Below are 72,089 nucleotides of genomic sequence, written 5' to 3' on the forward strand. Positions count from 1 at the left end.
GTGCACTGTAGCACCTGGTTGCAGCTCTGGGAGTGGTTTTGCTCCTTTGTTTTAGTAGTGGTTTAACACACATACAAAGGACAACATACAGATGCACACAAACATCCACAACATCACCCCTGCCCAGACCTGCTAACACCCCATCTCCAGCGCCCGCATCACTTTCCGTCACATGGTCTCAAACTGCACCATTTTATTTCTCTATGTCACCCACACACTTTCAACATTCAGACAATAAAGCATTTGGCCTTTCCATTGTGTTAATGATGGAGGATTGGTTGATTTACAGGTTTTAAGTATAATTATTTTCAAAATGATTGACTAGAAAAGTATCATCCAACCCATCTGTTATCTCATTGCACCCTCATATGCCATGTGCCAGTATCAGTTATTTTTATGTCTTGGTTCCAATTGTTTTATATTTTTTCTAAGAGATTGTGTTGCTGCTCTTGTACAGTACATGCTGCAGCGTTGTGTGGATACCTTGTGGTGTGGTATTGCATGTTGGTGGACTCTGCTGGAACGTTGAAGAGTGCTCCTGAGTACTCTGCCCATGAGGATCTGTGCTGGGGAGAGTCAGTCCATTCGATTGTGCTTTGCCAGGGCTTGAATGAGTCAGTTTAATACCCCAGGCTGATGTAAAGCTTCTAATTTTAGTGCTTGGTATGCCATTAGTGCTTGGTATGCCATTTCTAGCGAGCACTCCATTCATTCTGCTGTATGTGCTGTTTTGTCTTCTGTTCATCACTTCAGGATACTTCGTCATGTAATCAACAATCAACAGGTAAGACTAACCCCTGATCTCGAAGATGTCTACAGCCACTTTCAGCCAAGGGAGCTCTGGAATGTCATGTGAGAGTAGGGGCTCTTTCTGATTCTTGGGCTGATACTGTTGGCATGTGTAGCACATTTCAACCATTTGTTCAATGTCTCTTGTCATTCCAGGCCAATACAGGTGTTTCCTGGCATGAGCTTTTGTGCACTGCATTCCTCGATGAGCAATGTGAAGCTTCTGTAGCATGACTGTTCTCCTTGTTTTGGGAAGGATGATTCTGTCTCCTGCAAGCAGAACTCTGTTTTGTCCTGCCGCTGTGTCTCTGATTGACCAGTATTGATACAGTCTTGGGTTGAGCTGATTTCTCTGTTGTGGCCAACCTTTGCTGTGGACCTTGTAGCAGTTGTAATGTGTCATCTTTCTGTATTGCCTCATTGAGCTGTTTCAGCATGTCTTCATTAAGGGCGTCTGTTGCCTCCAGAGTGTAGATGATTTTCTCGTCTGTGACTTCATCAATCTCTGTGTGTTGACTCCCCACGACCGCTCGTGGCAGCGAGCAGCATGTCGTTCCTAGGTGTGTAGGATACGTTCAGATCCTACCTCTGCAGCTGGAGGAGCTTCCTCTGGAGTCTGGATGGCGCTATACCCAGTGGCTTCTTGAGTATGGACTATAGCGCCTTGTGGTTGGACTGTACGTTCACTTCCACCCCATACACATACTGGTGGAACCTTTTGGCAGAAAACATAATGGTTAACAGCTCCTTTTCTACTTGGGCATTGACACGTAGGCGATCAGTCGTCCCTATTGTGGTAGACACGTCCCTACTCAGTCTTTGGATGCGTCGGCCTGTATGACGAGTTGTTTCTGTGGATCAAAGAATTTTAGTGTTGGAGCAGGGATCAGAGCTGTTTTGAGCTTCTTCAGCACTTCCTGGAGCTCGTGCTGCCATTGCCAGGACATGTCTTTGCGTAGCAGCTGTCGTAGTGATGCTGTGAGTGATGCTTCACCATGGATGTACTGTCAACTACTTTGTCATGCCCAGCAGTCATTGTAGTGCTGGGCACGACTGCCTATCGAATCTTTTTGCAGCCATGTATGATAGGTGGGACATCTGGGTTCAGATGGATGTGATGTTCTCCAGGATTAGTTCAGTCAGTTGCCTTGATGAGCCCTACCCAGCTAGCTAGTTCATGCTTGTGGCTAGAAACCTCAGTGAGAATTTGAAACTTGTCTGCCGAAGTCGGGACTTATCGGACTACAAAATCAACAGATGTGCTTTAGCTGCCTGTCACCCTGGCCTGATATTAGTTACAGTATCTAGTTACTTCCCTCTTAAGTTACTGCAGGACAGCAGTGCTCGGCAAGTGGGACTCCAGAGCGAAGGACACACTGTGCCTCGTGTTGTGTTGCCAGCTTGCAGGGCAAATTATCCCCTTTGAGCAGCAGTAGTGTGACTTCTAGATGGTGAACCAATACTGCAAGTTATTTCTCCCTCGCCCATCGAAATAAACATCACTTTCTTTTACAAGTTTTAAATTGCACCATGCTGTTGCTGGCTAGCCAGCATAAACTAGCTAGCTAAGAAGGGTTCATCAGGACAATTTACTGAACCAAATCCATTCGACATGCGTCATCAATTTGGGCACCAGGCGTGTCCGTATAGCCTCTCCCCTTTAGCTTGGCAGCTGTTTTTATGTTAACTCGATTGTTTGTGCTCGACAAAATTCTGCAACCAGACCATGTTGTGGATTCTTATGACTGGAGGACTCATTGACTAGGTAGGTATATAGATGACTAGTGAAGCTTGACTTTAAATACAAAATAATAATAATAATATAACAAGATGCTTTTATCCAAAGTGACTTACAGTCATGCTTGCATACATTTTTACTTATGGTTGGTGCCAGGAATCAAAACTACCCTGGCATTGCAAGGCTCTACCAACAGCTACAGAGGACCAAATTAAGTTACTTAGTTTACCTCAGATTACATGTTCATTCATCGATAGCTTCAAGTCCAGAACCACTTTCAGACTGTATGACAACCCTGTATTACTACGCACGTGTCACTGATAGTATAAGTGTGCGGTACTATATACTACAACAAATAGCGTCAGCTGAAATATTTAGATTAATCATGAAAATAAATTCACGTTCATAGAGCTCTGGTTGCTATTATGTGAAAATTTCACAATCAGCCAAAAAGCTTACGCCAATTCAACATGAATAATTGTTTTGTATAGTATGTCATAGGCAATATCATGCATGGTCATTTCATGTGTATGTGAAAACAAAACTCATAATCAAAGTAGACTAAGGAAGGGCCAACATTTATACTTTAGCCACTGATTGTAATAGATAATGACTTTACAATCATTTGTAAATAAAAATGTATTGCATTCAACATATCTTTAACTTCTATTTGGATGTCAGACTATCAATCCTTGCATCCAAAGCCTTTTCTGTGAAATTGAGAATGGTAACATTTCTCTAACCTACACTTTTTGTAAACTCAACTTTCTGTGGCTGGTCACTCACTTACTTTTTGTACCATTAAAAAGAGTTGATCCTCGGTTTTTAAATGTGGACCCTTTATCACTCTTTCCTTAATCGTAGAATATCCAATGTCATTTTTTTAATATATATAGATTATTGGAGTTATTGACATTGTCATCCATGTTGTGTCAACATTGCTATTGAACTCGATGCATTCTGGAAATGGCTAAAACACCTTACAAACACTCCAAACCAACTTACTGTATCTGAACCCAAAGTGTCAGACGTCGACACTACTAGCCTTCTTTTCCCCAGAAACTGCAACTTCATCATGGCACTAGTATTCCATGAAATGTGCATTCTATCTGACACAAATTGGATCATGACAATGAACGTGAGTTAACATACTTTGACTAATCATTTAAAATAATTTGCATTCAGAGGTCTGGTTGACATTACGTGAAAACAACACAATCAGCCATGTTATAACTTGTGAATAGCTTAGTTCCGCCTATTCAACATAGGCTAGGCTATTTCATGTGGATGTGAAAACAAAACTCAGAATAAAAATAGACTACTAATGACTTTTTTTAAACATTTAATTCAATTAATTTCATTGCAAATGTGAACGGCACACCTTTTAGACACCTACTCATAAACAGAAATGCATAAAAGGATGACAGCCAGGTCATCAAACCCTGGGACTTTGGGAAATGTGGAGCTATCTTATTACTTTGACGGCCTTTACAGGAAGATCTTGCATTAAGGTTTTTTGTAAGGCAGACTGACAGTTTTTTATTTTGACATTCCTCTTGTTTCCCACCTAAGCTGGCTACAACAACCTGGAGGTGGCAGAGCATCTCCAGAAGCAAAGGGCTGACATCAACGCACAGGACAAAGGAGGCCTCATCCGTTTGCACAATGCTGCCTAATACAGGGTCCGTCACCTCAAAGATTACATCAGGCTTTTGAAGATGTTTTACATGCAAACCGCGTTTTTGCCTCAGCTCCTGCTTTTCCCAGTTTCTCTTTCTTTGACCCTTGCCTGTCCTGACTCGGAGCCCGCCTGCCTGACCACTCTGCCTGACCCTGACCTGCACCATTGCCCTACCTCTAGATTATTGACCACTGCCTACCCTGAGCCTGCCTGCCTGCCATCCGGTACCCCACCTCTGGTTTACTGAGCCCTGCCTGTCTATTGCCTGCCCTTGTTGATTATTAAACCATTGTTAATTCGACATTGATACAGAATACCTACACTGTGACCTTGTGGCCTAGGATATTTAACAGCTTAGGTGTCATCGGGCTTTAGAAGACATTGTGATTGTTTTGTTTACAAAACCGTACAGCACATACAATGGAAAAACACCCACAATGTGATGAAGATGACCTTGTGGAAAGCCTAGATATGTAACTGCTTGGATGTCAGTTTTTGGGCAAGTCATTAGGTTAAATCCTTTCCTCTGTCACTTGTGAGGGAAAAATTATGTATTCACCTTATTTTTTGGATATGTAACAATTATTTACTTAACAGTAAGATATTTCTGTCCTGCTAATGCTGTGTTTTATGGTCTCCACTCCTCTCTAGCACCCTGCAGCTAGTCTGGGTGTTGAGGACATGGGTTCTACTAGAGATAGCTTGAGGCTGACAATTGATTGATGTTGGTGATAACCTAAAAGCTGGCATTCTATAGACAAGATGTGGTGTGTGACTCGCGATAGCCTGGAAGAGTTGAACAATGCCTCATTGTCTCGTCTTCCTGGCATCTGGGAAACTAAAATACCATCCTGTGTAGATGACCAAGGTGGCATATGGGAAGGTTAGAAATGACTGACTAAGCAATCTTGGTATCAGCTATATAAAAACTGTGCATCATCTATAAAGGCTAGACTCTCAGCCTAACAGTCAGTCATGACTGGTGGGCTGACAGTCTCAATTGCAATCTATATTAAAGATTGTTTGAAGAAATGACCAAGTCTCTCCTGTCCTCTCTACAGCACGTGGACATTGCGGCCCTCCTGATCAGGTTCAACAAGTGTGTGTGTGTGTGAACCCCACATACAACTGGGCCTTCACCCCTCTCCACGAGGTGGCTCAGAAGGGCCGTAATCCGCTGTGTGCTCTACTGCTGGCCCACGGAACTGACCCTATCATGAAGAAGCAGGAGAGAGACCACACTTGACCTGCCCACGAAACGCATCCTTTCTCTGCTAGTGCTAACAGTAGATAACATGAAGATTGTTACATACACCTTCCTAGAGGGAACGCAACACCCTGCTACAACTCAACTCCCCGTGGAGTGAGAGGTTTGGGACTGTAGGTGCGAGTAAGGATGAAAGGCAGAGAATGGTACTGTTTACAGGGAATTTATTCCGTCACATGGTAATTTTGGGGGAAAAGGGGCTGGATGGAACCAAAGAAAGTAAATATCAAAGCCCCCTCTCCTACCTTACCTGCCTACCCACTACTTAACACCACCTGGTGTGCTAACCAAAATACAAGGGGTGGTCCGCCCAGGTCTTACCTAGTGTGCATAGACGGTGAATACTACGGGTTATGTATGCCCGCGGGCCTCTTGCCTAAGCACTCCCTAGGTGCCTTCCCCTCTGGGAACAAATGAAACAGAATATTACAAACTACTTCACAACAGAAACTAACTCGGGACATAAAAGAAGCGCTCTCTCTCTGAGCAACAAACTAACACAGAACATAACAATCAGCTCTCTCAGCAACAACTAACATAGTACATACCAACTCTCTTTCTGAGAAACAACCAACATATGATATAACCCTCAGCTCTCTTCTGAGCAACAGAACACTGGCTTATATAGCTGGAGAAGGAGTCTAATGGGATACAGCTGTATCCTGATGAGGGGGTGGGGTCAGCTCTCCAATCATCAATGGGGCCGACCAATCAGCTGCTTGGGGGGATTTCAGGAAGCCATCCTGCAACACACATACAAAACCACAACACAGAAACTGGGGAACGTAACAAAGATGTTAAATGAAAAGTGTTACCATCAGTATTATATGTTGATTCTCAACATAAACAAGAGAGCTCTCATTAGTTTTTTGATCAAAATGGTAGACATAGTGAATGTATGCATGTTATATGTTTGTAGTTGCACAACTGTCTGACAAGGACGTAGTCTGTTCACAATTCCCATCAAATATATTTTGACACACATGGCTAGGGAAACCCCTTATCAACCAGTAACTCTCCCTCTGACCACATCCTCCTCCTTCCTCAGGCAGATGATATCCGTACTCTGTTGATGTACACAATGCCCTCAGACGCAGAGAAGAGGGATCACCAGCTCATCAAACTGTCCATTCTCGGGACAACATACATTGCTCGATCGGTACTTGATTGGCCCATTTGCCACCTAGCCAAACAGACTGATATTTTAATGCAGAAATCCATGACCTATTGTATTTTAACATTTTGTGTGTATTTCTTAGAAGCTGGCAAGCTAATGGCGGGCTGTTCTGAGGTTCAAACAGTTTAATTGTGTTTAACATCTGCTTATAATCAGTTATCAGTTATTACACATGAAAAGATTAGCTGTGGAATTTTCCACTCTATTAGGATATTATTGCTTTGTAACTGATGTAAAGTGGAGTGACTCCTCCACCAGTCCTTTAGGGTTTCAATGTTAAATGTAAAACTCTATTCTCTTATAAGCTGAGGTGAACCAATGGACAGTAGACCAGCAGCAGTTGGTATGTAACCTGACACCACTGGAGGTCATGATGGTATTTGTTTAGAACAAGAAAGAAAACAAGTAGTTGGCCACTACGATGCAGAAAACTATATATTACAGTGGCTACAGTTCCAAACACAGTAGTTAAGTGCCACTGGAGGTCTTTATGGTGTTGAAGAACTCTTGGAAGTGATCCAGGCTGAGCATGTGGGTGAGCTTGTTGTTCAGTAGGTGGGGGAGCTGGGCTGTACCAGGCTGTGGTTTGAGCTTGACGAGGCCCTCCCAGCGAGGACACGTAGTCTTATGCCTCAAACAGGAAGGAGTAGAGTATACAGTAGTCATCATGGAAATGACTTTGGTGCCATATATACGGAACTGGGTGGAGTCTTATGCAACTCTGTTGACTCCACAGAGCTAATGTTTCAATACAGAAGAAAACAAGGGATGAGAACTATTAATTGCCTTATCGCTTTGCAACTTAGGCCCATAACCTATGGTTAATTATATTGGTTTTGAGTACCACCTCGGCTCATATATCCAGCAGGGCCCTTTCTGAAATGAGATGGGATAAAACTTAGTTGTTTTAGCGGTGTAATGGCTCAAACTGTATTGTCCCCAGATGTTCATTTTGTTACATGTATGGCTAACATAATACAGAATAATTGAGTTCTTTATTGCACCGTTCTCTGCTTGACACACTGCAAAGTGTGTCAACTATTGTATTCATCTCCTTTGATTTGATATATAAAAATGTCTCCATGTTGTTATTTGTTTAGTTTTGTCAGATGTACCTCAGTTGGTTGAACATGTTGCTAGCAATGCCAGAGTTGTGGGTTTGAGTCCGGCCGGGACCACGTATACCAGATTTAGCTGGTCTTCTCCTCAATTACTCTGCAGCGCTGGTCGAGGGCTTCCAGGGGGAGCAAGATTAACAAAACACGGCTATTGTGAACAATGTGCTGGCCATATTTGTTCGAGCTTTGGGTGGGCACTGGGTTAGGTATCCTCACATAAAACAAAACATGATAGCCCTGGCCTATTTCTGCGTGACAGAGTTCATTACACCCCTTTGGGAAAGTGTTTTTTAGATGCCATACTCCATAGTTTTTAACAGTTGTTATAGAGGCAGCACATAATAGGCCAGGGCTTTATGTAAGGAATGAATATGATTGAACCCATTCTTACTCTGATGCAGCACTTATTGAATGTTTTGAATAGCAGGACAGAAATCAAGTACCTCATGCTGTACTCATGTTGAAAAGACAGGTCTAAGAGATCTCCTGGCAGGGGTTAGAAAGGATGGTCTCCCTACAGGTACAGCAAACGCTATGTTGGTTTGACATCACTGCAGTGAACAATGCTCCTTCTTTTATTGCGCCTACAATAAAATATCTTGCATAGATAGTTTTACATACTAAGTATTGCATAGTTCATTTTGTTTCGGTATGTTGCATTGAAAATTGCTAATATTGCGTTGATTCGATCACACAGTAAAGGGAAACGTTGATAGTGTTAACGGGGGAAACTAGAAAGTTGAGTGAAGTTCAATCTCGTGCTTCTCTTCGCTGGCTGATATTTGTTCTGCATTGCAGTCTCGGGGAGCTGCACGCAGTTTAGAGGAAACATTGCCTATGACCATATATATATAGTTCAGTAAATAAGCTCCCCAAAAATGCCATATTGTTCGATTTGGTATTGAAGCGTGAAAATTGGCATACTTGTATATTTTTTATTTTACGTTGAACAAAACCTGGCTCAGTTGGTAGAGCATGGTGTTTGCAACGCCAGGGTTGTGGGTTTGATTCCCACAGGGGACCAGTACGAAAAGAAAAAAAAGAAGAAAAAAATATGTATGAAATGTATGCATTCACTACTTTAAGTCGCTCTGGATAAGAGCGTCTGCTAAATGACTAAAATGTAAATGTATAGTGCCATTTCAACAAGCCTCAGGTTGGCCTGTAGCTCTCCCTATAGGTCAATGGTGAAAATGCATTTGCCTGCTCTTACAGATCTACATGGTCCCAAATGTATATGGACCCATGCTTGTTGAATATCTCACTCCAAAATCATGGGCATTAATATGGAGCTAGTCTCCCCTTTGCTGCTAAAACAGCCTCCACTCTTCTGGGAAGACTTTCCACTAGATGTTGGAACATTGCTGCAGGGACTTCGTTCCATTCAGCCACGAGAATTAGTGTGGTCGGGCACTGATGTTGAGCGATTAGGCCTGGCTCACAGTCGGTGTTCCAATTCATCCAAAAGGTGTTCGATGTGGATGAGGTCAGGGCTCTGTACAGGCCAGTCAAGTTCTTCCACACCGATCTTGACAAACCATTTCTAATGGACCACGCTTTGTGCACGGGGGCATTGTCATGCTGAAACAGGAAAGGGCCTTCACCAAATTGTTGCTAGAAAGTTGGAAGCACAGAATCATCTAGAATGTCATTGTATGCTGTAGTGTTACGATTTCCCTTTACTGGAACTAAGGAGCCTAGTCCGAACCATGAAAAACAGCCCCAGACCATTATTCTTCCTCCACCAAACTTCACAGTTTGCACTATGCATTCAGGCAAGTAGCGTTCTCCTGGTATCTACCAAACCCAGATTCGTCTGTCGGACTGCCAGATGGTGAAACGTGATTCATCACTCCAGTGAACGCGTTTCCACTGCTCCAGAGTCCAATTGTAGCGAGCTTTACACCACTTCAGCCGATACTTGGCATTGCACATAGTGATCTTAGGCTTGTGTACGGCTGCTCGCCCATGGAAAACAATTTCATGAACGTCCCAACGAACAGTTATTGTGCTGTCATTACTTATAGAAGCTGTTTGGAACTCGGTAGTGAGTGTTGCAACCGAGGACAGACGATTTTTACGAGCTTCGCACTTCAGCACTCGGTGGTCCTGTTCTGTGAGCTTCTGTGGCCTACTACTTCACGGCTGAGCTGTTGTAGCTCTTAGATGTTTCCACTTTACAATAACAGCACTTACAGTTGACCGGGGCAGTTCTAGCAGGGCAGAAATTTGACAAACTAACTTGTTGGAAAGGTAGCATCCTATGATGGTGCCATGCTGAAAGTCACTTAGGTCTTCGGTATGGGCCATTCTAATGCCAATGTTTGTCTATAGAGATTGCATGGATGTGTGATCGATTGTATACACCTGTCAGCAACAGGTGTGTCTGAAATAGCCAAATCCACTAATTCAAAGGGTTGTCCACATACTTTTGGCATGTAGTGTAGGTTCAAATGTTTGTATTGGTTTGGGGAATAACCAAATCCACATGGTCTTTGCGTTTACCTTGATGATCGCAACAATGATGAAAAGCCAGTATTAAAAACAAAATAACATTTTACACTCCAAAAAAGGTATATACATCATCCCAGTATAGAATATATTATATACTGTGTCACTTTGAGGAAATTTGACAGGAAATATGTCATGTACACATCACTATAGATAAAATCCCTTTAGGAATGCATTGTATCCAGCAGGGAGATACAATACCAGTCAAAAGTCTGGACACACCTGGTGCCACATCGCAGCAGACCGGGAGAGGTGGCACACAATTGGCCCAGCGTCGTTCGGGTTAGGGGAGGGTTTGGCCGGCCTGGTTGTCCTTGTCCTATCGCGCTCTAGTGACTCCTGTGGCGGGCTGGGCGCAGGGGCGGAAATCCCGGGGGGGACCCGGGACACGACCCCCCCATCCTGGGAAAAATATGATTTGTCCCCCCCAATATATCACTGAAACATAACTATGTCATTTAAATAATATTAATAATACGCAATGAAAGCAATTGTGCTGATTATAGACACTTAATAGCACGTTTTTAAGTTTCAAAAGATTGCGACCCCCCCACCCTTTGCCTCACAATGGTTTGATCCACTGCCAGTTCCTTAGCTTGCTAGGTAACGTAGAGGTCGTATCTGCTGTCTGAAAGGCACTCAATGCACGTAACTGACGTGAGGTTAATCCAGTCAATCGCGCACACACACTAGCTGAATATGCAGAGCTAGCGCGCAAATATTAACTATTAAGCTAGCTAGTACCTATTCCATTTGTGGCATCGTCAAAGATGGAATCTTTGCTATCGTCAATTTATTCCAAGATCAGCATGCATGTAAGTTAGTGCTTCAAAGTCCCTGTGATAAGGTTAGCGATAAACTGAACAGAACTACACTCTCTTCTACCATTGTTTTAAATATATTTAATGGTCTCGTTGCAAAAGCTAAATTGTCGCAAGGGAACTTTTATTTATATATTTTATTTCACCTTTATTTAATCCGGGTAGCAAAGATTATAGCAAACACCACTGAATTGGTGCTCGCTAGCTTTGCTAATTCAGCTATTGTTAGAAGACAGCCAATATGAAACAAACGATTAAAATTACAAAAGGTTACAGCATATGTTGTGTAAATGGTGAACTCATACAGCTGTCAACTCTTGTCACTGCAATCCGTTTCACATTTGCTAGCTACCTTTTAGATCGAAGCCCATATAGAATGATAGAAGATAAGATGATAGAAGCCCATCTCCTACTGTAAATAACCTACATACTGTGTGTGTAGCCAGCCAGGTAGAAAAATGGCAGAAAAAAGACGGACATCAGAGTATTTTTCAGTACACCAAAACGCAAAGTAAGAACCCTAGTAGCCTAATATCTCAAAGACTAGTTGATAAAATGTTCATAAGAAAGAAATGAAATTCTAATGGAAATGTTTCACAATGATGTCATTAGGCAGAGCAGGCAACAGATGGCACACAGACAGCAGAGTTGGGGACAGATATGCAGGGACAGACTGGCAGAGACAGGGAGTCTCAGGTAAGTTTGTTGAGTCTTTGTTTGGCAACATTATGAAAGGTTCTCAATTTTTTTTACTTGTAAAATAGGAACATAATTGGAAAATGCCATGGATACCCCCACTCTCAACTTAAACTGGTGACTGAACTAAGATTTGTTAAAGGCAACGGTATTGCTGTTGTGATTAGTTGTGTAGTTTTGGGTACCGGTAGTTAGGAGTACGGCAAACACCTTATTTCTTTGGTTCCTCAATATACATTTACCATATTACAACGTAGGCTATGTGTTACAGCACTACTTTTGGTGTCCCCCTCAAGAATTGCTCTTGAGAAAATTTTATGTAATTGTCCCCTCCAAAGTTGATATCAGATTTTCGCCCCTGGCTGGGCGTAATGCATGCTGACACGGTAGCCAGGTGTACGGTGTTTCCTCCGACACATTGGTGCTGTTGGCTTCCGGGTTAAGCGAGCATTGTGTCAAGAAGCAGTGTGGCTTGGCGGGGTAATGTTTCGGAGGATGCATGGCTCTCGACCTTCGCCTCTCCCATGTCCGTAAGACTGTAACTACCAATTGGATATCACCCCCCCCCAAAATGTTTTTTTTTGGGACACACCTTCTCATTCAAGGGTTTTCCTTTATTTTTACTATTTTCTACATTGTAGAATAATAGTGAAGACACCAACACTATGGAATAACACATGGAATCATGTAGTAACCAAATAAGTGTTAAACAAATCAAAATATGTTTTCTATTTGAGATTCTTCAAAGTACACACCCTTTGCCTTGATGACAGCTTTGCACACTCTTGGCATTCTCTAAACCTGCTTCATGACGAATGCTTTTCCAACAGTCTTAAAGGAGTTCCCACATATGCTGAGCACTTGTTAGCTGCTTTTTCTTCACTCTACGGTCCAACTCATCCCAAACCATCTCAAATGGGTTGAGGTTGGGTGATTGTGGAGGCCAGGTCATCTGATGCAGCACTCCATCACTCTCCTTGGTCAAATAGACCTTATCCAGCTTGTAGGTGTGTTTTGGGTCATTGTCCTGTTGAAAAATAAATGATAGTCACACTAAGCACAAACCAGATGGGATGGTGTTTCGCTGCAGAATGCTGTGGTAGCCATGCTGCTTAAGTATGCCTTGAATTCTAAATAAATCACAGACAGTTTCACCAGCAAAGCACCTCCACACCATCACACCTCCTCCTCCATGCTTCACGGTGGGAGCCACACACCCATTCACCTACTCTGCGTTTCACAAAGACAGGTTAGAACCAAAAAATCTCAAATTTGGCCTAATCAGACCAAAGGACAGATTTCCACCGGTCTAATGTCCCTTGCTCGTGTTTCTTGGCCCAAGCAAGTCTCTTCTTATTATTTGTGTCCTTTAGTAGTGATTTCTTTGCAGCAATTCAACCACAAAGGCCTGATTCACACAGTCTCCTCTGAACAGTTGATGTTGAGATATTTCTGACCTCTGTGAAGTATTTATTTGGGCTGCAATCTCAGCAGAGGTAACGCTGGGTCTTCCTTTCCTCTGGCAGTCCTCATGAGAGCCAGTTTCATCATAGAGCTTGATGCTTTTTGAGACTGCACTTGAAGAAACATTCATAGTTCTTGAAATGTTCCGCATAGACTGACGTTCATGTCTTAAAGTAATGATGGACTGTTGTTTCTCCTTGCTTATTTCAGCTGTTCTTGCCGTAATATGGACTTTTACCAAATAGGGCTATCTTCTGTATACCACCCCTACCTTGTCACAACACAACTGATTGGCTAAAGCGCATAAAGAAGGAAAGAAATTTCACAAATTAACTTTTAACAAGGCACACCTGTTAATTGAAATGCATTCCAGCTGACTACCTCATGAAGCTGGTTGAGAGAATGTCAAGTGTGTGCAAAGCTGTCATTAAGGCAAAGGGTGGCTACTTTGATTTGTTTAACACTTTTTTGTTACTACATGATTCCATTTGTGTTATTTCATAGTTTTGATGTCTTCACTATTAGTCTACAATGTATAAAATAGTAAAAATAAAGAAAAACCCTTGAATGAGTAGATGTGTCCAAACTTTTGACTGGTACTGTAAGTAACCCATTTGAACAAAATTCCTTTATGATGACACAACATGTCTAAGTATAGTAACAATGCAGATTTAATCTATTACACTGTATGGCGGCTGTTTTCCAATATGGCCAGCAACCAGTTCCATGACACCAATTAGGACAGGATTCACATGGCTGTATTTCCATAAATAATTGCTATATAATGCCCAATGACTGCTTAAAATGTTTGAGGTGGTATGGAGAGATATGGCATATATAATTTATGTGTCCTTAAAAAAAACTCGAAAGTGGTGAGAAAGTGCTCCAAAATCTAACCGGGTTACGTTTTTTTGTCAGTGATTTCACTCTCGTTTAAGTTTTGTTTTACATTCAAATCCTTAAACATTTTCTTTAGTGTTATCTAAAGTCTACTGGTTACAATGATAGATAATATTATATACTCTGTAACTTTTAAGGAATGGGACAGCAAACCTGCCCAGTATACGTCACTCTAGGTAAAATTCCATAGGAATACATTATAATCCAGCAGGGAGATAAGTAACCCAGGGCTACAAACCAAGCCCCAGCAGCAGCCCCTCAGCAGATACAACTCACCTCTCACTAAATCCAATAGCTAACTATCACCATCTACCGGCCGTAGTTAATCTCTACCACATGCATGTGAACTCCTTTTCTTTCTAAGGTGACCTTATATTTTTTCCTAGCTCCTTTCCTCGCTTCTTTTCCTATCTTTATTCCTCATTTCCTTTCTTCCTATACATTCTAAGCTTCCCTTCCTTGATCCCTTTCCTTCCCTAGCTTCCTTTCCTCCTTTCCTAGCTCCCTTTAATTTCCTCCTTGCCATTCCTCCTATCCGCCTATCCTTTCTGGGATTTGTTTTCTTTCCTTCTTTTCTTTCCTAGCTCCCTTTTCTTCCCTCCTTTTCTAGATCCCTTTCCTTTCCTCTCTAGCTCCATTTTCACCTTTCCTTTCCTAATTCCTTCCAAATGTTAACTGTCAAGGCTAAGGAGAAGAACCAGATGCAGACAGTTTCGAAGTAACAAAAGTTTATTACAAAAACAGGGGGGCAGGCCAACGACAGGTCAAGGGCAGGCAGAGGTCAGTAGTCCAGAGCAGAGTCCGAAAGGTACAGAATGGCAGGCAGGCTCAGGGAAGGCAGAATGGTCAAAACCCAGGAAAGCTAGAAAACAGGAACTAGCGACAGACAGGAGCACAGGAAAAGCCACTGGTAGGCTTGAAGAAACAAAACGAACTTGCAACAAACAAACAGAGAACACAGGTATAAATACACTGGGGATAATGAGGAAGATGGGCGACACCTGGAGGGGGGTGGAGACAAGCAGAAAGACAGGTGAAACAGATCAGGTTGTGACGTTAACACCAATTTTGGCAAATCCTTAGTTTTTCTACATACATATTTATGCTAGGAAAGGAAGCTAGGGAAGGAAATGGATCAAGGAAGGGAAGCTACTTTTTACTTTTACTTGTAGTTTGTTTTAACCCAGTAATAGTACTGCTACTTGAGTAAAATGTCATTAAAGTAACAGTACTTCTTCTTGAGTAGTATATTTCAGTACTCATTCCATCCTTGATGAAGATGAGCAAAAAAACTGCATGAAATAAATAATATATATACTGAGCTATATTGTATGCTAAAAAAAATGGGGAAATTATATTATTTTGTGCTAATACAATTGCTCAGAGAAATACATTTTGTTTACCAAGTGATATTTATTTCTCAAAAAGATAGGGGTCAAAATTATTGGCACCGTTGTTCTCAATACCTTTCAACGCCTCACCTTGCGAAGATAATGGCACTGAGCCAAATCTTTATGAGATTGGAGAACATATTGGGAGGGATCTTGACCGTTCAATACAGAGTGTTTACTTGATATCCTTCGTCTGCATTTATGGACTACCCGCTTCAATTCAAACTACAGTTTGTCCGAAGACTGAGATGGCCAAGTATTTTGACCCCAAGACATATTTTTGTTCAGAACTTTGTTATCCTGATCAGAACACGAGAACAGAACGGAAACAGTGGTTATGTTCGGAACGAAATTCATGAAAAAATATTTTGGTTCCAGCCATTCGTTTCAATATTCTCACGAGCCCAAAACGTAAATCGGCTAGTCCCCGCCCTGACCGCGTCAGTCAGTCAGTAGGCTACAGTCTTTGTGCATCACAAACAGGAACATTGAACTAGCTTGCAGTCAGAAATAACGGAAAGCTGAGGACCACACCAGATCCACAAGGACATGATTGCCGCTGCTGCCCTAAAAAACACCCATCGACAAACCGCTATTGAATCTAGGCTGTCAGACGGATATCACTAGGGTAAGGCACATTTTGTTATTGTATTCTTACATGATTGATGATGAACGTACATGTTGTTTTGATAGCGCATATTTCGTTACATTGTATTTGGGTTTTACTGTAAATTAGCCTACACATTGTTGCCATGTTTGCATAGCAATATAAATATACATTTTAACTTTGGCCTGTCTATAGCCCATGTAACCCGAGCCTCCTGCACTAGCTGACATTGCCTCTGAATACTGCTAATATTGAGTTAGGCATATGCCATGTACTGTATCTCAATTAGATTTAAACCCACACATAGTCTTTATTATTTTGTTTAAAGGCTATAAATATGAAACGTGGTGGGAATTTGTCATGTTTGGATAATGATATCACATATTTCCCCCATCCCCTCCCCCCTCTTCCCAAAAAGGAAAGATGAAAAATAGTTCTTAAATATTATTCTCCATATGAATAACTGGTTAGCAGTATGTGTGCCTATTTATGCAAGGCAGAGAATTCACACCATAGATTAGCCATATACTGTATACCATATATACTAATACTAAACCCTTGAGTTTGTCAGTACCCTGTGGAGAGGGAATGGTTTTTATTTTTTATTTTTTTTTGGGGGGGGGGGGGTGTCATACTTATCTTAATCTTATCTGGAGATGCAATGTTGTTACCTTCTATTAAGTGGTTTGAAGGTGAACTAAGTGAAGTCGGCTCTAAGGTTAGCCGATAGGCTCCGCAGTTTGCAGTATGTAGTTGAATAATACTGGTAGTATAAGATATTTGGGATTTTCATTGTACAAGTTATTAAAAGATGTCCCAAGTCACTTACATATGTCTGACGTTATTGTTATCATTTAAGACCTATTGTTACAATCCCCCCCTATTCTCTCAAAGTGACCCTGGAGTCTAATATTTTCTACATAGTTTTTCCATGGTCCTCCTAAGTAATAAACCCATCTTGGACAGGATGTGTTATCCTTGGGACTGGGTGTGATCTATCCAGACATTCATGTCTGTCCCAAATGGAACCCTATTCCCTATATATTGTAGCCCGAGAGCACTCTGGTCAAAAGTAGTGCACTATATAGGGTATAGGGTGCCATTTGGGACACAGACGGTCTGTTATGGGCAGGCCCAATAAGTCAGTGTTGGAGATTTGCAGAGTTTCCGGTCAGGAAGAGCCAGGCAAAGAATAAAACCCAGGCGGCCCAGACATCCAGGCCAGCTCACTGAGTTGACAAAGCAAACAACTTATCTAGGCTAGGGAGGAATCATTTTCAAAAAATGATATAAGGCTATGTACAGTTTTTCCCACTATAGTTGATTGGAGTTAAACCGATACAAACTGTTTACTAATGCCTTATACCGATTGGAACTTCATATACGTTTGTATTATACAATATACACTGATGATACAAAACATTAAGGACACTTGTCTTTTCCATGACATTGACTGACCAGGTGAAAGCTATGAGCCCTTATTGATGTCAATTGTTAAATCCACTTCAATCAGTGTAGACCAGGTATTCCCAAACTGGGGTACAATGCCGTCGGGGGAACGCCAAATAAAAATGTGATTCACATTTAAAAAAAAACATTTTCAAACAGTACATTTATATTTTCCACCGGAGATATACATTTGGGTGAGTGTTCAGCTAAATAACAACACAATGACAAATTGTAATGAATACTCAGGGAGAAAAAGGTGTAGATTCACACGCAGAGCGCGGCAGATGTTAATTTCACCTTTGCAGAAGGCAGGAATCGTGATCACAGGCAGGCAATGGTCATACACAGGTAGGCAAACAGGCAGGTGAATCAAAACTAGGACTGAAGGCTACAACTGGTTCTCACAAACGACCTAGGAAAAGGCTTAGTAGAGTCAAAACGAACAATACCTCACAAAGGCACAAACAGAATGAACTGAACTAAATAAGGAGCTGATGAGACCCGGTGAGTAACTAACACAGGTGAAATCAATGAACAAAAATGAAAGACAGGGCTACGTTCAAGAACAAAACAAAACAGAACACAAGGTTGAATAAGAAAATAAATACTAAACCTTACACAAATACAGATAGCCTAGTCAATTAATTAACATCCAATCACATTAACCGTTACTCTGTCACAGGAAATGTTCACTCTTGCGCAGACATTTAGAAACGAAACATGACAATTTGTAAAACAAGCCACAGCAGTTTTTTGAGCAAGAATAAAGATGACTTTTGAGTAGTAAGACAGCAACTGATACCATCAATAAGAAGGGGCTAGAAGCGTCTTATATGGTGAGCTACCGAGTGGCTAGGACAGGCAAGCCCCATACTATTGTGGAGCATTTACGCTACCGTTCAAAAGTTTGGGGTCACTTAGAAATTGGTCAGAAATACAGTGTAGACATTGTTAATGTTGTAAATGACTATTGTAGCTGGAAATGTCAGATTTGTTTATGGAATATCTACATAGGTGTGCAGAGGCCCATTATTAGCAACCATCACTCCTGTGTTCCAATGGCACTTTGTGTTAGCTAATCCAAGTTTACCATTTTAAAAGGCTAATTGATCATTAGAAAACCCTTTTGCAATTATGTTACCACAGCTGAAAACCGTTGTTCTGATTAAAGAAGCAATTAAACTGTCCTTCTTTAGACTAGTTGAGTATCAGCATCAGCATTTGTGGGTTCGAATACATGCTCAAAATGGCCAGAAACAAAGATCTTTCTTCTGAAACTCGTCAGTCTATTCTTGTTCTGAGAAATGATGGCTATTCCATATGAGAAATTGCCAAGAAACTGAAGATCTCGTACAACGCTGTGCACTACTCCCTTCACAGAACAGCGCAAACTGTCTCTAACCAGAATAGAAAGAGGAGTGGGAGGCCCCGGTGCACAACTGAGCAAGAGGACAAGTACATTAGCGTGTCTAGTTTGAGAAACAGACGCCTCACAAGTCCTCAACTGGTAGCTTCATTAAATAGTACCCACAAAACACCAGTCTCAACATCAACAGTGAAGAGGCGACTCCGGTATGATGGCCTTCTAGGCAGAGTTGCAAAGAAAAAGACATATCTCAGACTGGCCAATAAAAAGAAAAGATTAAGATGGGCAAAAGAATGCACCCTTCAAGCACACCTTTCTCATTAACCTGTGGTGAGTTATTCACAATTTTTGATGAACAAAAAAGGTTTTATATGTAAGATGGCTAAATAAAGAGCAACATTATTGATTATTATATTATTATTTGTGCTCTGGTCCTATAAGAGCTCTTTGTCACTTCCCACGAGCTGGGTTGTGAGAAAAACTCACACTGATTCTTATGTTTAATAGATGTAGCGTAGGGTGTGTGTATGGCAGGCTTACAATGATGACAAAAAACATTTGAGAGTGCGCTGACCCTGGTGCTAGAGGGGGTACGCAGTTGGAGGTTGAATGTTTGAAGGGGTATAGGACTATAAAAAGTTTGGGAACCACTGGTGTAGATGAAGGGGAGGAGACAGGTTAAACAAGGAGTTTTAAGCTTTGAGACAGCTGAGTCATGGATTGTGTTTGTGTGGCATTCAGAGGACATCCATTCATCTTGATACAACTGTGGGAAGCATTGGTGACATGGGACAGCATCCCTGTGGAATGCTTTCGACACCTTGTAGAGTTTTGATTGTAAAAGGGGGGGTGCAACTCAATATTAGGAAGGTGTTCCTAATGTTTGGTATACTCAGTATACATGTGCATTATTACAAGTTAAGTGTCATGTTAAAAATAATTGTATTGAACCTGAACTGGCTTCCATCCTTCATGTCGAGTTACATACATGCATTATTTCCATATCTCAGGAACTCCTCAAGGAAACAGTGTGTTCAATTGTATGAAGGACAATAGATATTAAACTATAGGTCTAGTTTCCACAGTAAAATCAGTATATCTGTGACTTTGAGACAAAGTTTTAGGCTTTCCGACTCTGGTTAAAGATGGTTGTTTGTTTCTAGCACGGTGCTCTATCTAAACAGTGCAGATGTGTTATTAAAAGTCTCACATATTTAGCTGTAGCTCTCTTGAGATATGTTTTGATAGACTATACACTTGTGTGGTTGTTTAGTGCTGAAGACTGTATATACATTCATTTAGAACAAAATGAAAACCATCGACAAACAAACACAGTCAAGTATATCTAACTTCTAGAATATGATACATCTATTAATTATTTAGTTATGTCCTTATACATACTTATACACATACATATATTTATACGTAAGTAGCCTATATACATACTTATATCATGTAAATGTGACATTTTACAGAGTAAACTATATAGTCCAACTAATGTAAATGCTTCCCACTGGGCACAGAGGTCAGTTCAACGTCTAGTTTTGTTTTACATTTGATTCAGTTGTCAACTAACGTGAAGTCAAAAATGAAATCAACAAAAATGTTAACCATCTTATTGGATTTAGGGTCAAAGTTGGGTGAAAAAAAGACAAGAATTCCTGATAATCCATTACCTTCATGATTTTTTGTAAATGTAATCAGTTTTGATTGAACCAGTTTGTGCCCAGTGGGTTATTATTCTGGTTGTATTGTTTTACATTTTCATTAATGTGCAAACAGAGTAGAATCATACTCATGCTTTGAGAAATAACTTTCCAAAATAAGAGATTATCATAGGAAAAACATTTGACATCCTTTTTGTCTTAATGTTGAAGAATGTTCCTCTGACTCAGATGTTGTTGATGAGAGAGAGAGAGGCACTTATAAGGCCTTGATGATGCTACTAGCATGGCTCTATATATTATGTTATGATTCAGTTATCCATCCTAACAGGCAGATTGTTTAGTGTATGTCAGCCATGAAATTTTGATCTAGACCAACTGCCAAAATCATGCCTCGGTTTATTGTTGTACAGTCAAATCATTAACATTATCACCAGTACGAATTGACACACATGTTCATGTACGCAGTTATAGGTGCAACATGGTTTATTTTCATGTTTAACAGCATGACAGGAAGCAGACTTTAATTCACCCAAACCCCACACATAAAGGAAACCTTATTATTTCCAGTTCCAGCTAAATGTAATTGAATGTTAAACAAAAATGGCCAAAATGGGGCCTGCTGTATTTTGGTAGAGTTATTTTGTTTGACAAACAATAGACAGACTGGTTATACGGAAGGTGATGCTTACCGTTATGGATATGTTTCTGGAGTGTGATTGGGTTGTCAGTGTGAGTGTAGCCCTAATTAGTTCCAAGTATCGTCTTGTGAAGGCTAGCTACATTTCCCCCTACAATTCCCCCTGTGTGTTCAACTAGTCTGGAAGCTGGCCATGTTGAACATATACAGTTGGTCAGCATCCTCCAGGAAAGTGACAAGGCAATTTAAATGGAGCTTCGACTTTTTTTTTTTCAACCAAAAGGCAGCCCTGCCACTTGCCACTTTTAAATTCATAAATGGAGCTTTGATTGTAAAGATTGGCACATATAAGGACTAAATATATTTTGAAGCTATACATTGTTTGTAAACAATATATTTATAAACAATCCCTAAATCTCTGTCCCAGCGGGAGCCATGATTCCTGTGACAGAGTTCCGGCAGTTCTCAGAGCAGGAGCCAGCATTCCGGGTTCTGAAGCCCTGGTGGGATGTGTTCACAGACTACCTCTCTGTGGTCATGCTAATGATCGGAGTGTTCGGATGCACCCTACAGGTTAGTGCACAGACTACCTCTCTGTCATCATGTTCATGATCTGAGTGTTCAGATGCACCCTACAGGTTAGTGCACAGACTACCTCTCTGTCATCATGTTCATGATCTGAGTGTTCGGATGCACAGAACAAGGTCAGTATCTTCAAACCGCACAGTCTCTGCTTTCCCTGCCTCAGAGTGTCCAAAAGGCCTGACTATCTAATGAACAAGGTGCATACACATTATAACATTATCTTGTAGCATAGTCCTATACCTAGTGGGGCAAAAGTGGTTGAATTGATGTCATAATGAGAAATATGTTGTACTTCACGCAGTATGCCTTGTGTGCTGTGTAGTAAGGATGTTATAGCAGATATTAGCCTTTAAAGTAACTTGCTGATTCACTGCTCTGTAGATCTACTGTGTCCTGTTCTGTAGTCACAAACAGCCCAGTGTTGGGTTCATGTAAGCTGCACAGTATAGCGGGAGTTTACCAACGGAAAGGGGAAGACATTCCTGCACTCCACACATACACACACTCACACAGACACTGCGCACCAAAAATGTCTCCCCTGCCTGCCCCACCACGTCTTCATAAACACATGGGCTTCATCCAAAATGGTACCCTATTCCCTATATATGTAGTGCACTTCTTTTGTCCAGAGCCATCTGGAACACAGCCATGATTCCAGCGACCAGCGGCCTGTCACTTCCCTTCCCCTCACCACTCTGACCAGCTGCAGAGAGAGAGGTTGGAGCCCTCCCTTACGAAAAAAAACATGATTTTCACATGATCACATGTGAAGTGTTCCACAATCACATTTTGATCTGGTCACAAGTGATTTTATGTGAAGTTAATGTTATAACATGTGAAGCAACATGTGATAACATGAAACTACACATGTGAAATCATGTTTTTCCACGTGAAATTGTAAGGATTAACCCGAGCCGCTGCCTTCTCTATAAACCCCTGTAGATTATAAGTCATTATTTTTATAGAAAAGCCCAAAACACCATTGACAGGAACTTGTTTATTGGGGTGAGAATATCCCGTGTTGTCCCTTGAACCAAGGGAAGGATCACTACAAAAATAATGACTATTTTGAAAAACTGCTTCCACAGTTTGTAAATAGTGGGTGATTTCCAAACACCGATGACCCTCATTAGTTTACATTGGTAGTTTACACGGTGAACTGAACCGCAGCCTAGTCAAAGCAGACAGCACTGTCCCTAATTAATACATTTCCTGGCATGATGGGACTGTTTGTCTCAGTTTACAGTAGTGGAGGTAAACACTGGCTCTGCCAAAGGGACATTTTTAGCTTTACACACACAAGTGTAGCTACCGCATGTAGATGGACGGTAAGGGGGAGGGAGAGAGAGTGAGAGAGAGAAAGAGAGAAAGAAAGACAGAGAGAGAAAGAGAGCAGGACAGAGAGAGAGACAGAGAGAAAGTAAAAGAAGAGAAAGATCAAAAGTGAGATCAGGAGAGTGAGAAAGAGAAGAGCGTGTGCATGTGTGAGAGAGAGAGATGACCAGGGTGTGTAGAATTCTGCTGATCTCTGTTGTCATGATGTGGCCCTTTGTGGGTATAGATCGTGGCTTCCCCCTCTCACTCTCTCCTACACCCAGGTTCTGTTATCTCAGGTCGTAAATTCCTGGCGGAGACTCTCTCCCCCTGGCCATGCTGAAAGAGAGACCACAGAGTGATCAAAGGATTTCATGTGGCCGAACTCCTAAATCCCCAAAATGTGAAAATGAAACTGTATTTCCACTTGTGAGAATCTGGGAAGGGTCCCGGACACTTAAGGGACAGTTATGTTGAGTGTTTCATTTGGTGACCTCACTAAGGACAGGAAACACGCATAACTATATCTCTGAATGTGTGCATTTCTCAATTATGGTGTTTGCATCTAATTCTTGTATAAAATTAATGAGTAAAGATTAAATTATTTGTGAAATGATGTAATGTGATGTTAAACCTTTAATGTGAGAGAATTGTATTCCCTTTAAAGTTTAACTAAGTCATTGGCCCGCTCCCGTGAGCACAGACATGATCTGGCGTCATGGAATAGCCCTTTCCTATTGTTATGAATAAAATCCCCTCCTGAGGAAATCCTCTTCAGACCACACATACCTCGGTGTAAGCTGAGGTGGCACAGGTTTGAGTACCAAGACTAAGCAAATCCACAGCGTGAGCTGTGATTGCGAATAGTTATTAAATTCCTTACCATACCACGTGGAGCATTGGCTACACGGCTAGAAATGGTTAAACCCTGAGTCTATCGATCCCTAAAGAATAAGAGCAAATCTTAGATACTAATTACTAGTCTGCAGCTAGAAATTATGTAAACCTGGGACGAGAATACAGACAACCACCAAAACATCTATCTATGAGAACATTTCTGAATGGTACTCTGAAGTATCCATTCTAACCATGAAAGACTTTGATCTTCAGGGAAACAGAAAGAGAGAGAGAGACTCGGATGAACTCTCCAGCAGATGGACTGGATTCGAACAGAGAAGATCCACGACACATGGGCGTAAATATATATTGATTGCAATTATTCCCGAATGATTTAGCGTTCATGTGCAAAGGATTAGCATTTAAATTAATATAATTATCAACTGTGTGTAGTGATCCCTTTTGTCTTTCCCGCTTCTTTCTCAGTCTACACCCACTTCCCTTTGTCCACCAATCCGTCATATCGGCTTAGCCCACTAGGGAATCTTCCCTATTCTTGTTAGTAAGCAATATCTACTGTTTGTTTGTTTATGCATTTCTGTGATTATTTAGTTAGTTAGTAAATAAATTATTAAGCCAATTGGTGTATGGATGATTCATAGTTTAGGCTGGGTTCCTGCAGATAACCAACAATTTACAACGTTTGGAATGAGACTGACGTGAGGTAAATAATAATTCATTAATAGAAGACTAATTGATCAGATATTAAAATATCTGAAGAGTTATATTCGGAAAATTACAACTTTGTAATCTGAAGATTTTCCGTGATTTTCCCCAACTTCCTAGTTAATTGCATTTACACGATTAGTTGAATCACGTAATAATAATGACAGAGAATTGATTTGATAAAATAACAGTCACCACTTATAATGATGCCAAAGACACAACACTGTACTCAGCAAGTCTGACTTTTAATTTCTCCTGTCCTGCATTAAAAGAGAGAGAGCCTCCCCCTTTTCCAGCTGATCATGCATTTTCTTTAGACACATTTTCCAGACAGAGTCCTTTGCCTCAGGAACCACATGGTACTTAGGCTATGTCACTGGTCTGGCTCATAAGAAAAGCAAATATTTACAAAGCTGAAGAAAAATAAACTGTATATACATCACCACATTCATGATTAGTCTATAATTGCAATAGAAAAATTGGTAATATTATAAGTGTTATAAAAGTGCAACGGTAGGTCAAAGAATAACATATAATTTGGTGGTACAGTATTGCATAGCGTTACAATGAGTCTGACTCCCTCTTTAGTCTGCGGTGGCTAAAACACAAATGGTCATTTCCTGTCTGAGTCACAGTCCTACCAATGTTGTCCCAGAAGGAAATTAGAAATAACATCCGATATCCCACTCTGTTGTTTGTATTATCATTGTATCTAAGTTACTGTAATATACTTTTTTGCCAATTGTAATGAATTCATTGGAAATTGTACTCACTTTCCCACTGGGCACAGACGTCAGTTCAACATCTATTCCACGTTGATTCAATGTAATTGCCTAGTGGGTTAGCTCGTTATTAAAAAATAAAAAAGAGCAAAAAAAGAAATGTGCCTAATAAAATCATAGGAATATTACAATCAGTGCAGTATTTCAATATTGCAGAACTGTTTACTACTCAGTTATTGTGATATTGTGTATATATTGCCATTGGGTCTTCTGTTCCGGAACTCCAATTTGAGCAGCAGCAGCTGAAAAATGAGCTCCTACAAATATTGAAATTTACATGGTTTTTAGAGTGAAGTACATCGGAAAAAAGCAAAAGAAAACTGCAAGACTGAATAGGAGAAAAAACAAGCAACAAACAAAGAAGATAGGCTTTTGAAAAATAACTATTTTTCATAAAATTGTAGTTATCTTAGCAAGCTGAATTGTTTACCAGTTGCTAAGCAGTTGCTAGGGACTCTTTTGGAAGAAGCTAGCTAGCTAACGAAGAACAACAAAGAATATCTAGTTAACAGAAGAAAAGAAAGAGAAAATCAGGACAGAAGGAAAAGGATATCAAAGTGAAACAGTTCTCTAAAGACACAGGAGACAATAATACAAGAAACAACACTTCTGTAGCTTGTCAACTATGTGTCTGTCTATCCCTGTTCTCTCCTCTCTGCACAGGCCATACAAACGCTTCACACCGCGTGGCCGCTGCCACTCTAACCTGGTGGTCCCAGCGCGCACGACCCACGTGGAGTTCCAGGTCTCCGGCAGCCTCTGGAACTGCCGGTCTGCAGCCAACAAGGCTGAGTTCATCTCAGCCTATGCTACCCTCCAGTCTCTAGACTTCCTGGCGCTGACGGAAACATGGATTACCACAGATAACACTGGGGTGGTGGCACTGGAATCCTCATCTCTCCCAAGTGGACATTCTCTCTTTCTCCCCTGACCCATCTGTCTATCTCCTCATTTGAATGCCATGCTGTCACAGTTACCAGCCCTTTCAAGCTTAACATCCTTATCATTTATCGCCCTCCAGGTTCCCTTGGAGAGTTCATCAATGAGCTTGACGCCTTGATAAGTTCCTTTCCTGAGGATGGCTCACCTCTCACAGTTCTGGGTGACTTTAACCTCCCCACGTCTACCTTTGACTCATTCCTCTCTGCCTCCTTCTTTCCACTCCTCTCCTCTTTTGACCTCACCCTCTCACCTTCCCCCCCTACTCACAAGGCAGGCAATACGCTTGACCTCATCTTTACTAGATGCTGTTCTTCCACTAATCTCATTGCAACTCCCCTCCAAATCTCCGACCACTACCTTGTATCCTTTTCCCTCTTGCTCTCATCCAACACTTCTCATTCTGCCCCTACTCGGATGGTATTGCGCCGTCCCAACCTTCGCTCTCTCTCTCCCGCTACTCTCTCCTCTTCCATCCTATCATCTCTTCCCTCTGCTCAAACCTTCTCCAACCTATCTCCTGATTCTGCCTCCTCAACCCTCCTCTCCTCCCTTTCTGCATCCTTTGATTTTCTCTGTCCCCTATCCTCCAGGCCGGCTCGGTCCTCCCCTCCTGCTCCGTGGCTCGACGACTCACTACGAGCTCACAGAACAAGGCTCCGGGCAGCCGAGCGGAAATGGAGGAAAACTCGCCTCCCTGCGGACCTGGCATCCTTTCACTCACTCCTCTCTACATTCTCCTCTTCTGTCTCTGCTGCTAAAGCCACTTTCTACCACTCTAAATTCCAAGCATCTGCCTCTAACCCTAGGAAGCTCTTTGCTACCTTCTCCTCCCTCCTGAATCCTCCTCCCCCTCCCCCCCCTCCTCCCTCTCTGCGGATGACCGTCAACCATTTTGAAAAGAAGGTTGACGATATCCGATCCTCGTTTGCTAAGTCAAACGACACCGCTGGTCCTGCTCACACTGCCCTACCCTGTGCTTTGACCTCTTTCTCCCCTCTCTCTCCAGATGAAATCTCGCGTCTTGTGACGGCCGGCCGCCCAACAACCTGCCCACTTGACCCTATCCCCTCCTCTCTTCTCCAGACCATTTCCGGAGACCTTCTCCCCTTCCTCACCTCGCTCATCAACTCATCCTTGACCGCTGGCTACGTCCCTTCCGTCTTCAAGAGAGCGAGAGTTGCACCCCTTCTGAAAAAACCTACACTCGATCCCTCCGATGTCAACAACTACAGACCAGTATCCCTTCTTTCTTTTCTCTCCAAAACTCTTGAACGTGCCGTCCTTGGCCAGCTCTCTTGCTATCTCTCTCAGAATGACCTTCTTGATCCTAATCAGTCAGGTTTCAAGACTGGGCATTCAACTGAGACTGCTCTTCTCTGTGTCACGGAGGCTCTCCGCACTGCTAAAGCTAACTCTCTCTCCTCTGCTCTCATCCTTCTAGACCTATCTGCTGCCTTTGATACTGTGAACCATCAGATCCTCCTCTCCACCCTCTCCGAGTTGGGCATCTCCGGCGCGGCCCACGCTTGGATTGCGTCCTACCTGACAGGTCGCTCCTACCAGGTGGCGTGGCGAGAATCTGTCTCCGCACCATGCGCTCTCACCACTGGTGTCCCCCAGGGCTCTGTTCTAGGCCCTCTCCTATTCTCGCTATACACCAAGTCACTTGGCTCTGTCATATCCTCACATGGTCTCTCCTATCATTGCTATGCAGACGACACACAATTAATCTTCTCCTTTCCCCCTTCTGATAACCAGGCGGCGAATCGCATCTCTGCATGTCTGTCAGACATATCAGTGTGGATGACGGATCACCAGCTCAAGCTGAACCTCGGCAAGACGGAGCTGCTCTTCCTCCCGGGGAAGGACTGCCCGTTCCATGATCTCGCCATCACGGTTGACAACTCCCTTGTGTCCTCCTCCCAGAGTGCTAAGAACCTTGGCGTGATCCTGGACAACACCCTGTCGTTCTCCACTAACATCAAGGCGGTGACCCGATCCTGTAGGTTCATGCTCTACAACATTCGCAGAGTACGACCCTGCCTCACACAGGAAGCGGCGCAGGTCCTAATCCAGGCACTTGTCATCTCCCGTCTGGATTACTGCAACTCGCTGTTGGCTGGGCTCCCTGCCTGTGCCATTAAACCCCTACAACTCATCCAGAACGCCGCAGCCCGTCTGGTGTTCAACCTTCCCAAGTTCTCTCACGTCACCCCGCTCCTCCGCTCTCTCCACTGGCTTCCAGTTGAAGCTCGCATCCGCTACAAGACCATGGTGATTGCCTACGGAGCTGTGAAGGGAACGGCACCTCCATACCTTCAGGCTCTGATCAGGCCCTACAACCAAACAAGGGCACTGCGTTCATCCACCACTGGCCTGCTGGCCCCCCTACCTCTGAGGAAGCACAGTTCCCGCTCAGCCCAGTCAAAACTGTTCGCTGCTCTGGCACCCCAATGGTGGAACAAGCTCCCTCACGACGCCAGGACAGCGGAGTCAATCACCACCTTCCGGAGACACCTGAAACCCCACCTCTTTAAGGAATACCTAGGATAGGATAAAGTAATCCTTCTAACCCCCCCCCCCCCCCCCCCCCCCTTAAAAGATTTAGATGCACTATTGTAAAGTGGTTGTTCCACTGGATATCATAAGGTGAATGCACCATTTTGTAAGTCGCTCTGGATAAGAGCGTCTGCTAAATGACTTAAATGTAATGTAAATGTAATGTAATGTCTTGTTTGACAGTTGTATTTTCATCTTACATTAAGGTTGCTTGCTTTATTGTGAATGTCTTTTTTCATGTTTCTTTTCTTTCAGGTGGTGCAGGACAAAATCATCTGCCTTCCACAGAGAATATCAATGGTGAACCAAACAATACCCTTACCAAATAAAACCGAGCTGGTCTCACCTGTTGTGTCGCAGGATGTGCATGAGATGATGGGCCTGAAAACTAACCTGGACCTTCAACAGTATAGCTTCATAAACCAGATGTGCTATGAGAAAGCCCTGCACTGGTACGCCAAGTACTTCCCTTACCTAGTCCTCATACACACCCTCATCTTCATGGTGTGTAGCAATTTCTGGTTCAAGTTCCCAGGTTCCAGCTCTAAGATAGAGCATTTCATCTCCATCTTGGGAAAGTGCTTCGACTCCCCCTGGACTACCAGAGCTCTGTCCGAGGTGTCTGGAGAGAACCCAGAGGAGAAGGTATTGTTGGTATGTGTTTGTACAGTATGTACTGTATGTATGAATGTATATATGTTTATGTACACTGAGTGTACAAAACATTAAGAACATCTTCCTAATATTGAGTTGAACCCACCCCTCCACAGAGATGCTGATGCTGGCCCATGTTGACTCCAGTGCTTCCCACAGTTGTCTCAAGTTGACTGATTGTCCTTTGGGTGGTGGACCATTCTTGATACACACGAGAAACTTGAAAAACCAAGCAGTGTTGCAGTTCTTGACACAAACCGGTGCGCCTGGCATCTACTACCATACCCCGTTCAAAGGCACTTAACTCTTTTTTTTCTTACCCATTCACCCTCTTAATGGCACACATAAACAATCTCTATTATCTCAAGGCTCTAAAATCCTTCTTCAACCGGTCTCCTCCCCTTCATCTACACAGATTGAAGTGGATTTAACAAGTGACATCAATAAGGGATCATAGCTTACACCTGGATTCACCTGGTCCAGTCTATGTCTTGGAAAGAGCATGTGCTTATAATGTTTTGTACACGCACTGTATATATGTACAGTTGAAGTCGGAAGTTTACATACACTTAGGTTGGAGTCATTAAAACTCGTTTTTCAACCACTCCACAAATGTATTGTTAACAAACTATAGTTTTGGTAAGTCGGTTAGGACATATACTTTTTGCATGACACAAGTAATTCTTCCAACAATTGTTTACAGACAGATTATTTCACATTTATTTTTATTTTTTTATTTCACCTTTATTTAACTAGGTAGGCAAATTGAGAACAAGTTCTCATTTACAATTGCGACCTGGCCAAGATAAAGCAAGCAGTTTGACACATACAACAACACAGAGTTACACATGGAGTAAAACAAACATACAATCAATAATATAGTAGAAAAATAAGTCTATATACAAAGTGAGCAAATGAGGTGAGATAAGGGAGGTAAAGGCAAAAAAGGCCATGGTGGCGAAGTAAATACAATATAGCAAGTAAAACACTGGAATGGTAGATTTGCAATGGAAGAAAGTGTAAAGTAGAAATAGAAATAATGGGGTGCAAAGGAGCTAAATAAATACATTAGGGGAAGAGGTAGTTGTTTGGGCTAAATTATAGATGGGCTATGTACAGGTGCAGTAATCTGTGATCTGCTCCGACAGCTGGTGCTTAAAGCTAGTGAGGGAGATGTGTTTCCAGTTTTAGAAATGTTTGTAGTTCGTTCCTGTCATTGGCAGCAGAGAACTGGAAGGAGAGGCGGCCGAAGGAGGAATTGGCTTTGGGGGTGACCAGAGACTGCTGGAGCGCGTGCTACAGGTGGGTGCTGCTATGGTGACCAGCGAGCTGAGATAATGGGGAACTTTACCTAGCAGGGTCTTGTAGATGACCTGGAGCCAGTGGGTTTGGCGACGAGTATGAAGTGAGGGCCAGCCAACGAGAGCGTACAGCTCGCAGTGGTGGGTAGTATATGGGTATTTGGTGACAAAACGGATGGCACTGTGATAGACTGCATCCAATTTATTGAGTAGGGTATCGGTGGCTATTTTGTAAATGACATCGCCGACGTCGAGGATCGGTAGGATGGTCAGTTTTACGAGGGTATGTTTGGCAGCATGAGTGAAAGATGCTTTGTTGCGAAATAGGAAGCCAATTCTAGATTTAACTTTGGATTGGAGATGTTTGAGTCTGGAAGGAGAGTTTACAGTCTAACCAGACACCTAGGTATTTGTAGTTGTCCACATATTCTAAGTCAGAACCGTCCAGAGTAGTGATGCTGGACGGGCGGGCAGGTGCAGGCAGCGATCGGTTGAAGAGCATGCATTTCGTTTTATTTGTTTTTAAGAGCAGTTGGAGGCCACGGAAGGAGATTTGTATGGCATTGAAGCTCATCTGGAGGGTAGTTAACATAGTGTCCAAAGAAGGGCCAGAAGTATACAGAATGGTGTCGTCTGCGTAGAGGTGGATCAGACTCTCCAGCAGCAAGAGCGACATCATTGATGTATACAGAGAAAAGAGTCGGCCCAAGAATTGAACTCTGTGGCACCCCCATAGAGACTGCCAGAGGCCCGGACAACAGGCCCTCCGATTTGACACATTGAACTCTATCAGAGAAGTAGTTGGTGAACCAGGGGCAATCATTTGAGAAACCAAGGCTATTGAGTCTGCCGATGAGGATGTGGTAATTGACAGAGTTGAAAGCCTTGGCCAGGTCAATGAATACGGCTGCACAGTATTGTTTCTTATCGATGGTGGTTAAGATATCATTTAGGACCTTGAGCGTGGCTGAGGTGCACCCATGACCAGCTCTGAAACCAGATTGCATAGAGGAGAAGGTGCGGTGGGATTCGAAATGGTCGGTAATCTGTTAGTTGACTTGGCTTTCGAAGACTTTAGAAAGTCAGGGTAGGATAGATATAGGTCTGTAGCAAGAGTGTCCCCCCCCTTTGAAGAGGGGGATGACCGCAGCTGCTTTCCAATCTTTGGGAATCTCAGACGACACGAAAGAGAGGTTGAACAGGCTAGTAATAGGGGTTGCAACAATTTCAGCAGATCATTTTAGAAAGAAAGGGTCCAGATTGTCTAGCCCGACTAATTTGTAGGGGTCCAGATTTTGCAGGTCTTTCAGAACATCAGCTGACTGAATTTGGGAGAAGGAGAAATGGGGAAGGCTTGGGCGAGTTGCTGTGGGGGGTGCAGGGCTGTTGACCGGGGTAGGGGTAGGCAGGTGGAAATGCTTATTGAAATTCTCAATTATAGTGGATTTATCGGTGGTAACAGAGTTTCCTATCCTCAGTGCAGTGGGCAGCTGGGAGGAGGTGCTCTTATTCTCCAAGGACTTTACAGTGTCCCAGAACTTTTTGGAGTTTGTGTAGCAGGAAGCAAATTTCTGCTCAAAAGCTAGCCTTGGCTTTTCTAACTCCCTGTGTATATTGGTTTCTAACTTCCCTGAAAAGTTGCATATCACGGGGGCTGTTCGATGCTAATGCAGAACGCCACAGGATGTTTTTGTGTTGGTTAAGGGCAGTCAGGTCTGGAGAGAACCAAGGGCTATATCTGTTCCTGGTTCTAAATTTCTTGAATGGGGCATGCTTATTTAAGATGGTGAGGAAGGCATTTAAAAAAATAACCAGGCATCCTCTACTGAAGGGATGAGGTCAATATCCTTCCAGGATACCCGGGCAAGGTCGATTAGAAAGGCCTGCTCGCTGAAGTGTTTCAGGGAGCGTTTGACAGTGATGAGCGGAGGTCGCTTGACCGCTGACCCATTACGGATGCAGGCAATGAGGCAGTGATCGCTGACATCTTGGTTGAAAACAGCAGAGGTGTATTTAGAGGGTAAGTTGGTTAGGATGATATCTATGAGTGTGCCGTGTTTACGGCTTTGGGGTGGTACCTGGTAGGTTCATTGATAATTTGTGTGAGATTGAGGGCATCAAGCTTAGATTGTAGGATGGCTGGGGTGTTAAGCATGTCCCAGTTTAGGTCACCTAGCAGCACGAGCTCTGAAGATAGATGGGGGGCAATCAGTTCACATATGGTGTCCAGAGCACAGCTGGGGGCAGAGGGTGGTCTATAGCAGGCGGCAACTGTGAGAGACTTGTTTTTAGAGAGGTGGATTTTTAAAAGTAGAAGTTCAAATTGTTTGGGTACAGACCTGGATAGTAGGACAGAACTCTGCAGGCTATCTCTGCAGTAGATTGCAACACCGCCCCCTTTAGCCGTTCTATCTTGTCTGAAAATGTTGTAGTTAGGGATGGAGATTTCAGAGTTTTTGGTGGTCTTCCTAAGCCAGGATTCAGACACGGCTATGACATCCGGGTTGGCAGAGTGTGCTAAAGCAGTGAATAAAAAAACTTAGGGAGGAGGCTTCTAATGTTAACATGCATGAAACCAAGGCTATTACGGTTACAGAAGTCATCAAAAGAGAGCGCCTGGGGAATAGGAGTGGAGCTAGGCACTGCAGGGCCTGGATTCACCTCTACATCGCCAGAGGAACAGAGGAGGAGTAGGATAAGGGTATGGCTAAAAGCTATGAGAATTGGTCGTCTAGGACGTCTGGAACAGAGAGTAAAAGGAGCAGATTTCTGGGGGCGATAAAATAGCTTCATGGTATAATGTACAGACAAAGGTATGGTAGGATGTGAATACAGTGGAGGTTAACCTAGGCATTGAGTGATGATGAGAGAGATATTGTCTCTAGAAACATCATTGAAACCAGGTGATGTCATTGCATGTGTGGGTGGTGGAACTGAGAGGTTGGATAAGGTTTAATGAGCAGGGCTAGAGGCTCTACAGTGAAATAAGCCAATAAACACTAACCAGAACAGCAATGGACAAGGCTGATTGACATTAAGGAGAGGCATGCTTAGCCAAGTGATCAAAAGGGTCCAGTGAGTAGTGAGGTCGGTTGCGGTCACGGCGATTCAGACAGCTAGTTGGGCCATGGGTAGCAAGTTGGCAGAAGATGGTCTGTTTTTGCCACCTCGTGCATTTCCGTCGGTAAAGTAGTGGGGTTCCGTGTGGTAGACGGGACCAATCCAATTGGCAAAATAGTTATAGTGGCCCAAGAAAATTGGCCGATAGACCTATTCAGATAGCAGCCGATAAGACAGCTAACGATTAGCTGGCCGCAGATGGGCGTTCAGGTTTCGTTGCGACGGAGGGGCCAGTTGGATAACTCCCTCGGGCAGATAACGTTGGTAGTCCAGTCGTGAAGGCCCGATGGGGCTCCGCATTGGCAGTAAAACGGGTCCGGATAGGTGATTGTAGCCCAGGAGTGGCTGATGGAACTCTTCAGTTGGCTAGCTCCGGAATAATTGATGTTAGCTCCGGGACTTATAATTCACTGTATCACAATTCCAGTGGGTCAGAAGTTTACATACACTAAGTTGACTGTGCCATTAAACAGCTTGGAAAATTCCAGAAAATTATGTCATGGGTTTAGAAGCTTCTGATAGGCTAATTGACATAATTTGAGTCAATTGGAGATGTACCTGTGGATGTATTTCAAGGCCTACCTTCAAACTCAGTGTCTCTTTGCTTGACATCACGGAAAAATCTAAAGAAATCAGGCAAGACCTCAGAAAACAATTGTAGACCTCCACAAGTCTGGTTCATCCTTGGGAGCAATTTTGAAACGCCTGAAAGTACCACATTCATCTGTACAAACAATAGTACGCAAGTATAAACACCACAGGACCACGCAGCTGTCACACCGCTCAGGAAGGAGACACGTTCTGTCTCCTAGGGTTGAACGTACTTTGTTGCGAAAAGTGCAAATCAATCCCAGAACAACAGCAAAGGACATTGTGAAGATGCTGGAGGAAACCGGTACAAAAGTATCTATATCCACAGTAAAACAAGTCCTATATCGACATAACCTGAAAGGCCGCTCAGCAATGAAGAAGCCACTGCCTCAGAATCGCCATAAAAAGCCAGACTACGGTTTGCAACTGCACATGGGCACAAAGATCGTACTTTTTGGAGAAATGTCCTCTGGCCTGTTGAAACAAGAATAGAACTGTTTGGCCATAATGACCATCGTTATGTTTGGAGCAAAAAGGGGGATGCTTGCAAGCCGAAGAACACCATCCCAACCATGATGCACAGGGGTGGCAGCATCATGTTGTTGGAGTGCTTTGCTGCAGGAGACTGGTGCACTTCACAAGATAGATGGCATCATGAGGAAGGAAAATTACGTGGATGTATTGAAGCAACATCTCAAGACATCGTTACGGAAAATAAAGCTTGGTCACAAATGGGTCTTCCAAATGGACAATGACCCCAAGCATACTTCCAAAGTTGTGGCAAAATGGCTTAAGGACAACAAAGTCGAGGTGTTGGAGTGGCCATCACAAAGCCCTGACCTCAATCCCATAGAAACTTTGTGGGCAGAACTGAAAAAGCATGTGCGAGCAAGGAGGCCCACAAACCTGACTCAGTTACACCAGCTCTGTCAGGAGGAATGGGCCAAAATTCACACAACTTATTGTGGGAATTTTGTGGAAGGCTACCTGAAACATTTAACCCAAGTTAATCAATTTAAAGACAATGCTACCAAATAATAATTGAGTGTATGTAAACCTCTAACCCACTGGGAATGTGATGAAAGAAATAAGTGCTGAAATAAATAATTCTCTCTACTATTAATCCGGAAATTTCACATTCTTAAAATAAAGTAGTGATCCTAACTGACTTAAGACAGGGAATTTTTACTTGGATTAAATGTCAGGAATTGTGAAAAACTGAGTTTAAATGTATTTGTCTAAGGTGTATGTAAACTTCTGACTTCAACTGTAAGTATTGTTGGAGTCAAATGGCTGAGGAAACTATGGGGCAGTTTCCTGGACACATATAAAGCCTAGGCCTGGACTGAAAACTCAATGGAGAATCTCCTTTCAAGATTCTGTTTCGTCCAGGACTAGGCTCAATCTGTATCCGGGAAACAGCCCTATATTGGATATATTTGAAATATTTCAAATAAAATGCATTAATTAATAAATGAATAAATTTTTCATTCAAGGACAACAAGAACAACAGTGCCAGCAAAGCGATCCTCAACGTGTCTGTAGAGGGGAACCTGGACAGCCTGGAGAAGACCCAGTCCCTCAAATCCATCCCAGAGAAGATCATAGTAGACAAGCCCACAGCCAGCGCCCTGGATAAGAAGGAAGGAGAACAGGCCAAAGCTCTATTTGAGAAGGTGAAGAAGTTCCGCCTGCACGTCGAAGAGGGGGACATCCTCTATGTTATGTATGTTCGCCAGACTGTTCTCAAAGTGTTCAAGTTCCTCCTCATCATCGCGTATAACAGTGCTTTAGTCTCTGAGGTGCAGATCACAGTGAAGTGCAGTGTGGACATACAGGACATGACGGGATATAAGCATTTCTCCTGTAATCACACAATGGCCCACCTGTTCTCAAAGTTGTCATACTGTTACCTGTGCTTCGTGGCTGTGTACGGATTCACCTGCCTCTACACTTCCTATTGGCTCTTCTACCGCTCACTGAAGGAGTACTCCTTTGAATATGTGCGGCAAGAAACGGGAATCGATGACATCCCAGACGTAAAGAATGACTTTGCCTTCATGCTGCACATGATCGACCAGTACGACCCACTGTACTCTAAAAGGTGTAAAATATATATTTTTAGAAAATTGTAAATTGTTTCATGTAATTCAGCTCTCTGTTGCTGTTGATAATTATGTAATGCCTCCAATTGTAAAACAAACCATTCGGGTGCAGTTGTATGGCTGCCCTCTGCTCCAACCTTTCAGGGTTGGAATAAAGCGGAAGACAAAAGCAGAAGTTTCCATGGCATATCTGTCTACATTGGACAATAACGAATTCTTCTTCTTTCTTTCTCTCAGGTTCGCAGTGTTCCTGTCTGAGGTCAGTGAGAACAAACTGAAACAACTGAACCTGAACCACGAGTGGACACCAGAGAAGCTGCGTCAGAGACTGCTGACCAACCACAACAACAGACTGGAGCTGCAGCTCTTCATGCTGTCTGGGCTCCCAGACACCATCTTTGAGGTGACAGAGCTCCAATCCCTGAAGTTAGAGATCATCAACAACGTATCCATCCCAGCCTCCATCGCCCAGCTGGAAAACCTCCAGGAGCTGTCTCTGTATCAGTGTTGCTTAAAGATCCACACCACAGCCACTTCCTTCCTCAAGGAGAACCTTAAGGTATGCTATTCTGGTAGTCTTTTGGTGTGGCATGTTTTTATTTATTTTTTATTAATAAAGTATCGTTCTATCTATATGTAAGGTGCTCAGGGTAAAGTTTGATGACAGCAGGGAGCTGCCTCATTGGCTGTACCACCTACGGAATCTAGAGGAGCTCTACCTCATTGGCTCACTGAGTCCTGATGCTTCTAAGAATGTGGTTCTGGAGTCTCTAAGGGAGCTGAAGAATCTGAAGACCCTGTCGCTGAAAAGTAACTTTACAAAGATCCCCCAGTCCATCGTGGATGTGTCCAGCCACCTGCAGAGGCTGTATGTTTACAACGATGGCACAAAGCTGGTGATGCTCAACAACCTGAAGAAGATGGTGAACCTGACTGAACTGGAGCTGGTGCACTGTGACCTGGAACGCATCCCACATGCTGTCTTTAGCCTCACGAACCTACAGGTATGATATTCCGTACTTTGACCGCCTGCTATGATCGCCTACAGTGTCTAAAACTCTATCTAGAATGGTCAACCTACAGGTTTCATATACAGTACAATGACTGTCTGCTACGATTATCTACAGTGTCTCCACACTGAGTGGTCCACAATGTGGTTTTTAAATATGTAATGACTTATTCATTTAAGCTCCTAGTTGAGCAAAGGGCCTTAAAGGTGCATCTCCAGCTAACTCTGTTCTGGGCTGTTTTCTTGACTTCAAATATGTCATATGTATTGCCAATTCCTGTAATATTGTGGAGTGACACTTAAAATACATTTGTATAACTCTAACTCTACAGGAGTTGGACTTGAAGGAAAACAACCTGCGCTCCATTGAGGAGATAGTCAGCTGCCAGCACCTCCACAAGCTGACGTGCCTGAAACTCTGGCACAACAGTATCTGCTACATCCCTGAGCACATCAAGAAGCTTGGCAGCCTGGAGCGCCTCTACTTCAGCCACAACAAGATAGAGATCTTGCCCTCGCACCTGTTCTTATGCAACAAGCTTCGTTACCTGGATCTGTCCAACAACGACATCCGGTTCATTCCGCCAGAGATCGGCGTCCTACAGAGTCTTCAGTACTTCTCTGTTACGTGCAACAAAATTGATAACCTCCCAGACGAGCTCTTCTTTTGCAAGAAGCTCAAAACCCTCAAGCTGGGCAAGAATACGCTGTCATTGCTCTCACCAAAGATCTCATACCTGGTTCTATTGACACACCTGGAGCTGAAGGGCAACCATTTTGAGCTCCTGCCTCCAGAGCTGCGGTTCTGTCGGGCGTTGAAGCGTGGCGGCCTAGTAGTGGAGGACGTCCTGTTTGAAACCTTGCCTTCAGATATCAGAGACAAAATGAAGGCTGAGTGAAATGCCTTACAGAATCTGTGCAAAAGGCCCTGCGATACATTAGCATCCTGTCCAGGGGGTGTACTTGTACATCAAGCTGCCTCACACTACATAAACAGGAGATTGGCTCCTGCCCTATGGGCCATTCTGGCTCGGACAAAGCAAGTTACTTATATGTGCAAAAAGAAAATGCCAATCTTGTCTTAATCTGACAATCATAGTCTACCAAAATGGTAGATTTTACTGTATACTTAGTTTATCATGATCAAACTCTAAGCAGTATACTGTTCTGGGGTGGAAGTTGTGATATTCATGCACAGCAAATTCTCCAGTGTTAAATCAACACTTACAGTGACAGTTTTTTCTACACGGGTCCACATGATTAACACTTTTAGTGTTATGCAATAACACTTCATATAGTATTTTTAACACTAGGAAGTGTATATAGTTTACACTAATGGTGTTTTGCAATAACACCTTATATAGTATTTTTAACCATTACGCAAAGAGGTCTGTATCTGTTGACAAGGTCGCTGGTGTTGGATTAAGGAGATTACAATAATAATGTCTTTAATGCTACATGTTCTTATGTAAGCATTTACAAAGACTTCAGGACTGGCAGCAGACATATTCGAACTTGAATAAGTATAACCATAGACCACTTAAACTGATACAACACTTCCATTAATGGGTGCCAAAAACAACTAATTTAGAGCCATGCCTCAACTAAGCCACACCTCCAATATAATTTCCCAGTGCCTTGCCTTATCAAGTTAATTGTAGATTTACCACCCATGACAGTATTTGTTAGTGACAGAGACATGGTTGTTGAATTTATTCATTTCACTCCTGTGGACTTCCCACTAGAGGTGAATGTTATCATTAAAATGTAATGCTTTAGGACAATACATTAAATATACAAGGCCTTACTTTGATGGCCAAGTTTTACCCTAACACAGTGGTGTTAGGACAATCCTGGTTTACAGGCCACATCTGCAAGTCACATTATGCAGGCTTGCAAAGTGATGTAATTCCTATAGAAAACCAGACAGAGTTTTAATTATTCAGAATGACTGTAAGGGTTAGGAACATTGTGAGGAGACTACCTAAGTCAGGGATGGGCAACTCCAGTCTTCAGGGTCCAGAAGGGTGTCACACTTTTTCCCCATCCCTAGCAAACACAGCTGATTAAACTAATTACGTTCTAAATTAGCTAGGGCAAAACGGTGACACCAATCAGGCCCCTTGGGGCCCGAGTTTCCCACCTCTTATCTAAACCATTTAAACTGGAACAGCCATTTAAGAAATAGTTGCATTTATTGCATCCATCTGATTGGATTAGTTGAGAAAAATGTATGTTATTTAAAAATTGTATTTGTGTACCATAATATTAATCAATCAATGTACATGCAAAAACACAGATATTAAAAACAATCCTAAAAATGACTAACTCCAGTAGAGCATGCTGGGAAATGTGATAATGATGGGCATGGTTTTATTGGGAATGTTTTACTCTCCACAGAGTAAAACGGACACAATCCCATTCTCACACTTAACATTGGATATTAACACCAACACTGGGGTTATTTTACACTACTGAGTGTTCATTTCAGATTTAATTTAACTTCTTAATCAACACTAGAAATGTTACACTGAAAAATCAACGCTTGGTAACACTGGCCAATTTGCTGTGTGGGTGTATGTTTTGAGTAATATGTCTAAGTGTTACTTCATGTCAGAAGGGAAAATGGCTTTGTGATGTAATTAAATGGTTCTTAACAATATAATTAGTCACAGGAAAGGTATATTTTGTAATGGTGCGTTGTTCATCCGCACCTGCCCGCAATTGCTAATAACCCATCTGCAACCGCCCGTCTATATGTGATAAAGTGAAAATCTAACTTGCTAATATAAAACCATTTGCTGTAGGATAGTGTGAGATGCCGGAACGATTTGACAGGGGGTGCAGGATTCTTTTTTGCCTGATTTCGATATGTTTCTGCTTATAATTTCCAACATTTTGGTAGGCTATTTGTTATTCAACTTGTCATTAGGCCTATATGTTGCCCTAGAAGACTAAATAAACCTTTGCTCACCAGAATAATGTCATACATTGATAGAAATAATGCTTCAATCTAGTTGACATAGGTAAAAAAGATTATCTGTGCAAAATTTCCAAATTACATCAGTTTAACCGGTTCTAAGGAAATAGAAAAGTGTGAAAACGACCCAACATGTTTGATAAGATTTCAGTTCAGCTTGGATGCATATTTTATATGGTTGAAATAGCTTACTGTCAGCTTTTATGATGCTGATAAAGAGATCACCTCCACAGACACTATCTAACTGCGCATTCACATTCTCTCAAGATGCTGAAAGAAAGAAATCTAATTTCTCCACTCTTGTTCCCAAGTCCAAATTTTGCTTACATTTGATGTATCATTTTACTTAAATAAATGCTTAATTCTGCAGGAGTTAATATTAAGTCTATGTGAGAGGTTATAGACTTACAGTCAGTGTCCAGATTTCAGTTTCCATTTAACTCATCTGAACAGTAGGATACAGTTCCCTTGACGTGCAACAGGCCTATTTGAAGTCCGTCTTGTGACTGTGGAATTTGTATAGTGCCTCACAATCATCACACACAACATTGCCAGCACTGCTTTCATCCTCTTTTACCACGTCACCAATTCTTTCCCAAACATTACTTTTCTTGGCTCTCTCTTCTCTTTATTTTCAACTCTCCATTTCACAGCTTTTCTCTTATTGAATTAAAGCCCGACATTGTCCTTTTCGCCTCCATGGATAGACGTTCACTTTTTTTTGCCCATTCCCAAGTGCATTTGGGGTTTGGCGTGTAGGCTATTTGGCGCGACTACAGTTAGGCCCTAAAGATTAAGCTTATGCACCAATGCCAGATAGCCTAAAATAATGAAAGGAAAAACGTCAATGTAGCCTATAGATATACATTTCACAAGAATGATAGGTTACATTTACAGATTTTTTAAGGTATTGTTTTCTTTTTAATCAAGCCGCTCGCTACCCACCCACCCTTCATCCGCACAATATTTAAAGACCCTAAACCCACCCGCCCCGCGGATATAGCCGTGGGGACTGCGGGTTATGAGTCAACCCGCGCATCACTAATACTTAGCCTGGCTACCAGTCTATTTGTGCTAAGATTTGACTCCTTGTACTCTGTGTCATATGCCAAACATAATGTTTGTGGAATGATAGTACAAACAGATCTGGGACCAGGCTAAGGTATACTGTCTATCAGAGGAAATCAACAACAGGATTGCTTGTTCTTGTATTGTTGATATTGTTATTTATTACACTTGTTATACCATATTATGCAGTGTCTAGCACAAGCTTCAATGAACATACACTGGATAGAATGTAGGCCTATAATCAGAAAGATTGAATATATACAAGAATCAAAATATTGAATGTATTATCCTGAAGGGCCTCATATGGACTTAATTTACTGTCCAAAAATATTCTAAAATAGATATACTAAAATGTTTTTTGAAATAACTTTTCTACTCAGTCTCTATATTATGTAGTAGTCGGATAATGAAAGTGCTTTATATAACGGTGTAGTTGGCTACAAGTGAAATGTGGACTCAGCTATAACTGTTTGTCAATAGCAGGTGGCAAGACCATATTTATCAGGAGGGATAGCTAGTTTTAGTTAGTCACAGCTTACACAAGCTAAAAAAGACCAGCCATGTTGTAATTAATATATTTTTATTACAATCCACAAACCCCTTGCACACGCCTTATAGATAGAGAGGACAATAAAGTCCACGCCTTAGACATTACAGTGTATCATAATCTGAGCTGTAGATCACTGCAAAGGTGCCATGGTTAGCTGCTATCTTAATTTCTAAAAACAGTATCCCTACCATATTTAGGGCGTTAGATTCCAATGTTAAATATTCCAACCAAATTAATACAGATGGTAATGAGAGAAAGATAATAAAAAGGCATATCTTTTGTACATATTTTTTTATCAGATCATCTTTGCTGTGTTTGGTTCTTCATGTTGATGAATAAAAACAGCCAGATGGCAGCTGCTTCAAATGTGGCACAAATATTTTGTAGTCTGTGTTATCCTATACCTATAAACCATGTTGCATCCCATTTCATGTATAGCTGCACTCCTGGTTTCCCTCAGAGAAAGTAAACCAAGTGTATTGTTGTGTGTGGAATCAAGGTTGCCCCCTAGGTGGCAGTGTTGTGCTTCAAATATAGCCATGTTCAAGTGTCTGAGGGAAATTCTTTACTACAGGGGTACTCAATTACTATTTGAGAAGGTCTGGTCACACAAATTTCCTAGGTGGCAAAGGTCAGGATGAATATTGTCATTATTCAGTGTAGTAACAAGCCCCCACCTCGCAACACATGTAACCCCAAACTGTTCAAACTATTTTAAAGCTAATTTCCTGCAATTCTACACATTTATATAAGTATCCAGACCCTTTACTATGAGACTCGAAATTGAGTTCAGAAGCATCCTGTTTCCATTGATCATCATTGAGATGTTTCTACAACTTGATTGGAGTCCACCTGTGGTAAATTCAATTGATTGGACATGATTTGGTCACACACCTGTCTATTTAAGGTCCCACAGCTGACAGTGCACGTCAGAGCAGAAACCAAGCCTTGAGGTCAAAGGAATTGTCCGTAGAGCTCCGAGACAAGAGTATGTCGAGGCACAGATCTGGGGAAGGGTACCCAAAAATCTCTGCAGCATTGAAGGTCCCCAAGAACACAGTGGCCTCCATCATTCTTAAATGGAAGAAGTTTGGAACCACCTCTTACTAGAGCTGGCCACCCAGCCAAAGTAAGTAATCGGGGGTGAAGGGCCTTGGTCAGGGAGGTGACCAAGAACTCGATGGTCACACTGACAAAGCTCCAGAGTTTCTCTGTGAAGATAGGAGAACCTTCTAGAAGGACAACCATCTCTGCAGTACTCCCCCAATCAGGCAATTATGGTAGAGTGGCCAGACGGAAGCCACTCCTCAGTAAAAGGCACATGACAGCCCGCTTGGAGTTTGCCAAAAGGCACTTAAAGAACTCTCAGACCATGAGAAACAAGATTCTCTTGTCTGATAAAACCAAGATTTAAATCTGGCCTGAATGCCAAGCGTCAAGTCTGGAGGAAACCCGGCACCGCTCATCGTCTGGCCAATACCATCCCTACGGTGAAGCATGGTGGTGGCAGCATCATGCTGTGGGAATGTTTTTCAGCGGCAGGGACTGGGAGACTAGTCAGGATCGAGGGAAAGATGAACGGAGCAAAGTACAGAGAGATACTTGATGAAAACATGCTCCAGAGTGCTCAGGACCTCAGACTGGGGCGAAGGTTCACCTTCTAACAGGACAACGACCCTAAGCACACAGCCAAGACAATGCAGTAGTCTCTGAATGTCATTGAGTGGCCCACCCAGAGCCTGGACTTGAACCCGATCAAACGTCTCTGGAGCGACCTGAAAATAGCTGTGCAGCAATGCTCCCCATCCAACCTGATAGAACTTGAGAGAATCTGCAGAGAAGATTGGGAGAAACTTCCCAAATACAGGTGTGCCAAGCTTGTAGCGTCATACCCAAGAAGACTCGAGGCTGTAATCGCTGCCAAAGGTGCTTCAACAAAGTACTGAGTGAAGGGTCTGAATACTAATGTAAACGTGATATTTCATTTTTTTTTTTTTTTTTATAAATTTGCTCAAATTTATAAAAACCTGTTTTTGCTTTGTCATTATGGGGTATTGTGTGTAGGTTGATAAGGGGGGAAAAAAACAATTTAATCAATTTTAGAATAGGGCTTTAACGTAACAAAGTGTGGAAAAGTCAAGGGGTCTGAATACTTTCTGAATGCACTGTATATAATTAAGAATTGACAAGACAGATTCTTTCAGAGGGGCATGACCGAGGAGACAAAGAACTGTTCGGAAGTGCAGTAGCCTACATGTAGGCCTATTAACAGAAAGAAATAGAGCTGTTGTTATACAGATGGGGGATCTTAATTTGATCAACCCAAGGTAGGACATTTTAAACTTGTAGTGTATTTTGAGTTTTTAAAATACTTTGAAGTTTGTAATTTCCACTTACAATTTCAGACTTGAATTTTGCTTATGAAAAATGTATCAACCCCAACATAAATGTCCATTAATTAAAATCCACATAATAGTTCACATTTCCTGTTGCTGTAGGATTATTTGCCTGCTGTAGAAAACTGGCTCAAATGATGATCCTACATCTGTACTGAATACTCTTAATGATCATCCAAAATAAAATAATGATTCATAACTTTGGCATTTGTTCATTCAACAGAAGTGCTCCAACCTCTCTTTGTTCCATGTTCCTGGCAAGCTGCCCAGTCCAAGACAATGGCTATATTTGTGCTATGCAGCATTTGTTTGGCCCACGAACACAGCTTGTTCTATGAAGGGCATGTTACAGAGAACATAGTGGCATTCTGAATGGCACATGGGCACAGTATTGATAATCATCCACAGGATAGATAGCTACTTTATTGTCCATGTTATTAGAAATTGAAATCTGTCTTCTTAACACCACCCCCTCCTCCCACATGTTGAGAGACACAGCATTTCAATCTAACATACACTACCGGTCAAAAGTTTTAGAACCGCAGCAGAGGTAACTCTAGGTCTTTCTTTTCTGTGGTGGTCCTCATGAGAGCCTGTTTCATTATAGCGCCGGATGGTTTTTGCGACTGCATTTGAAGAAACTTTCGAAGTTCTTGAAATGTTCCATATTGACTGACCTGGACTGTCATTTCTCTTTTCTTATTTGAGCTGTTCTTGCCATAATATGGACTTGGTCTTTTACCAAATAGGGCTATATTCTGTATACCACCCTACAGTACATTTTCACAATTTTTTATTTTCTTTTAAATTTAACCTTTTATTTAAACTAGGCAAGTCAGTTTAGAACAAATTCTTATTTACAATGATGGCCTACCCCAGCCAAACCCAGACTGCGCTGGGCCAATTGTGCACCACCCTATGGGACTCCCAATCACATCCGGATGTGAAACAGCCTGGATTTGAACCAGGGACTGCAGTGACACCTCTTGCACCATGATGCAATGCTTAAGACCACTGCGCCACTCGAGAGCAGCGGTCACAACTGATTGAGAAGGAAGACAACTTATTGAGAAGGAATTAAGAAGGAAAAAAGTTATTATTGTTAAACCTTTATTTAACCAGGAAGGGCTCATTGAGATTTAAAATCTCTTTTTCAAGAGCGTCCTGGCCAAGATAGGCAGCACCAAGTCATTACAAAAATTACAGACAAACAACATGAAAAACTACAAATAATCTAGTAAAAACCATAGAATTCACAAGAGTATAACAAAATCAAAAACAGCATATTAAAAACATTGACAGGTCAGGGAATCAGTCTCAAGATCATTCATCAGTGATTTAAAAATACCAATCGGGACAAGTTCTTCCAGTTTAAAAGTATTTTTTAAGGTGTTCCAAGACGATGGCGCAGAGAACATAAAAGCCCTTTTACCAAATTCAATTCGGACATTTGGAACAGTTAGCAGGATAAAGTCCAGCAAAATTCCACAAATGAACTTTTAACAAGGCACACCTGTTAATTGAAATGCATTCCAGGTGACTACCTCTTGAAGCTAGTTGAGAGATTGCCAAGTGTGTGCAAAGCTGTCATCAAGGCAAAGGGTGGCTACTTTGAAGAATCAGAAATATAAAATATATTTTGATTTGTGTAACACCTTTTTGGTTACTACATATTTCATAGTTTTGATGTCTTCACTATTATTCTACAATGTATAAAATAGTATAAATAAAGAAAAACTCTGGAATGTGTAGATGTGTACAAACTTTTGACTGGTACTGTATATATTTAAAAATAATAGCCTATAATCTTTGAGAATTTACAATGAATTTATTATTTTTTTTAATTCAGCATAAGAACACAGCATTAGCCATACCAATTGGTCAGTGTATGTTTTTTTTACCGATCAACCGTTAAGGTGGATGGTGAATCAAAAGACACCTCAATTGGTCATTGAATGTAACATGAGACTGATGTAAGAAAAGAATGCCTTGAAATGTCACGGCTTGTCATGGACTGATTGCAGCTACAGGGAAAAAAGTACTTGATCCCCTGCTGATTTTGTACGTTTGCCCACTGACAAAGAAATTATCAGTCTAAAATTTTAATGGTAGGTTTATTTGAACAGTGAGAGACAGAATAACAACAAAAAAATCCAGAAAAACACATGTAAAAAATGTTATAAATTGATTTGCATTTTAATGAGGGAAATAAGTATTTGACCCCCTCGCAATCAGAAATATTTCTGGCTCCCAGGTGTCTTTTATACAGGTAACGAGCTGAGATTAGGAGCACACTCTTAAAGGAGTGCTCCTAATCTCACCTTGTTACCTGTATAAAAGACACCTGTCCACAGAAGCAATCAATCAATCAGATTCCAAACTTTCCACCATGGCCAAGACCAAAGACCTCTCCAAGGATGTCAGGGACAAGATTGTAGACCTACACAAGGCTGGAATGGGCTACAAGACCATCGCCAAGCAGCTTGGTGAGAAGGTGACCACAGTTGGTCAGTGCGATTATTCGCAAAATGGAAGAAACACAAAAGAACTGTCAATATCCCTCGGCCTGGGGCTCCATGTAAGATCTCACCTCGTGGAGTTTCAATGATCATGAGAACGGTGAGGAATCAGCCCAGAACTACACAGGAGGATCTTGTCAATGATCTCAAGGTAGCTGAGACCATAGTCACCAAGAAAACAATTGGTAGCACACTACGCCATGAAGGACTGAACTTCTGCAGCGCCCGCAAGGTCTGCCTGCTCAAGAAAGCACATATACATGCCCGTCTGAAGTTTGCCAATGAACATCTGAATGATTCAGAGGACAACTGGGTGAAAATGTTGTGATCAGATGAGACAAAAATGGAGCTCTTTGTCATCAACTCAACTCGCCGTGTTTGGAGGAGGAGGAATGCTGCCTATTACCCCAAGAACACCATCCCCACCGTCAAACATGGAGGTGGAAACATTATGCTTTGGGGGTGTTTTTCTGCTAAGGGGACAGGACAACTTCACCGCATCAAAGGGACGATGGACGGGGCCATGTACCGTCAAATCTTGGGTGAGAACCTCCATCCCTCAGCCAGGGCATTGAAAATGGGTCATGGATGGGTATTCCAGCATGACAATGACCCAAAACACACGGCCAAGGCAACAAAGGAGTGGCTCACGAAGAAGCACATTAAGGTCCTGGAGTGGCCTAGCCAGTCTCCAGACCTTAATCCCAGAGAAAATCTGTGGAGGGAGCTGAAGGTTCGAGTTGCCAAACGTCAGCCTCGAAACCTTAATGACTTGGAGAAGATCTGCAAAAAGGAGTGGGACAAAATCCCTCCTGAGATGTGTGCAAACCTGATGGCCAACTACAAGAAACGTCTGACCTCTGTGATTGCCAACAAGGGTTTTGCCACCAAGTACTAAGTCATGTTTTGCAGAGGGGTCAAATACTTATTTCCCTCATTAAAATGCTAATCATTTTATAACATTTTTGACATGCGTTTTTCTGGATTTTTTTGTTGTTATTCTGTCTCTCACTGTTCAAAAAACCTACCATTAAAATTATAGACTAATCATTTCTTTGTCAGTGGGCAAACGTACAAAATCAGCAGGGGATCAAATATTTTTTTCCCCTCACTGTAAGTAGACTACCTGGCCAGACAATCTTGAAGTTCCTCTTCGCTTGTCAAAACATGTACCAACATAACACTGCCTGCTGCAGGTGTTTTAAGAATAGCTCTATATTTCCATGTCTGTGTACTGTGGAGTCCTTGGGGTCTGTGCATTATTTAATGTTTTTAACGGCTTGGTAAGCATGGTAGCAGTGAACCAGGTCCTCTGTAGATTGGGTAAAAGGCAGATGACATGGCTCCTAGGTACAGTGCATTTGATCTTGAGGAATCGACCTACCCTGCAGCACAGGGGAGCGTCTGTGTGTAAAAGAGCTGCCTGAAGGGCACTTTTTTTGAGTGGTTTACCAAAACAATCCCGTTGAGAAAGCTACTTTACCTATATAGGCCTAAAATAAATGATCCTCCGTCTCCCATGAAGACCAAACAATGCAACATTAGTTTTGGATGACAATGTAATACAACCAAAATGTCGTCTACCGTCAAGGGATGGATTTGCAACAGGACATTTTATGGATTACACCTTTAACTCTATGTGTGTGTGTGTGTGTGTGTGTGTGTGTGTGTGTGTGTGTGTGTGTGTGTGTGTGTGTGTGTGTGTGTGTGTGTGTGTGTGTGTGTGTGTGTGTGTGTGTGTGTGTGTGTGTGTGTGCCAGAAGTATTTGGACAAATTCACTAAAAGTTGTCAAAAGTGTAGTATTTGGTTCCATATTCCTAGCACCAAAGGACTAAATCAAGCTTGTGACTCCATTCTTTGGGGGGTATGATTTTCATGTCTCTGTAACTTTCTCACTCATCATTATTCACAATTAATTAATGATTATCCTTAATCATGCTAGCATCCATATTAATGTAGAAGTGTTTAGAAAACATATTATATTCTTATTTACAACACATAATTTACAATTATTTACACCACCAGTTAATTAGCTCAGATAATCTTCAAAATCGGACAATCCTTGTCCGGCAGGGAAACTTTATTTTATAGTTAAAAAAAGGAATTTGTTGCATTATAAAATTCTCCTAAATGTACACAACTCAAAAGTTTGGGGTCACTTAGAAATGTCCTTGTTTTTTAAAGAAAAGCACATTTTTTGTCCATTAAAATAACATCAAGTTGATCAGAATTACAGTGTAGACATTGTTAATGTTGTAAATTACTATTGTAGCTGGAAACGGCAGATTTTTTTAATTAAATACCTACATAGGCGTACAGAGGCCCATTATCAGCAACCATCACTCTTGTGTTCCAATGACACGTTGTGTTAGCTAATCCAAGTTTATCATTTTAAAAGGCTAATTGAAAACCCCTTTGCAGTTATGTTAGCACAGCTGAGAACTGTTGTTCTGATTAAAGAAGCAATAAATTGGCCTTCTTTAGACTAGTTGAGTATCTGGAGCATCAGCATTTGTGGGTTCGATTACAGGCTCAAAATGGCCAGAAACAAATATCTTCCTTCTGAAACTCGTCAATCTATTCATGTTCTGAGAAATGAAGGCTATTCCATGCGAGAAATTGCCAAGATACTGAAGATCTCTTACAACGCTGTGTACTACTCCCTTTCACAGAACAGAGCAAACTGTCTCTAACCAGAATAGAAAGAGGACTGGGAGGCCCCGGTGCACAACTGAGCAAGAGGACAAGTACATTAGAGTGTCTAGTTTAAGAAACAGACGCCTCACAATGCTATGTGCTATGGTGGTGGTAAAGTGGGAGATTCGTACAGGGTAAAAAGGATCTTGAAAAAGGAAGGCTATCACTCCATTTTGCAACGCCATGCCATACCCTGTGGACGGCACTTAATTTGAGCCAATTTCCTCCTACAATAGGACAATGACCCAAAGCACAGCTCCAAACTATGCAAGAACTATTTAGGGAAGAAGCAGTCAGCTGGTATTTTGTCAATAATGGAGTGGCCAGCACAGTCACCGGATCTCAACCCTATTGAGCTGTTGTGGGAACAGGTTGACCGTATGGTATGTAAGAAGTGCTCATCAAGCCAGTTTGAAGTTTGAAAAAATTACGTTGTTTAGAAGGAGTGCAACGGCGAATTTAGTTATTGCACACCCGCACTTCACAGAGGAGGCGTTCCCTTACAGAACTATATATTTTTTATTTTACTAGGCAAGTCATTTAAGAACAAATTCTTATTTTCAATGACGGCCTAGGAACAGTGGGTTAACTGCCTTGTTCAGGGGCAGAAAGACAGATTGTTTGTTACCTTGTCAGCTCAGGGATTCGATCTTGCAACCTTCCGGTTACTAGTCCAATGCTCTAACCACGAACCACTAGGCTACCTGCCGCCCTATATAGATGCGCCACTTGGGCTCCCAAGCGCACAGCGGTGTGAGGCACTGCATCTCAGTGCTAGAGGCGTCACTACAGACCCTGGTTCGATTCCAGGCTGTATCACAACCGGCTGTGATTGGGAGTCCCATAGGGCGGCGGCGCACAATTGGCCCAGCGTCGTCCGGGTTAGGGTTTGTAAATAAGAATTTGTTGTTATTTGACTTGCCTAGTTAAATAAAGGTAAATTAAAAATTAAAAAATATCCGCCAATAGGATCTCGCTAGCTCGTGCTTGGCTCTGCCCACTTTGACTAATTTGTTCATATTGGAAACGACAGGCTGTGGTCTATCTTGGTTAAGTTATACAAATCTTTGGTGTCCCTGCCAAGCTCTGCCCACTGAGCGCTCTCTGAATATGCGCTCGTATCGTCGTATTCCACCGGATCGAGTTCTCATCACACCGGCCCTCAAACAGTGACGGTTCTAGACCATTTCAACTGGGGGGGCAAGCTGGGGCCAGTTGTACTGTTAGAGGGGCCAGTTACATTACACGTTATTGTTGTCATATGGTTTTCTTCACTGCATTGCAGGCATTAGCAGGCAAAAGACCATGTTCATAATCATCATCGTTGCCACTGTCTAATAACGGATGTAAAAAAAATAATGATAGCAAAAACTAGTTATGTAAAAATGATTTCATACTCCACATTTAGGGGGGCCACAAGGGGGTCCAAAATTGTTGTCACTGGGGCACTCCCAGAACCGCTAGTGCCCTCAAACCATCCGCTCCGACAAATATTCCACTAGCTGTTTTTTTCTGGTTCAATGAAAGTCAATGAACAACTCACTATGTAGACCAGACCCAGCTGCTATTGCATTGGTGTCTATGGGAGACCCACCCCGTTAAGTAGACCGGAAGTGACACTTTTATTCAATGGTAAACGGACTGAGTGAACTCTTTATTTATCCATAATCTTTGGTTGGCTAAAACCATTTCCATTTGCAACGTCCTCCGCCATAGCCTGGCTGGCGCGACTAAAGTGGCTAATAGCGCAAAGAGAGATGTACTTCGAGGTGTTTTAGCCTGACTGTCTTCGCCCCGTCAGAACATATTTCAATGCAGATTCAGGCGCGCAATAGTGGATCTCCCGTAGGCTACCTCGTGTGAAGCACAAACTATACATTCGAAATTGACAATAGAACGCATGTTGTGTAACCATTTCACTCTCAAACAGGACATTCAATGGCCGAGATTTATTTCCCAAGTCGGCATTGAGCAATTCCGTACATGCGCTATTGGGCTATAGGATTTTGGGGTAAACGAATCCAAGTGGACCGCGTAGAAATAGCTTGTGGATGTTATCCTAATACCTTGGGCAATGTGCATTGAACTGTGCTATTTGGATATAGTTAAAATACACTGGATAAGACACCATCCATTCGCAGTGCTATCAATAGGCTATAGCGAAGAGGAAAAATGCTGTGTCACATTTGGAGGCCACTCACGCGCATCCCGTGCCAGCCAGTCTGAGCCAGCCAGTGCATGCGCCCAGTGCGCCATCGATGATGTTGTGGGATATATCCAGTCTGGTCGACTAAACCGGCGATGTATTTACCACGCTATGTGTTATAACATTTTTAAAATCGACATAGGCACATACAGCCACTGGACTTTTCATTCAATCTATGTAGCCTACAGTAGCGCTGGTGAACATTATGTTCTATGTAGGAGGAGGTGGTGGGTAGCCTATGCAATTTCAGTTGTCGACGTACTGATCCCATTTTGGAACACAGTAAGTAGCCGAAGCTCTTCATAATATAAGAACCATATAACCTACAGTAGCTGATGTATAACGCAGTGTTTAGCCTTTCTGTCACATGGCAATGTAAACAAGGCATATTTAAAACCTGACTACTGCCCTTACATGTGGTCCAGCAGCTTGTGAATACAGTAGCCTACAGTAGTGTAGCCGAGTTTATCAACTCCATGATGTTGAGAACCCCAGTTAACAGCGTAGCTACCGCAAACATGGCCACTTTTGATTGTGGGATGCTGTGGAATTGGAACACTGGGACAAAGCCCCAGCTGATGTTAAAACGCTATAGGCGACCTCTATCAATGCTTTGCATGTCCCACATATTTGTGAATACTACATCAGCATTATACTGCGTATGTTATATTTACAACTAAATAGTTGACATGGAGTTATATTTTTATTCAGGATAAGACATTGGATCTATGGTAGGCCTAATATGAATATTTTACTGCCGCTAAAGTTCAAATGTCAATTTGTCCTCTCACCTACTCAGGCTTTGAACAGATTTTCATTACATTTTGTTTGTGTGACTGCTCTTGCCTATCAGTGTATCAGTGCTTTCTTACTTGTCGTGTTTTATGTTTTTGTGTGGACCCCAGGAAGAATAGCTCCTGCTTCGGCAAAAACTAATGGGGATCCGAATAAATCAATTACATGCAACAATCTAGTGAATATGCTTACTCAGTTTAAAATATGGGAATGTTGCACAACACAGTAGCCTATTCTTGACACCAAGAGGCTGGGTAGAGTAGTGAGCTGCCCAGCAAATCATAGCCTTCCTCAGTGTGATAATGCTCACCATTGAGAGATCATATGGTTCATTTCATGTCAATGGGTCTACTGAGTGCTCTGATTGGATGTTTTAGATGCCAATCATTTTCTGTTGACAAATGAGTGACTCTTGCATAGCTCTTCAGCACTTGACCTACTTTGGAAAATGTCCATACTGAGGTTAGCTTAGGTCTTCAGTCAGTATGCCAGCCAAATTCTACATAACTGAGCATATTCCTCCCAGCTGCTGTTCTAGTCTTAACCCTCTTGTGCACAGCTGGCAATATAGCTGAAAATATAGAGTTGGCATAATGGTTTATTTGAACTTGGAATATATGTCTGCTTTAGTTGCAAAATGGTTAATTGCACATTTATTTTTTTATTTAACTAGGCAAGTCAGTTAAGAACAAATTCTTATTTACAATGACAGCCAAGGAACAGTGGGTTAACTGCCTTGTTCAGGGGTAGAACGTCAGATTTTTACCTTGTCAGCTCGGGGATTCGATCTTGCAACCTTTCGGTTACTGGCCCACCGCTCTAACCACTAGGCTACCTGCTACTCCAATTTATAACAACATAAGTGTTCTCAACCAACTTTTAAAAGGTAAACGATAACACATGCATCAACAAATCTTGAAGCTGGGACAAGTACACAGTGTACCGTCTACATTTCTGCTCACTCAGGAGTTCAGTTCCGTCTTAAAGCAACCCCAACATCTGGGCCTCGATGTAGTGTGTAGGGAATAGGGTGACAACTTGATCCCCAACTTGCACTGCCTCTGAAGTACAGAAACGTGTACCAGATGATTTCCATTATATTTCAGCATTTTGTCTGAGCAGATTTGGATGTGGAAGACTGACGTTTGCATCCACATGACTTTTCCACCAACACCCTTAACCACATTTGACTGAAACTAAACCACAGTCTAGTCTGCTTGCAAGTGTGACCTTCATAAAAACACACTGGCATTGTACTAGTCACTAGTTGTCTCTGGCATGGTGTCAGTGGGCTCTGCTTTTGTCTTTTACACATTTATATGCAGTGGAGAAATGCTAGCTAGAGCAATTATACACAGATGTTCCCTATATAGTGTACTACTTTTGACCAGGGACCAAAGGGCTCTGGTCAAAAGTATTTGGGTCCTGGTCAAAAGTACTGCACTATATAGGGAATGTGGTGCCATTTGGGACACATCCTTAGTCTTGTGGTAAGCAGAAGGACATTTAGGGCATTGGTCATCTGTTGGTATTATGACGGCACTAGGGAATATGTGGCATGCTATTTCTGTAGGCTGTGTCGATAGGTTACCCTCTGGATGAATGAATGATGAACCACTGAAGGTGATAACATGGGCCAAGATTGCATCACTCTGGACAGCAGGTCTCAGAGGAATGTATTGTAGTGATCCTTGCTATATGAGCCATGTTACAATTACCAGAAGTGGGATGGCGGCTGTGAGGCCATCGGAACGCACTACCCAGACGTGTGAGGAGGCTGAGTAGTTGAAGCACGGAGACATGCATTCACCATTGGGAGGGGGCAGTGTAGTGATCCTCGCTCCATGAGCCATGTTACAATTCCCACCAAGGGGGTTAACCCTATTTTCAGGATGCGTAGGGTGTTTGCCTTTCACGCCAGCAAACCCGGGTTCGCTTTCCTGCACTGCCTTTCGCTACAGTATTATGAATGTGTATTCAGTTCACTTCCAAGACTACTGCCATCTTGGACAGGTTTCTCTTGCAAAATGGATCTTAACTCAGTGAGACTAAACTGTATTTATAAAGGTTAAAAGATAATGGTACCCAATAATGACATTTTGAGAATGAACGTTGAATTATCCTATAGGGTATCAGAATTTAAGGATCTCAGATGATATAGTCATTATATTGAAGTATTTATTTGTTTGAAGACAATATGTACAATTAGACAAATATGATGTTTGAGACCGCAATTAGCTTAAATGCACATAATTACAAATGAGCTACAGAGTATTCTGCCTATAGCAAACGTGTGACTGATTGTCTGGCTGTTCACTTGACTTTCCAGGTCTCATTTCAAAAGGACAAAATTAGGGACCACCCTTTTTTTTTTTTTTTTTGCAGATCCCTGCAAGGCAGACATTCTTAATTCCCCTGCCATCTTTTCTGTCTGGCTGTCAGGTTTTAGTAAGGCTTTGGGTTTGTTCTTAACGCGTGGGTTAGTCACATCAAAGCCCAAATAAGTCTCATATGATGAAGGGTAGGTATAAAGCTAGAGATCACCAAGACAAGCAAAGACAAAGAATAAAGACAGTAATGACAAACAGTAGAAAAGTAGTGTTTTAGGTGGAACATGTCATGACTAAGCCTATGTCGAATAGCTTTAGAAATTGGAAAAAATGCAGAGCCCTGCTGTTCTGCTGGTTCTTCATAGCTTGTTCTCCATCTTATTTTTTAAATAGGAAGCCAATTTGTTCTCAGCACTGATCAAAACTCGTTTTCTCATGGCTCTCTCTTGTCCCTCTGCAGCAGACATACAGTGTCTTTGGAAAGTATTCAGACCCCTTAACTTTTTCCACATATTGTTGTTACAGCCTTATTCTAAAATGGATTAAGTAGCTTTTTTCCCTCATCAATCTACTACACACAATACCCCATAATGACAAAGCAAAAACAGGTTATTAGACATTTTTGCAAATATATTAAAAAAATATATATATTGGAAATATCACATTTACATAAGTATTCAGACCCTTTACTCAGTACTTTGTTGAAGCACCTTTGGCAGCGATTACAGCCTCGAGTCTTCTTGGGTATGACGCTACAAGCTTGGCACATCTGTATTTGGGGAGTTTCGACCCATTCTTTTCTGCAGATCCTCTCAAGCTCTCTCAGGTTGGTTGGGGAGTGTCGCTGCACAGGTATTTTCAGGTCTCTCCAGAGATGTTAGATTGGGTTCAAGTCCGAGCTCAGGCTAGGCCACTGAAGGACATTCAGAAACTTGTACTGAAGCCATTCCTGCATTGTAATGGCTGTGTGCTTCGGGTCGTTGTCCTGTTGGAAGTCAAACCTTCGCCTCAGTCTGAGCAGTCTGGAGCAGGTTTTCATCAAGAATCTCTGTACTTTGCACCGTTCATCTTTCCCTCGATCCTGACTAGTCTCCCAGTCCCTGCCGCTGAAAAACATCCCCACATCATGCTGCCACCACCATGCTGCCACCACCATGCTTTACCGTAGGAATGGTGCCAGGTTTCCTCCAGACGTGACACTTGGCATTCAGGCCAAAGAGTTCCATCTTGGTTTCATCAGACCAGAGAATCTTGTTTCTCATGGTCTGAGAGTCCTTTAGGTGCCTTTTGACAAACTCCGAGTGGGCTGTCATGTGCCTTTTACTGAGAAGTGGCTTCTGCCTGGCCACTCTACCATAAAGGCCTGATTGGTGGAGTGCTGCAGAGATGGTTGTCCTTCTGGAAGATTCTCCCATCTCCACAGAGGAACTCTAGAGCTCTGTCAGAGTGACCATCGGGATCTTGGTCACCTCCCTGACTAAGGCCCTTCTCCCCTGATTGCTCAGTTTGGCCAGGCGGCCAGCTCTAGGAAGAGTCTTGCTGGTTCCAAACTTCTTCCATTTAAGAATGATGGAGGCCACTGTGTTCTTGAAGAACTTCAATGCTGCAGAAAATGTTTGATACCCTTCCCCAGATCTGTGCCTCGACACAATCCTGTCTCGGAGCTCTACAGACAATTCCTTCGACCTTATGGCTTGGTTTAGACAGGTGTGTGTCTTTTCAACATTATGTCCAATCAATTAAATTTACCACAGGTGGACTCCAATCAAGTTGTAGAAACATCTCAAGGATGATCGATGGAAACAGGATGCACCTGAGCTCAATTTCAGGTCTCGTAGCAAAGGGTCTGAATACTTATGTAAATAAGGTATTTCCGTGTTTTTTATTTTATACATTTGCAAAAATAAAATAAACTGTTTTCGCTTTGTCATTATGGGGTATTGTGTGTAGATTGCTGAGGAAAAAAATGAAGAGGTCTGAATACTTTCCGAATGCACTGTATGGTATGTTTGGCACATCGAATTGCAATAAAATCACAGTATCGAATCGCAATATATATAGAATCATGAAAATCGCAATACATATGGTATTGGCACCTAAGTATTGTATTAATATTGTATTTTTAGGTCCATGGCCAGTCCCAACCCTAATGTTCATGCAGTAATGAAAGCAATTAGTGGCAGATAGCCTAGAAATACTAGGGAATGTTGCCATATGCAATTTGTACAATTTTTTTAATTTTTTACTAGGCAATTCAGTTAAGAACAAATTCATATTTACAATGCTGGCCTACCGGGGAACAGTGGGTTAACTGCCTTGTTCAGTGGCAGAACGACAGATTTTTACCTTGTCGGCTTGGGGATTTGATCCGGCGACCTTTTGGTTACTGGCCCAACGCACTATACCTGCCTCCCCATGTTGTTGAAGATGTACTGTTCTTTTCTTCAATGATGTGTGTTCTGCATTTTTAATGCCAAAATCTGAGTTTATCAGTGATGACTGATTTTGCAAATTGCATGTAGTCAAATTAGGACCCATAGTGAATCTAATCAAGACATCTAATGTAATGTAAATCCCGCAGATTTAAAAAACAACAAAATTCCTTCTCAATTTGGGCTTAATTCATTTTCGGAAGGTTTAATTGCACTTGTTTGTTAAATCATGTGTATATTCTGTTTGTCACCGTTTAAATAATACGTCTGCTTTCTGTTGCAGTGATGTTTACTCTTACCGAGGTAGCCGCCCTGAATGACATCCAGCCAACCTATCGGATCCTGAAACCATGGTGGGACGTCTTTATGGACTACCTGGGGGTCGTCATGCTGATGCTGGCCATATTTTCTGGAACCATGCAGTTAACCAAAGACCAGGTTGTTTGCCTTCCCATCCTGGAACCAGCTTCAGAGGATCCCAGCGGCTTCACAACACCGCAGCCAGCGGAGGGGTCTGGTTCTGGGACAGGGAACGGAGGAAGTAGGGGGACGCTAGACGCCGCTCCCCTAGTGACTAAGGATCTACCGGATAGTGTTGTTCATCAGATTCACTTTACACATTCTGGTGGTGTTGGACAGCAGCCTCTGCCAACAGGCGTCAGGACAAACCTGGACTTTCAGCAGTATGTTTTTGTCAATCAGATGTGCTACCATGTCGCCCTGCCGTGGTATTCTAAATACTTCCCATACCTTGCTCTCATACACACCATCGTCCTCATGGTCAGCAGTAACTTCTGGTTCAAATATCCAAAGACTTGTTCGAAAATAGAGCATTTTGTGGGGATTCTGGGGAAGTGTTTTGAGTCTCCTTGGACGACCAAGGCATTATCTGAGACGGCATGTGAGGACTCAGAGGAGAATAAGCAAAGGCTCACTGGTGCCCCTTTCCTGCCAAAACATATCTCAACCAGCAGTGAAGAGGGAAGTCCTAACCAGTCCACCCCGATGCTGGCTAAGTCTGGGGTCAAGTTCACTGCTGATAAGCCTGTCATTGAAGTCCCATGCATGACCATACTAGACAATAAAGATGGAGAGCAGGCCAAGGCCCTATTTGAAAAGGTTAGGAAGTTCCGTACCCACGTGGAAGACAGTGATTTGATCTACAAGCTCTACGTTGCCCAAACAGTGATCAAAACTGTGAAGTTCATTTTGATCTTGTGTTACACAATGACGTTTGTTGCTGCCATTGACTTTGACCATGTGTGTGAGCCTGACATCAAACATTTAACTGGATACACTAAATTCCAATGCACACATAACATGGCATTCATGTTAAGGAAGCTGCTTGTCAGCTATATTTCCCTCGTCTGTATATACGGCCTCATCTGTATATACACACTCTTCTGGCTCTTTCGACGACCTCTCAAGGAGTACTCTTTCGAGAAAGTCAGAGAGGAGAGTAGCTTCAGTGACATTCCTGACGTGAAGAACGACTTTGCATTTCTCTTGCACATGGTCGATCAGTACGACCAGCTGTACTCTAAGCGTTTTGGCGTCTTCCTCTCTGAAGTCAGTGAGAACAAGCTGCGGGAGATCAGCTTGAATCACGAGTGGACATTCGAGAAACTGAGACAGCATGTAACCCGCAACGCTCAGGACAAACTGGAGCTCCATCTCTTCATGCTGTCAGGTTTGCCAGACGCTGTCTTTGACCTGACAGATCTGGAGATCCTGAAGCTGGAACTGATCCCAGAAGCCAGGATAACAGCCAAGATCTCCCAGATGATCAACATTCAGGAGCTACACTTCTACCACTGTCCTGCCAAAGTCGAGCAGACCGCGTTCAGTTTCCTTCGTGACCACCTCCGGTGCCTTCATGTCAAGTTTACGGATGTAGCCGAGATCCCCACTTGGGTGTACCTGTTGAAAAGTCTGAGGGAACTGTACTTGGTCGGGAATCTGAATTCTGAAAACAACAAGATGATCGGCTTAGAATCTCTCAGAGACCTGAGGCATCTAAAGATTCTGCATCTAAAAAGCAATTTGACGAAGGTCCCGACCAACATAACAGATCTCTCTCCACACCTGATCAAGCTGGTGGTACACAATGACGGTACTAAACTCCTGGTACTGAACAGTTTGAAGAAAATGATGAATCTAGCTGAACTAGAGCTTCACAACTGTGAACTGGAGAGGATACCCCATGCTATTTTCAGTTTGACCAACCTGCAGGAGCTGGACCTGAAATCCAACAACATTCGCACCATTGAGGAGGTCATCAGCTTCCAGCACCTCAAGAGGCTGATCTGCCTCAAACTGTGGCACAATAAAATCATTACCATTCCATTGTCAATAAGCCATGTCAAAAACCTTGAGTCCCTCTACCTTTCGCACAATAAACTTGAATCTTTGCCCATACCCTTGTTTAACCTGCTCAAGCTGAGGTATCTGGACATTAGCCACAACTCCATAGTGGTGATTCCGCTGGAGATTGGTTTCATGCAGAACCTCCAGCACTTTGCCATTACAGGCAACAAGGTGGAGGTAGTACCCAAGCAGCTGTTTAAGTGCACCAAACTGAGGACACTATGTCTGGGACACAATTGTATTGCCGTCCTTCCAGAGAGGATCAGCAATCTGGTGCAGCTAACAAACCTGGAGCTGAAGGGAAACTGTCTGGACCGCCTGCCGCCCCAGCTAGGCCAGTGTCACCACCTCCGCAGGAACTGCCTGGTGGTGGAGGACCACCTGTTTGACTCACTCCCCCTAGAGATCAAGGAGAGTATCAATCAGGAAGCCAACGTGCCCTTTGCTAATGGGGTGTGAGTGTGGCAGGACAGTGACAGTCACTTTACCCATACAGGAATGGGATTACAAAAATGAGACAACTGTCCACAGTCAATGTTTTTAATTACAACATGTGAACTGAAAGAAAGGTTTTTGCTCAGGGCTGACTCATCATGAAAGAACAGATTATGTTTTAAACGGGTAGAAAATGGCACTGTGCTCACTCATTATGAAAGAAGATCCCAGGTACTCTGGAAAAAGCCATAAGTATGGTCTAGTTCAAGAAATGGTAGGTTAGTTCCAGAGTGATGGTCTGGTTCCAGAGTGATGGTCTGGTTCCAGAGTGATGGTCTGGTTCCAGAATGATTGGGTGGTTCCAGAGTGATGAGCTGGTTCCAGAATGACAGGCTAGTTCCAGAATGATGGACTGGGGTGTAATCATTAGTCCAAACAGTTGCAAAACAGAACATTTTGCAACTAAAACTAGTGTTTCTATTGGACAATTCAGGTAGGTCCCCGTTTCATTCCATTTGCTTCTGTTAAAGAAATGTTTTGCAACAGAACCGGCGTAATGACTACATCCCTGGTTCCAGAATGAGGGGCTAGTTCCAGAATGAGGGGCTAGTTCCAGAGTGATAGCTAGTTCTAGAATGACGACCAGGTTTGTGTTAGACCACAAAATTATTAGTCAATGTTCTGAGGAAAATGGATGCTCCTCTTAATTATGGAACAGAGAATGGTGGTGTGGAATTTATAGACGCGAGGGATATATGTTCTGATGAGATTTTATGTTTGTTTCTTTTGTTTTCTTTATGTTTTATAGTGTAATAACACATTTTATGGAACGCCGTTTGGTTCTTTGTGTGTCAAAAAAGATGCACGTCAAATAACACTGTCCTGTCAAATAACACTTTTTGTCGTGTCAAATAAGCTTGTTGACCAATCAGGACTGGAATATGACTGCACGTCACATAAATTTAACATGTTCATAATTTATTTAACGTAGTTATTACACATTGATTACACTATCACTCGTATTTCATATGACACAACGATTCATCGATACGTATGCTATGATGCTACAGTACAGTGCTGGTCATAAAAAAAGCTAGCTAGCTCATGGATGCAAACAATGTCTTCCCCAAAAACATAGCAAAACGACAATCTGTTTCAGTAGCTATAGTTAGCTAGCTAACTATATAGCTAGGTATCATCATCATCTAAAATAACCCTAATTTATAAGACAGTTCTTATTTGATTAATGGTGGTCGGACCCATCTATGTGAAGCTAGCTACAATTTTATTTTGAAGGCAAACCGCAAATGTCACTATTGTGCCTAATCCTTATTGTGGCTATCTTCACAACACATAACCCGGTCAGGTCGAGCCTCATGAAGCTAGCTGGCTGCTTATAACGTTAGCTTTTGGCAACAGGGTTTAGTTGCTGGCTAGCTATTTATTTTCATGAACTGAAGTTCAGTTGCAATAGGTGAACAACAAGTGGCTACCTAGCTAATAATTACTCACAAGGATTCCTAAATCATTGCTAAGAATAATAAAAATGACTGCAGTTTCTACTGGTCATTGTTTTCAGGCTGGTTGTATTGGTGCAAGCTAGGTACCAAGCTAAAGTTAGCCAGCTACCCCAGAAGTTGTGGTCCAACACAACATTCTACAATTAAACTGTGTTATTTGACATGTCAAATTAAAAGCTTATTTAACTTGTCAAATAGTGTTATTTGACGTGTATCTTTTTTGACACACAAAGACCCAAACGGCGTTGCATAACATTTCTCTACGTTTTACCTGAATCCAGGAAAGTCCATATCATGGCTGTCTGATGAAAACTTCTCATAATTGTATGTTTGTTATTGGGTAAATAGGGTAATTTGTTCTATTCCCTGAAAAGTGTGTCTGAAGATAAAACTTCATAAGCTATTTTGAATACATTGTCTTGTCATGAAATGTTCAGAGTACATTGAGGGGAGTTAATGCTTTCAATAAATGTACAAAAAAAATTACAACTTTAAGGTTTTCATAAGACAGCGGCGATATGTGGCAGTTTCGGGAGTCCTCTCGATTTTTACTTTGGTCTGTTATGTATATTTCATACAGTATATTACCTGCAGCTGTGTGAAAGGAACCACTAAACTCTCCGACAAATGCGACAACCCAGTCAACAAGCCTGCCTATGCCCCTATTGTGGTAGTACTGTACTGTCAGAACCACACTTAAGGAACAGACTAAAGAATCCATCAACAAGGATGATTATAAAACACTATTGCAGGGTTTCCCAAACTCGGTCCTCGGGACCCCAAAGGGTTCACGTTTAGTTTTTAGCACTAGCACTGCACAGCTGACTCAAATAATCAACTAATCATCAAGCTTTGATAATTTGATTTGGCTGTGTAGTGTAAGGGCAAAAACTAAAATGTGCACCTTTGATATGACAACTCCTATGCATAATTGATGTGCTATAATATGGTCTTGGCTGCTAACTAAATGACTGTGCATGTGTATGTTTACTATCCTAGTCTTTTGCTCATAAATGTGTCAGTAAAGTATTTAATTGTTTCAGCAGACATTTTCAACACATGTTCGTAACCCTATGACGCATTCATATGCAAATAAAACTATGTCCCGTATGTCTAGTGATTTCACAATATGTTTCAAGCATTTGAACTAGCCTACAACCACTGATATGGTTGTAGGCTACCAGAATGTGATGCAGGCCATGCCAGGTCAGTTTTAATTGTTTTGCACCTTTCAATCAGTCAAAAGTTTCTTATTTTCTTGCATTCCATTGGTGGTGCACATTTAGTTATATGGCACGTATCTTTTCCATTAATTTGGGATTCAGACCTGCAGATATCTCCTAATGCATTTGGGCTGTTCTACACAACAGATGCTGTTAAACATGGATTCACCTCAACATAATACCACTTTTCTGTTGCATGGAATCATCTGACAAACTTAGATATTTGGGTGAACGTTCCCTTTAATTTGAAATTTTGTTCAACCAGTGAAAAATGCTGCCATCTCAAGTGCTGCGGTGTTCAGTCTCGTATAGTTAAACTATTTTGAATGTAAAGGTATGACAATTGCAACTCAATAAAGGAATTGCGAAGCAAACCAACGGTGTCAAGTCTTGCATGGATTTGATGACAAGCTCATGGGGTTATGAGTAGTAGATTGCACTTGCAAAGTATAGATTAACATTTTTGGAGCCCAGAAATCAAAATGTATCACTTTGGTCTCAGAAACAATCACAATGTGGACCATCGAAAGATTAGAATGATAGAATATTAGCATGTACAGTACAAGTCAAAAGTTTTGACACACCTACTCATTCAAGGGTTTTTCTTATTTTGACTATTTTCTACATTGTAGAATAATAGTGAAGACATCAAAACTATGAAATAATACATATGGTATCATGTAGTAACCAAAAGTGTTAAACAAATCAAAATATATTTTAGATTTGTCAAAGTAGCCAGTATTTGCCTTGATGACAGCTTTGCATGTGCTTGGCATTCTCAACCAGCGTCACCTGGAATGCTTTTCCAACAGTCTTGAAGGAGTTCCCACATATGCTGAGCACTTGTTGGCTGCTTTTCCTTGACTCTGCAGTCCACCTCATACCAAACCATATCAATTGGGTTGAGATCGGGTGATTGTGGAGGCCAGGTCATCTGATGAAGCACTCCATCACTCTTCTTCTTGGTCAAATAGCCCTTACACAGCCTGGAGGTGTGTTGGGATGGCGTATTGCTGCAGAATTCTGTGGTAGCCATGCTGATTAAGCGTGCCTTGAATTCTAAGTTAATTACTGACAGTGTCACCAGCAAAGCACCATCACACCTCCTCCTCCATGCTTCATGGTGGGAACCACACATGCGGAGATCATCCGTTCACCTACTCGGCGTCTTACACAGACACGGCGGTTGGAACCAAAAATGTCAAATTTGGACTAATCAGACCAAAGGACCGATTTCGACTGGTCTGATGTCCATTGCTCATATTTCTTGGCCCAAGCAAGTCTCTTCTTCTTATTGGTGTCCTTTAGTAGTGGTTTCTTTGCAGCAATTCGACCATGAAGGCCTGATTCACGCAGTCTACTCTGAACAGTTGATGTTGAGATGTGTCTGCTACTTGAACTCTGTGAAGCATTTATTTGGGCTGCAATTTCTGAGGCTGGTAACTCTAATGAACTTATCCTCTGCAGCAGAGATAACTCTGGGTCTTCCTTTCCTGTGGCGTTCCTCATGAGAGCCAGTTTCATCATAGCGTTTGATGGTTTTTGCGACAGCACTTGAAGAAACTTTCAAAGTTCTTGAAATGTTACGGATAGACTGACCTTCATGTCTTAAAGTAATGGTGGACTGCCGTTTCTCTTTGCTTATTTGAGCTGTTCTTGCCATAATATGCACTTGGTCTTTTACCAAATAGGGCTATAATCTGTATACCACGCCTACCTTGTCACAACACAACTGATTGGCTAAAGCGCATTAAGAAGGAAAGAAATTCCACAAATTAACTTATTTCATAGTTTTGATGTATTAACTATTACTCTACAATGTAGAAAATAGTACAAATAAAGAAAAACGCTTGAATGAGTAGGTGTGTCCAAACTTTTGAGAGGTACTGTACATATTTGATGCATTATTGATGAACTGCATTTTAATAGTGTTAATATGGAATAATGTGATGACATTACCATTTCCAAATTATTACTATTTTCTCTCCATGATTGTGTTTTGAAACTTGTTTGAGAGAAATGTTTGTTCCTGGTTTTATATTGTATACATTTGTAGTACATGTTTTTACCAAGGTATTTATATTTAAAGTCATGAGAATTATTTGTAGAGAGACTGTCTAACCAAAAGGTTAGTATGAGGGATACGGGTGATTCACTGTTGTAATGGCCCTCAGCAACCATCTCTTGTCAAAGCTTGATTTCTGACTTGTAATGTTTGACAATCCATAAATTAGGTGTGCTTGTCTGTGTATGTGAGTCTGTGTGTGTGTGTGTTTTTTTTGTGTGTGGCAGGGAATGATTACTTGATTAAGTTCCAATAAAAAATAATATGCATTGTTTTGTAAACAACAGAAATAATGATGGGTTCTCATATGAAGCCATTGGGCTTTTATTTTTGTTTAGTATTCTATAGTTTTAAAAAGGGAGTATTTCCACAGTTGCTGAAAAACAACAACTGCATTTTATTTTTTAAAATTATTATTTTAAGCATTTGAATAGAATATTTTGTCTTTTAACCATCTGATATTTTAATGTATCTCTTCTATATCTGTTAAACTAACAGAAGCTAAATTTGAGTCCACTTACACCACCACCAAAAATACATTAGTTACAACTACATACTTCCTTCCTAACAGATCATTCCAGGTTATGCAATCCTATTTGTGTTGACAACTGTCATTGTGTAATATTATTATTATACAAACCACACTGTGTACCTGACAATGATTAATGCCATTAGGATAGACGATAACAATGGAATCCCTGCAGCACTCTGAAACCACTCCTGATCAAATTCCTCCTGGTTAGGCCTACCTGTCAATTTCATTTTCAGATCATGTATTACAGGCAACAGATTTTTTTTCAATCAACAATAAACACAATGAAATACATTTTTGACCTGTTTCATCTTTTGACACTTACAGTAGTTACCAATATTACTTTTTATTATTTCAATGAATGATCAGTTTAGCGATCTGTTTTGAATGGGGTTCTCAGATCTGCACCTCTGCTTTCTCTTGGGAATGAGGATGCAACATAAAAGTTAAAGTTTAAATAAAATAAACAAATAAACATAAGAAAAGCCTATTGGAGGCCCTGATGGAGTGCAGGCCTAGTGGCGAACTGTCTCGGAGTGCCATCGTGTGGGCAGATAACGTTTATACAGGTTATTTCCTCGTAGATAGGCCTTTTTACATGGCAAAACCAAAATATTGATCTTACTTCACTGACACTACTGTTATTTAGATATGTTTATCTTCAAATAAAACGAAATTGTCTGTTTTTAATCCATATAGCAAATAATGCAGTCAAAGTTACGCGTGGTCCCGCCCGCCCCCACAGGTGTTCAGGTGTGTCAATCATCCCAGTTGCTGGCTATGCATGTAGACAGGTAGCCTAACTGAGGTAATTAGCATGTTTCATCGTAGGTAGGCTATTTGACTGGTACTATTAAAATTATCACAGAGTTAATTTCGTCATCAAAAATAGTGACTAAAATATTTTTAATAAATACGTTGAGACACACTTCGGCGGGTCATCTCATCATGAAACACTAGACTATATCCGGAAGCAAGCCAAATATAAAGGGAGTAATGAACTTTTCACATGTAAATCCAGGGTTCTCCAATGCCAAGTATTCATTTGGGATTTCTTTGTTCATGTTTTTTTGTACAGGAGTTTAAGTTGAGTAAATTTCGGAAGATAGTGTCTAAGCAGACAAAAGAGGAGCTCCCAAAAGCAGTCATGAAAGGTATGATGGTATGGCTTTTCTTCAGAATTCCCACATGCCCTGGATTGTGAATGTCAGAGGAGGCTGGTGGGAGAAGCTATAGGAGGACATGGTCATTGTAATGGCTGGAATGGAATGGAGTCAACATGTGGTTTTCATATGTTTGATGTGTTCAAAAACGTTCCATGAATGCCATTCCAGCCATTACAATGAGCCTGTCCTCTTATAGCTCCTCCCTCCAGCCTCCTCTGGTGAACGCCCCCCATTCAAAATCCATAACTTAATCCAGTCAACCAGATGGTCAGTCAGTCAGTCTCATCACAATCAGTCTGTAATGGAAATATTCCTTCAGTAGCCCGTCTCTCTATACCAGGAGTGACAGAGGAAGACTACATGAGAAAGATCGAGATGGTCCACCTCCCTGCAGTCCTGTCTTCAACACTTAACTCCAGTTGTTGTCCTTCACTTAACAGGTCTCGGCTCAAATGGTTTCAGGTCTACAGCATTTACCAGTATGAGTAGAATTTCTGTTCATAGAAAATATTGGTGATGTATATCCAGGGAGTGGATCCATTTGATATTGACGTATGGGAAGGAGGAGGAGCTGTTGAGTAAAGACCAAGAGGAAAGCAGCTCCAATGAAGCAGACCCAGATCAAGATGAGGCTTGGCACATTGCAAAGGAGGTACAACTGTAGGACTGTAGGGCTGAGAACATCATGTTTCACCTACTGTATGCTGTCCTCAGGTTTCTGTCAAAACAAAACAAGCATTGTATGGATGCGCTTAAAAGTAATTGTCCAGTGAAAGTCGCCCTTTTAAAAGTTAATATTCTTTAACTAATGATGTTGTTGACTCACCCGATACTCGTACTTGTGGCCAAAGCATAAATTGGAGAAAACCCTCCCACATAATTCCCCCACCTCAAACTTGTATCTCAAATAGACCGTTTCAAAATGCTTGCCATTTCCTCACATTAATATTCTTAATGACTAGTATATGCCAACACCATTCCAACACAGAAAAGCTGCTTTTTAACATACTTAATGTGAAAAAATTGGAAGGATACTATTTCACTCATATTGTAATGAATTATAGGTCATATTTCATAGAAATCTGGAAACACAGTACAGTTACTTTAAAGATAAGCTTGATTATGAATAGATTCACAAACGTTGTTGTCTATATCAATTCATATTTATAAGTGTGTGATTGCTTTGTGGTTCCAGGGAATCAAATTACTGGACACATTATTTTGTAATCTCTACAGAATATGCTGTCATGAAGTGGTGTGACTGACCATTCACCAAGTACCTGTATGGTATGTGTGGTTTCTTTAAGTAAACTTTTCAGATATTATGGTTTCTCTTCTTGTTGCCTTTACATTCAATGTCTTTCATAAACCACGTTTACATCCAACCATTTCATGCGGATGAATAACCTGACACAGGAAACAATTCACCACTGAGCTGATGGAAACTTGAAATGCAGAAAATTTGTTCGTTTGACAAGGTGGGATCATTTTATCGGAAATGCCTTTATGAACAAATATTGATATTATTGAGTACCACAGTATGAGTCATAATACCAATAAAACTTAGCGGTAAAACCCGTTAATGGTTCCAAACGTTTTTTCCCCCATTCACTTTACCGTCAGGGATTTTAGAACTACTTCATATAAGGTTTGACTTTCGTGTAGGTTTACCCCAGCTTGATGTTTTGATAACCGCGCAAATCTCTCTCGGACAAGGTAACTTTTATCAATATATTTGCCTGTATTTACCCCTAAAAAATGAAATGCTAATTAGTCGCTATTGTGGCTATTACACAGAACTACACATCCTGTCGCAAGCTTAGATTTCATCCCTCTACCGTTTGTAGTGAACTAGCTCTCCGCCGATCTGAAGCAAGGATGGTTCTTTGCTACCAGCAAAATGACTGTGGTGACCTTATTATTGACGAGTCCTTCGTGAGCTAGCAAGCTAGTTAACGTTAGCTCAGGGTTTGTGTAGTCATACTTTTTCACGTGGTGACTAGCTAGCTAACGTTAGACCACCAGGGCAAGGGTATAGCTAGTTAGGCACCTTGGTTGGCTAGTTGGTTACATTAGCTAACGTTGCACCACAGATAGGTTTAGTTATAAAAACCTTTGGTTGCACAGTTTCCAGGGTTGGGTAGATTACTTTCTAAATGTAATCCATTACAGTTACTAGTTACCTGCCCAAAATTGTAATCTGTAACGTAACTTTTGGATTACCCAAATTTAGTAACGTAATCTGATTATATTCAGTTACTTTTAGATTACTTTCCCCTTAAGAGGCATTAGAAGAAGACAACAATGTATGTTACCAATTGAACCATATCTATTGCAGGATAAATCAATGTTGAAGTTTACATAGCTGGCCATATATGGATGTTAAATTTCAATTTATGGGTTGGTTATGTAGGCTTCTTCTAACCCATCGCGTTCTACTACATATAATAATACGATTAAATTAGACTTTGGTTTTTTATGTAAAGATATATCAGAATTCTAGTCATTCCAATAAATGTTATACCCCTTGATCTTCAAGAATAGGACTTGGAAATATGGAAGTATAGATTAGCCAAATTGTTTTACCTGAGCATAACCTCAAAAGTAAGGACTTATTAGCCAGCCTTACTCTGTTGTTTATGATTTTGTTGTCATGGAGGACTGATTGGGCTCATTGATTCGAGTTGAAAATGAAAGCCATATGCTTCATTTGCTATAAGCCCATTGTTGAACTTTTTGTTGGTGACACTTTGATATCTTGATAATATGCAGCTGTTTAAAGGGCAATTCAATAGATTAAACAATAACACAACGGTTGCCCTGCGTCTGTTTTGGTAAAAAGCTGAGGGATGGGCCTGGAGAAATGTAACTGCTCTCAGTGGGCTAGTGGGCTAACATTAGCTAGCATGTCACCACATGGAAAATGTTCTACATGAACTATGAGCTAACATTAACTAGCTGGCCAGCTAGCTCACAAAGGACTTGTGGACTCAATGTTTTACACAAACAGTTGTGTTCCACAAGTGCGTCTTTTGCAAAATACTAATCAAATGACCTGTGAAGTCAGTTATACATGTCAGCAGGGATGGAAATTAAGCTAGCCCGAGTCTAGTAGTTTACAGACTGGGCTAGTATAAAATGTGCCAAACTAGCCTGACACAGCAAACATTTAGGACCTGAATGTAGAAATCGTGGTCTGCTGGGCTGTTCCCAAAATCCTACATCCCTGCATGTCAGTCCCTTTGTTGTCAGTTCATTTGATTTGAGTTAATCATTCCACTTAAACTGGCTGGTTAGTTGGCTAACAAACATACCTTGCAGATATATCTACAAATTTGCTTGGCTAAATAATAGTTTGAGGAGAAGTGGCATGATGCTGTGCTATGACATTTGAAAAATTACCTGGTATAAGGTCAAAATGAGTTAAGCGGAAGTATCTGCTAACTACTTTAATTAATGCACAGGCAGCTGCCATTTTCCATTTGGAAAGAAAACCGTCCCTGCATTTACCATAAAAGGAATCTCCACACAACAAACAAATAATTTAAACATCACATATATAAATTCATATTATGCCCATGATAAAATAAAATGTGAACTGTGTTGTACTACTGAATGAAATTGTGAGGAGATGCACTCAGACCAGCCTTTGTGATTGAACTTAGGTACAGGTAGGGATGACTGGGGCCTTCAGGAGGTAAGACACATGGGGTAAGAAATGATTTGAACATCACAGATATAAATTCCCAATGTGCCCATGATAATGTTAACTACATGACTTTAGTTAGCTGCTTTGAGCAATCTAACATAACCTATTCTGGGAGCCTAATGTGTTTTTCTGATCCAGTGCACTCAGGATCCCAGACCCTGTGACTTAAAGCCCTGACCACTGCACATCCTTCCCTGTAGCCATTTTTAATGCCTTGATGTCCTTATTGTTATCTGTGCCCCACTTTACAGACAACACTCCATCCAATGACTGTAAACACCTTGAAATGCATTCGTTCTAAGAAATGTGCTATATAAATAAAGTTTTATTTGATTGATGACATTACAGCTATAGAATATTTAATAAACTGTCATTTTCACATGAGGACAAGTGCAGTTTTTTCAATAAACTTGTAATTCATAACTTGGGATTTTATCACTTGACATTTCAATCATAGTAGGAAGGATCCTATAAATCAAGACTGTGTGAATGCATGTAGCACACCGAATAAATACTGTGCCTTTGAAGATTTGTCTCTGGTCATGAAACTACAATACAGGCTGGATCTCTAAACAAAGTCAATTTTGAATGTCAATAGATTTTTAGATTCATTCTTATCATTGACAACATTCTAAAACTGAGTTATCACTCATTGAGGTCTGGTATTTGGGGTAATCTGATTAATGATTAGACAGTATAATTTATTAAATGGCTCTTTCTGTCACGACTTCCACCGAAGTCGTTTCCTCTCCTTGTTCGGGCGGTGTTCGGCGGTCGGCGTCACCAGTCTTCTAGCCATCTTCGATCCACTTTTCATTTTCCATTTGTTTTGTCTTGTTTTCTTACACACCTGGTTTCCATTTCCCTCATTAATTGTTGTGTATTTAACCCTCTGTTACCCCAATGTCCTTGTGTGGTATTGTTTGTTTGTAAGTGCTTGTACTTTATGTTACTGGTGCGAGTCGGGTTTTGTACCCATGTAGGTTCTTTTTGTATTGCCGTGGGTTTTGTAATTAAACTGCTCCGGCTATTACCTATTTCTGCTCTCCTGCATCTTGACTATACTGCCACCAGTTCCACAACCCTTAGAATTCCACTCCTGCCATATGGAGTCAGCAGGAGCAGGTGCCCTTGGTATAGGGGTCGAGGAGCGCGTCCTGGAGCAAGAGGCGATGATCCACCATCTCGGCGCCGCCATGGACTGCGTTGTCCAAATCATGAACCGCTGGGAGAGACAGGGAGTTCCTCCAGCGCCTCCCCCAGCACAACAGGGGCCTCCACTACTCACTCCCCC

The 72,089-nt window shown here is 41.8% G+C and overlaps 2 protein-coding genes and 1 long non-coding RNA gene across 5 annotated transcripts; all 3 read left to right on the forward strand.

Moving 5' to 3' along the window:
• The first annotated feature begins 2,460 nt into the window (after positions 1-2,460).
• Positions 2,461-4,509, forward strand: LOC123724406 (uncharacterized). Its single transcript, XR_006756939.2, has 2 exons — positions 2,461-2,554; positions 4,100-4,509. It is a non-coding gene; the product is annotated as an uncharacterized LOC123724406 (long non-coding RNA).
• Positions 4,510-15,732: 11,223 nt separating this feature from the next.
• Positions 15,733-42,781, forward strand: LOC106560305 (volume-regulated anion channel subunit LRRC8C). 3 transcript variants are annotated; one of them, XM_014123063.3, is made up of 7 exons: positions 15,733-16,181; positions 21,707-21,852; positions 29,280-29,678; positions 36,187-36,794; positions 37,033-37,354; positions 37,437-37,799; positions 38,137-42,781. In XM_014123063.3, exons 2-7 carry the CDS (start codon positions 21,715-21,717, stop codon positions 38,701-38,703), a joined length of 2,397 nt encoding a protein of 798 aa, XP_013978538.1. In that variant the 5' UTR covers positions 15,733-16,181; positions 21,707-21,714; the 3' UTR covers positions 38,704-42,781. The 3 variants fall into 3 exon arrangements, with proteins under 3 accessions (XP_013978538.1, XP_013978539.1, XP_013978540.1); XM_014123064.3 differs by having other exon boundaries at positions 15,734-16,181; positions 29,280-29,669; XM_014123065.3 differs by lacking the exon at positions 21,707-21,852 and having other exon boundaries at positions 15,736-16,181.
• An 8,882-nt stretch (positions 42,782-51,663) lies between these two features.
• LOC106560304 (volume-regulated anion channel subunit LRRC8D) lies at positions 51,664-66,197 on the forward strand. The gene is made up of 2 exons (XM_014123062.3): positions 51,664-52,503; positions 58,062-66,197. Coding segments are annotated over exons 1-2 (2,544 nt in total). The 5' UTR covers positions 51,664-52,502; the 3' UTR covers positions 60,605-66,197.
• The last annotated feature ends 5,892 nt before the right edge of the window (positions 66,198-72,089 follow it).

Source organism: Salmo salar, chromosome 10 (genome assembly GCF_965601325.2).
Source record: "Salmo salar chromosome 10, fSalSal1, whole genome shotgun sequence".
Taxonomy (NCBI): Eukaryota; Metazoa; Chordata; class Actinopteri; order Salmoniformes; family Salmonidae; genus Salmo; species Salmo salar.

What these genes read in the sequence shown, in the direction of transcription:
- LOC106560305 (XM_014123063.3), top strand. Translation starts at nt 21,715, where the DNA reads ATGATTCCTGTGACAGAGTTCCGGCAGTTCTCAGAGCAGGAGCCAGCA. An exon ending in TGTTCGGATGCACCCTACAG is followed by an intron (nt 21,853 to 29,279) that starts GTTAGTGCACAG and finishes CTTTTCTTTCAG; the next exon opens with GTGGTGCAGGACAAAATCAT. An exon ending in TCCTCAAGGAGAACCTTAAG is followed by an intron (nt 37,355 to 37,436) that starts GTATGCTATTCT and finishes TCTATATGTAAG; the next exon opens with GTGCTCAGGGTAAAGTTTGA.